This window comes from Heloderma suspectum, chromosome 7 (assembly GCF_057233095.1).
Source record: "Heloderma suspectum isolate Gila_16-S chromosome 7, 16-S_ref, whole genome shotgun sequence".
In the NCBI taxonomy this organism is placed as follows: domain Eukaryota; kingdom Metazoa; phylum Chordata; class Lepidosauria; order Squamata; family Helodermatidae; genus Heloderma; species Heloderma suspectum.
Genome location: NC_139464.1, coordinates 2,976,818 through 3,035,108, shown reverse-complemented (window position 1 = coordinate 3,035,108; position 58,291 = coordinate 2,976,818). Strand labels below are relative to the sequence as shown.

The 58,291-nt window shown below is 47.3% G+C and overlaps 2 protein-coding genes and 1 pseudogene across 5 annotated transcripts; all 3 read right to left on the bottom strand.

Moving 5' to 3' along the window:
• Window positions 1–631: 631 nt before the first annotated feature.
• LOC146339228 (olfactory receptor 2A14-like) lies at window positions 632–5,011 on the bottom strand (annotated as a pseudogene).
• A 3,945-nt stretch (window positions 5,012–8,956) lies between these two features.
• LOC146339227 (olfactory receptor 5T7-like) lies at window positions 8,957–10,201 on the bottom strand. Its single transcript, XM_084811661.1, has one exon. The coding sequence runs from the start codon at window positions 10,196–10,198 to the stop codon at window positions 9,248–9,250; it is 951 nt and encodes a 316-aa protein (XP_084667787.1). The 5' UTR covers window positions 10,199–10,201; the 3' UTR covers window positions 8,957–9,247.
• A 13,442-nt stretch (window positions 10,202–23,643) lies between these two features.
• On the bottom strand, window positions 23,644–57,226 carry LOC146339226 (lithostathine-like). Of its 4 annotated transcripts, none has more exons than XM_084811659.1 (6): window positions 57,056–57,226; window positions 47,328–47,404; window positions 44,946–45,073; window positions 43,091–43,240; window positions 36,417–36,531; window positions 23,644–23,973 (listed from the first exon to the last, which is right to left on the bottom strand). In XM_084811659.1, the coding sequence occupies exons 1-6, from the start codon at window positions 57,088–57,090 to the stop codon at window positions 23,903–23,905; spliced, it is 576 nt and encodes a 191-aa protein (XP_084667785.1). In that variant the 5' UTR covers window positions 57,091–57,226; the 3' UTR covers window positions 23,644–23,902. The 4 variants fall into 4 exon arrangements, with proteins under 4 accessions (XP_084667785.1, XP_084667782.1, XP_084667786.1 ...); XM_084811656.1 differs by lacking the exon at window positions 57,056–57,226 and adding an exon at window positions 51,719–51,955; XM_084811660.1 differs by lacking the exon at window positions 36,417–36,531 and having other exon boundaries at window positions 23,647–23,973.
• Between the last annotated feature and the right edge of the window lie 1,065 nt (window positions 57,227–58,291).

Genomic DNA, 58,291 nt, shown 5'->3' with positions numbered 1-58,291 from the left:
TCAACATAATCCGCGAAAGGTAAGTCACTTTCGTACATCCTTAGTTTGAGAATACCGAGTGTGTTTGCGTGACTGGTGTGACAACAGGCATATTGTATCTTGTGAGTTTACATTTTCCCCTGAGACATTCTGAGCAGGGTGGAGAAGTTCTAGTTCTTGAGGTATGGATGAAATCAAGTAAAGAATTACATAGGGAATCCAGTTTGGGAAACAAGTATATTTCTTTATGTTCATATCTGAACAAAAATTATGCTAGGGTGCTATTAGATGAGGCTGTTATTATGTGATCACCCTGCCTCATTCATGGAATTTTATTGGTAGCGTTGTCCAGATGTTGTCATCTTCCATCTGTAACCCTCTCATGTTTGCCCACTGCTTCTTCTGTCTCTTTTCTTACCACAAAAAAAATCTGTTAAGAAAGAAATGACAAAGTAGCTGCAGAATGCCTTTTGATCGATAGAGCTAGGAGCTGTCACTCTGGAAGCACCCTTCATCTATTGTCCCAATTATAGGCTACAAATGGTGATTAACTATAGCCCTGCTCACTAGAAATGGGCACAATCCTATGCTCAAGAGATGTCAGCTGAGAGGCAATATAGGATATGACAGAAGCCCCACTATGCTGGCCAAACTAAGCTGGAACAAATTCGTTGGAACGAATCCGCAAGATGGAGGACAGGATGTAGAAGTATGAGACAACAACAAATAGGAATGGGCCCAGACCCACAAAAATGGTTGCTACATGGATTGTTATTTTGCTGACATAGTTGTCACTGCAGGCAATTTTCAGCAGTGGCGGGAGGTCAGAAAAGATGTGGTGGATCTGGCTGGCACCACAAAAATATAAGTTGGATGCCAAGGCAGTGTGGACTGCTGCATCCAGGAAACCCCAGACCCAGACAACAGTGGCCATTACCATGCACACCCTTGCGCTCATGAGGCGAGAGTAACACAAAGGCTGGCAAATGGCGGCATACCGGTCATAAGCCATGACGGCCAACAGCCAGCACTCTTAACCTGAAAATGCCATCAGGAGGAACATCTGGGCAAGGCATTGGATGTAGGAGATGGTATGCCAGTGGTGAAGGAGATTTGCTAGAATCTTGGGACCGTGACCGTTGAGTAGCAAATGTCCAAGCAGGACAAGTGACAGAGGAAAATGTACATGGGGCTGTTTCTGTGAAACCCAGAAGAACAAACTCCATCACCTGTGTCTGATTGCTGACATCCAGGGGGAATGCAGAGATGATCTATGGGGAAAGAAGGATGGCGATTGAGGGCAGCACTCTCAGACAGGAGAGGGAAATGTGCTCACTTTCCCCATTGTGGGTAGGACAAGACCCTTTGGTTCTTTAAATCATAGGGAAGAATATTCAGGGTGCCTCTCTCTCTCTACCCCCCACTCACCTATCTTTGCTGTTACTTGCACTGTCAAACGCTAGACGGCAAACTCCTGCTCTTGTGCGTGCGTTGCTTTCATTGTTCTGTAAAATGCTATGGACAGTGATGATGATATTAAATTAGGAAGATATTCCTAACTAAGAGCATTCAGACCAGATCAAGCTGCCCAAGGACGAGGTCACTTTCTTTGCAGATTTTCATGCAAAGATGGCATTGCAGGGTTCACATTGCGGAGATGTCCTTGGGTGAATCATGGATGCAGTTGGAAACACTTACAACTTGTGGTTATGCTTCCTGCAGTCTCCTCCTCTGCATTGGGAGAGACAACAAACTACTACTGTGAAGGAAGGAGAAGGGGTGTGTGTGTGTGTGTGTGTGTGTGTGAGAGAGAGAGAGAGAGAGAAAGAGAGAGAGAGAGAGAGAGAGAGAGGTGGACTGTGGACATTCCTAGCTGGAACTAGCTGGAACTGGGAGAGCAGCAAGATGCTGATTGGAGATCTCCTGAAGGAGTATTTCTTTGCCTCCACATCTTCTCTCCTTTAATAAAGTAAATTATAATGTATTTTACCGAGACACCCAAAGTCTCCAGTGCTCTCTTAACCAAAGGAAATGAAGCCCTCAACCGATGCTCTCCATTGCTCAGAAGTGGGGAATGTATAACAATCTCATTGCCATTTCATTCGAGATCCTCTGGATTTTGCTTATGCCATCAGACTTTGCACTGGAGGTGATGGCCCATGATCTGTAGCCCTGTTGCGTTCAGTGTCAACTTGTAGAGCTCCAACCCTTTATTATTTCTGTTTCTATATTCTGAGTCTTTTCTACTTTTTAAGAATCTTTTGTGGTGGCCCAAACAAAGCATGTTTTTTTCTAACTGAGGATCACTCAATGCCAAGCAGAAGGACACTGCTGATAGAACCCCTGAACTAAAAATGGCGCAATCTTGTAGAAAGAAGCAAAAGAAGATAAGAGTCTTAGGGCAGGAAATATGAACTAAGAAGCATCCCAGTGCCCCATCAAGGGCCACAGGAATCTTTGCGTTTTCAAGCCCAGTTGGCAGAGAGCTCTGCAAGAGACCAGGGTGTTCTTGCCCAGCTTCTACAATCTGGTACCCTCTAGATGTGTTGGCCTACAACTCCTATCACCACCAGCCAGTATAGCCAATGGCTGGGGCTGATGGGACTAGTAGTCCAACATGCCAAGTTGGGGGTGGCTGCTCTCGCCTCATCTCTCATGGCAAGAGCACCTTGTAGTTTTGGGGGAAAGTATGGATGATGAGAATACAAGTGTTTTAGTCCTCAGCAGCTCCTGAACCTAAAGCTGGAACAATATCAGGTGGGTTGAGCAGCCTGTGGACCAACAACACATTCTGATCAGCAATAAGCTAGAGCAGTGTGCCCCAACCTGCTGCCCTCCAGATGTGCTGGACTGCAACTCCCATAATTCTGGGGATGATGGGCACCGCAGTCCAACACTTCTGGAGGGCACCAGGTTTACCCCCAGCATCCTATATGTCCTGGCAAGGGATCCTAGCATTTGCTGGGCTGCTTGTCTGGGGGGCTTGTGCAGTTGGGCTGAGCCTGAGGTGAGCTGCAAAGAAAGCTACTAACCTGGAGGCCCCACCACAGGGCGCCAGGTGGGGCTGAGCTCTTTCTCCCTCTGCCTAGGGATGTCAGAGAATTCCACCACGGATCTCGGTGAGGCCGAATGCCAGTGCATTCGGCCCACCAAACTCCGTGGCGGAATGGCCTGCCACCCCCCCTGCCCCCCGCGGATCCCCCCTGGGATGAGACTTACCTGGGGTGGATGTTCCGGACGGTGGCGGCTCCAGGGGCGGCTCCAGTGGCGGCGGCGGCAGCGGCGGCGGCTGGTCTTCCGACCAGCTGCCGCCGCCGCCATTTGCAGTCTTCCCCCCTCCCCCTTTCTTGATAGGCTATGTAAAGACTTACATAGCGTATCATGTCTGGGTTTAAAAAAAACAAACAAACGCGTACGCAAATGGCGGCGGCTATGGGCGCCGCCATTTGCGTTCCCTATTTTTGGTTGTCTTAGTCTACGTAAATATTTACGTAGACTAATACGGTGAAACTAAGGGGGAACGCAAATAGCGTAGCGGACGCTATTTGCGTTCCCCCTTATTTTCACCGTCTTAGTCTACATAAATATTTACGTAGACTAAGACAACCAAAAATAGGGAACGCAAATGGCGGCGGCCGTAGCCACCGCCATTTGCGTACGCGTTTTTTTTTTTAACCCAGACGTGATAGGCTACGTAAGTCTTTACATAGCCTATCACGGCTGACTGCAGGGACGCAAACAGCGGTGGCTATGGCCGCCACCATTTGCGTCCCTGCTAGCCAGCAGCTGGATGTCCGGCTGCTGGCGGAGCCAGCCGGTGGCTCTGCGGAATCCCTGTGGAGCAGAGCTGGCCGGCGAGGATTCCGGGGGGAGGGACGAAGCGCCTCCCCCCCCAGTGGAACCCGGCGGAGCCAGGTAAGGGGGGGTTTGTACATTCCTACCTCTGCCAGGATGTGGTGACAACCACCTCTGGGCTATCCCTCCACTTCCACCCCGGCTGGTCTCTCTAGCTCTTTCCAGCATTTCTGGAAGTGGGCAGCTTCTCTTTCCAGCTTCAAGAAGCCAGACCCCCCCTGGCATCCGAGTGGAGGAGAGGGCCTAGCTGCAAGTGCTTTGGAGGCGTCCCCATGCCTCACGGCCCGCCACACTCCCTGCATGGAATGAAGCTAGCAGAGTCTGGGCTGGGGCTGGGGGAGTAGCCCAGGAAGGCCCGTGGGGCGCTTCCTTTGCAGTTGCAACTCACTGCTAACAAGGAGTGATAAGGACCCCAGGGAAATAAAAGCAGTGTCCCTACTTTGGGGCTTTCGGGAAATGAGGAATGGAGCCCGGAAGAACAAGAGCAGTGGGATCAGATGTCATACAGCTCATCTGGATATTTATTTATCTGAAGGGTGGTTTTTTTTACCACCTTTGAATTAAACAATGCACAAAGCAACTAACAACAACTACAAAAAAAGTTGAAAACAACAACGTGCACATCATAAAACATCCTTACAAAAACACAATAAAAAACCAGCAATAATAAGCAACAAGTTAAACAGCAGGAGCAATAAAACATAGACCTTCATGATATTTTTGAAAGCTGAGGCAAACAGAACAGTGTTAGCCAGGTGCTGAAAATCCATCTGAGTAAGGCACCTGGTGAGCAACTCTGGAGAGCGGGGTTCACAGCCAGGGTGCCATGGCCACTTCTGAAAAGGCCCAGGCTGGATCTACACTTACCGCCTTTTTTCACTTCCAATGAGGTTTGGAATCCCCCAATCTCCGTTTGCCGCCTGTCTGATTTCTGCAGGCAGGGCCACCCAGAGAAGGACCAGCAAAGCTGATCTCAGCAAAAGAGCAGGCTTATGCCAGAGCAAGACCCAGCCTCTACAAAGCGATACTTAGTGATATTTGGTGGTGCTGAGTATTAAAATCCTTGGATCAACTTTGAGCCTTTCTATGCAGGGCTTTTGTTGTGTGCTCATGATTGCTCACTCATGTAGTTTGTGGTCCTTTACACGATGCCATCATCCGCCAGGACCTCTCCCATTCTTTGCAACCATTATCCAGGGGTGGGGGTGGGGTTTTTAATGAGGAAAGTCTGGTATTACTTAGAAATGGCAGTATGAGTGTCTCCTGTAATTGCACAGTTCTGCTATACAACATCACCATCTGGTGGCTGTATAATAAAACATATAGAGAGGCAGAGAAAGGAAAACCGTGGGGAAAAGGTTGTGTAAAGGAGCCGAGCTTAATCCCACAGAGAACCCAGAAGCAGAAGCCTCAGTAAAGGCGTAGGATAAAAGTCTCATGTAGAAATGCCCTTTGTTTTAGAGCAAAAGAAGCATTTATTTATTTATTTGCATAGTAGAACTGGCTCATTCTGCATGACTTTCATTCCCAGCAATGAACATGAGGTTCCTTTAGGTTTGTAGTTCTGCATCCCTGATGTGCTTCTCAGAGAAATGTGTTTGTCCACTCACACATCTGCCTGTACTTATAAAAGGTCCTGCTCTTCTGCTGCAGGGGGTTGGCACTCTATAAGCACATAAAATCTAGTCCCTAGTACCTTGCTAATTCTAACTCCCACAATAGTCGATTACTGTAATACATTGTACATGGGGCTGCCTTTGAGGATGGTGCAGAAACATCAGTTGGCACAGAATATGGAGTTTAACTGGGACCAGACGGTGAATGTATTAAGCTGGTTTTGTCTTGTCTGCATTGACTTCGGATTTGTTTCAGGGAAGCTTGCTTGACACCATCATTATTTTCTTTTCAGTGACAGGTTAAGGTTTTGTTGTTGTTTTCCCAGACCTTTTAAGGTCTTTGTTATTTTAATCCATTTGATATTCGGTAGCCCGATGTTTTGAATATATGTTACTGTGCTGGCTTTTGTATTGTTGTGTTTATTAGATTTATTGTCAGGTTTAGCATATTATTGTTCTGTGTTAAAATGATTGTACATCACCTAGAGAACTAGTTTTATAGGTGCATAATAATAATAGCTTTCTTTGCACATACTGTATTGCAAATCTCCCTCTTTCACTCCTCATCTTAAAGGAGGAGATTGACAGTTACAGTCCCTGTTTGCAATGCTTCCCTGCATTCTACATCTTTTTCAGCTTGTTCACTATTTTCCACATCCTCAGAGTACATCTCAGGGTTTTTAAACTATTGTAAAAAGGCTGACCATTTTCCTAATTTCTAACATTGAGAGTTGTTCACCAGCAGAAGAGATTGCCTTCAGAGGGAGTGGATTCTCCTTCGCTGGAGGTATTTAAGGCATTTGCTCATGTTTCTATGCCTCTATCACACATTTGCTGTATCACGCAAGTGCTCTATTGCGCTATTGCGCAATAGCACCATTGCATGATAGACCGATAGTGCACTTGCGTGATACAGCAAATGTGTGATAGAGGCATAGAAATGTGAAAGAAATCACCCATCCAGAAAGGAAGAAGTTTTAAAAAATCACATCTACAAAGGCGTTTTCAATGTCACTAGGCCACTATCACGCATTTGTTCAGCAATAACTATGCCCACGAATAGTGGCATAGTGAGATAGTGAGATAGGGGATATAGGTATTGCTGGACAAATGTGAGGTAGTGACATACTGAGATAGCGATATGGGGGGAGGTATGGCGCTATTTCGGTTTAACATTTTAATTTTTTTAAAGAAGTTAGAGGCTGCCCAGAGCACACCTATACAAAAGTGCTATTTCGGTGTAACACTTAAATTTTTTAAAAGAAGTTAGGGGCTGCCTGGAGCACACCTATACTTTGTGGGAACGGCCACCAGAGTTTAGTGGTAGGCACAGTGAAGTAAATGCCATGAGGTAGTGCAGAACTCTGATGGCCAGCCCTGAAATGGCGGAAACACAGGGGAAACACAGGCAGCAAAAACAATGGGGAAAGACCCCTTGACTAGCATCAGTGAGGTGAAAAACACACCCCTGGGCAGGGCTACCATGTCGGAGTAAATGTGGAGGGTGGTGCACACCACAACAGAAATGCAGACAAGCAGAATTAAGGAAAACAATCAGACTAAAAGTAGTCTCAGAAGAACCGTTTTTGAGGCATGAAACTCCAGAGTGGCTGCGAGATGGTCACAACGTCATGCATCCCTAATGACGTCCAAACACAGCCAGCTCAGAGTAAGTCACTTGGGGAGACACCTCCCTGCTGGCAGTGGTGGAGAGAAAGCTTGCGAAGCAGAAGGAATGGCACACAGTGGCAAAAGTGGCAGGGCACAACAAACCAATTATGCCACATCTTTTTAGGAAAAGGCGGGTAAATTCACTGGGGTCATCCATTTTCTTTAAAGGGTGACCCATTTGAGCTGTGTGGAGGTGCACTCATCAGTGTTTGGTCAGATGGGGGACCTTCTCTTCCAGACTGAGGCCTATCCCTGTTTGCTACTGAAGGAGCTATACACAGCACTGACTGGCTGGCCTGTATGACAAACATGAAGCTACCTTCACCACCATTGCCAGCTCTTGGAGAATGCTTTTTCTTCTCTTTTTTTAAAACCGAACTGGTTGGCGTGTTGTTGTTGTTTTAATTAAGGCTCATACAGTCATTTTATTGCATCATCCTGAAAGGTGAGAAAAGAGGGGGATCGCAGAAGCATGGAGGGAGGGCCATCGAAGCAGAGGACATCCACACTGGATCCAGAGCAAGTGCATGTGTCATTTGTGACCTGCGGTCAGGAGGAAAAACTCCCACACTGACCTCTGTGAGTCAGACTGGGTGCACAGCACACAACCCAACACTGTGATGGGTGAGGAGGCCCCATGCCTTCTGTGTAGCCTCAACAACTAGAACTGCTTGAGGGTTGCAGGCCCAAAGATTTACAGCATTCCCCAGTGACCATGGATGCTTCCAAAGAGGGCTTTTATTATGCACCTGCCCTGCCTCATTCATGGAATTTAACAGGGGGTCCCAAAATTGCCACCTTCAGTTTGTAGCACTCCCATGTTTTCCGATGGCTTCTTCCGCCTTGTTCCTTACTGCAAAAAAAATGTTATGGAGGAAAGGATGGAATAGCTGCCCAAGGCCTTTTGACTGGCAGTGCCAGGAGCCCTCCATCTGGAAGCACCCAACATGGTACTGGCATTCAGTATTTTGGGTCTGGAGGCTGAAGCACTCAGCTCTCCTGGAAAGCTAGAAAGGCACTGTGACTGAATGTCCTCAAAATGTCACCGCTATTTCAAGGGTTCCCCACAGGAACAGCCTTCCTGTGACACCAACAGCCAGTGAATATGGCTGTTCAAGGGGAAGAATCCTGAGGCCAGAGAAGTCCCACAACATTGAGGTGTGTTTAACAATAAAAATGAAGGCACCTTTCCAAGTGTTACGTGAATGTGTGCGGGTGGGGGGTGGGAGAGTAGAAAGAAGACAGCTCCCTTAATAAAATGGTACCACAATGTTTAAAAGACAGCCTGCTCCTGGAGGAGGTTCTGTTCCACATCACTCTGCCATCTGAAGTGTGGCTGGTGGCTACAAGGTAAAGGGCCTTCTCGGCATTTGCCTCCAGGCTCTGGAACTCGCTTCCTTGGGAGGCCTGGTCAGCCTCGTCCTTGTTGACATTTCAGAAGCTGGTGAAGGACTCTTTGTTGGGGGCCCAGTGACAGAGCCCCTGCTTTGCATCCAGGAGGTCCCAGGTTCAATCCCCGGCAGCATCTCCAGCTGAAAGGATCAAGTAGCAGGTGACAGGAAAGATTCCTTTGCCTGCAACTTTGGATTGCTGCTGCTGCCAGTCAGGCTAGGTAAGCTGGGGCTAGATGGTCCAGAGTCTGACCTGCTATAAAGCAGCATCCTCTGTTCCTCAAGGGACACACTCCCTCAAGAGGTCTATATGCTTGTCTGCCCCACTGCTGGAGCCAAACATTGGGGAAAGAAACAGGAGTATGAAAACACAGGGACATTTTTAAAAGCAGGCCTGCACACAGCACTGCTACAGAGCACACTTTTTAAAAGCCCGCTACAGAGCAAAATATTTATTAACAGCTCTTCAGTCTAAATAAATAAAGGAAACAACAGCTTTATTGGACGGGGCTTGGCCTGTCTCAGCACATATCCACAATTCTCTGAGCTTCTTTCTGAATGAGTAGTCACGAGCTCAGCTGTAAACAAACCTACAGGAAGTGTCTGTATGGTCTTGGAGGATTAGCTCAATGCCACCTATAAAATGAAATAAGGCCTGCATCTATGTAGTTTACTAAGGGCAAAGATGGGGGTTCAGAGCAGAGGAGCCATCTTGCCTAAGTTTGCCCATCTCTTCTACCAGGTGGAAGTATATCCTTTCTTCTCTCCACCCAGAACCTTCTGCAGGGCTCCCTTCACCTCCTTGTTGCGGAGGCTGTAGATGAGGGGGTTCAGCATGGGGGTGATGATACAGTACAGTGTGGAGATTAGGGTGTCGATCTCCAAGGAGTAGCCTGTACTGGGGCGGTTGTAGTTCACATTTGCCATCCCAAAGTAAATGGTGACAACAATCATGTGAGAGGCACAGGTAGAGAAGGCCTTGTGCCTGCCAGTATTAGAGCGGATCCGCAAGATGGCAGATAGGATGTAGACATAAGAAAGGATGATGAACAAGAAAGGACTCAAGCCCATGAAGATGCTGGCCAGATGGAGAGTGATCTCATTGACGTAGGTGTCACTGCAGGCAATTTTCAGGAGAGGTGGAACGTCACAGAAGATGTGGTCAATCTGGTTGGCCCCACAGAAGGACAAATTTGTGGCCAGAGTGGTATGAATGGCTGAGTCAAGGAAGCCCCAAATCCAAGAAGCGATGGCCAGAGGAATACGTACCTGACTGCTCATCAGATTTCGGTAATGCAGTGGTTGACAAATAGCAACGTAGCGGTCGTAGGCCATGACAGCCAGCAGTGCACACTCAGACCCCGCAAATGTCATCAGGAAGAACATCTGGGCCATGCACTGGTTGTATGCGATGGTGTGGCTCTGGCGCAAGAAGTTCACCAGGATTTTGGGAACGGTGACAGATGAGTAGCAAACATCTAAGCAGGACAAGTGGCTGAGGAAAAAGTACATGGGGCTGTGAAGGCGCGAATCCAGCTGGATCAGGGTGACTATTGTGGTGTTCCCAATTACGGTAACCAAATAGATGGCTAGGAACACTAAGAAGAGGTAGATGTGGCCATGCGGAACACCCGAGAAGCCCAGGAAGACAAACTCTGGCACCTGTGTCCAATTGCTGATGTCCATGGGGCCCACAAAGCTGATCTGTGGAGAAAGAACAAAAGGAAATAGAGTGTGGAATCGTTGCAACGGCACTGAGGTTTCTTGCGCATAAAGAGGTGGGGACTGAGCACCATTCTTACACTTGCTGTTATCCCAACTTCACATTCTCAGCTTCCTCTGTGGCTTCAGAGCTGGAACAAAGAGAGAGCCAGGATATTTGGTGCCCCATCCAAACCCTCCCTTGGGTGTCTCAAAGGATGGGTTTGGGCTATGCTAGGGCTCTGAGTGTTCACTTTTTTGCATTTTGCAAAAAAAGGGAATACACATTCTGGTTCATATGGGTAGATCGCTTTTAGATTGGGGTGGCGTTTATTTGGCCTCCCTTGTAAAGCTTGGCATTCTTGCTCTGTCTGAAGTTATGTGTTCCCCAGGCACCTTTTGCCTGGCACCTGCTCTCTTGCCTGTGGAAGCTGAGAACTGCATGGGTTGGGTTAGTCTGGGTTGGCCAGCAAGGAGCTGATGGGCAGATGGCCTTCCCTTGGGTCAAGGAGGTGGGTGACACAACCCTGACCATGCGAACAAAGAGGAGATGCTAACCATATTGGGGTGGGGCAGGGGGACCACAGCAGTATCCCTTCCCCCAGACTCTTTGCATTCAGTATCCCTACCAACAGGGATTTCTCCTGAATATCACATTGCACTTTTAGTAGTATTACTCATCAGTAATTAGCATTGGGGGGGGGGGGGGCTGGGTCCTATGTGAAGTATTTTGTTTTTAAAACCTGTTTAAAGATGCAAATTTCCCAGGCAGAGCAAAAACGCTGCCCTTCCCGTTGAGGTGCTTACGACACCATTAGTGCTCAGCCCCACTGCTGCTCTCTCCTGCACTTTGTAGCCAGGATGGACTGCATTCAAGCCTTGTTTGTCCTGCACCAGTTCATTGAAATGACATGGAAAGGATTTGTTAAGGGGAATCCAGAAAATCCACCATTTATAGATTCCTGTATGATAGCATCTTCCCTTGCTGGCAATGAACTTCACATAGGAGCGGAGATGAGGGGAGTGAAGACTGCAAGGTTAATAACAGAGCTGTTTTTATATCTCAGATTCACACACCCCAAGTTGCCATCTTATATGGCATGCCAGTATAGGGAAAATATGTTTTGTTCTATTTGTCACCCCCTTGTAAAAAAGGAATGACTTCAAGGAGGAGGGAGCGGGAGCGAACCCTGGCTGGTCAGAACCCACGCCCCGCTTTGGCTTTAGCCCTGGAAATAACTGAGAAGGGCTCTTGCCAGGCTGGCAAAATCTGCCCCCTGCAAGGGAAGGAGAAATGTCTTGAAAAGAAAGGGCAGCCATTATGCTTGAATGAGCAACTCAAGAGTCTGAGGTAGATGAGGCCAGTTTCCTGCATAGGCCTCATCTCTTAGTAGTAGCAGCATGTCTGCTTCTGTCTGAGAATGGCCTCCTCCTTCATCTTGCTTCTTTTTACCTCACAACTGCTAGGCTGCCATGCTGCTGCTTGACCTTTTTTGTAAGGGGCAGATGGAAGGAGTCACAGAACTCCTGCTAAGAGATTAGGCCTACTGTGTGGGGAACAGGCCTAATTTGCCCCAAATGCATGAGGGGAGGGCAGAAGGTAGATCTCCAGATGTTTTGAACTTCAGCTCCTAGAAGACCCTGCTAGCATGGCCAAGGGCCAGGAATGGTGGGAGCTGAAATCCATGGCATCACTTTCACCCCCCGCCCCCTCGCAACCGTGCAGCATTTCAGCTTCGAAGTAGCTTCTGGTGGGATACACTCGGGGTTTACTGCGCACTTCCCTAACAGACTCCACCGTGCCCTTTTTTTGCCATTATACCTAAATGCGCAGCTGTGCAGTCCCGTGAGTGTGGGGGTGCCACACTTCAGTGGCTGTTTTGTACTTTAGGGACTCTGCTGTGTCTTTCTGTCCCTCGTTAGGTAAAAAGGTTAGGTTAGTTTTTGTGAACCGCCCAGAGAGCTTCGGCTATTGGGCGGTATAGAAATGAAATAAATAAATAAATAAATAAATAAAAGTGAGTGTCTTGCGCTCCTTCATTTCCACGCCATCGGTTTGTCAGTTCCCTAGCCTGAGACTCTTGCGATGGTTCGCACTCACAAGCGTAAGTGGTACGTGCCTACCCATCGCTCCGAAATGGTGGCTGGAGCAATGTTGGTCCTCCCCCAAGACCCCCCCCACACACCTCTTGGGCACTGAGTCCAAAAGCAACCGTTGCAAAAATGCAAAGCTGCAAAAATGTGCGAAAGTGTGATTAAAAAGATGAAAACGTCTCTCTGTGCCGCTGTAACTGCTCAGCTGCAAAGGGACGGGGGGAGCAAACGGGCATCACAGAGTGACGCAAGCTCTATGCACGCCAACAACACGCCCACTGCAAAATGTGAAGTCGATCTGGGGAAGGGACCAACGGTTCGCAACTGCGGGAAACCCACAGCAAACCAAAAACATCGCAGCAAAACGCCTCCTTGGAAATCCACATTTTCTAGAAGAAAACCACGGATGGCTGCGAAGTGGCAACTGCGTCATCTAATCTAAAGGACCTTGACTCGCACCCTCCCTGGAGTAAAATGCTCGTGTAGATGTCCCCCCAAACATCTGGAGATCTGCTTCCTGTCCACCCCTGAATAATGGTTGCCCTTTATTGTCAATACATTTCTCCTTCCCTGGAGTGGGGAAGATTTCGGCAGCCCTGACAGAAACCCTTGTCAGGTATAAGACTAAAGACAAAAAGAGGTGAAATCTGTCCCGCACCTCTGCACGCCAAGGCAAGGAGAAATTTCTTGAAAATAAAGGCCTGTTCTTCTGTTAAGAGACAAGGCCTATGTGAGGAACAGGCCTAAGATGCCCCTCTCAGCTATTTCCAGGGCTAAAGACAAAAAGGGCAGGAGCAGTGAGCACCCACTGTTCACCCCTCCCCTTCTCCACTCAGTCATTCCTTTTTTAAAAATGGGAAAACAATACAATACACATAAACATAAATATAACAATATTGGAGGATATTTTTTATATATATTATTGGTACTAAGATTGCAATGGTCCTGGCACACAAACAGCCCAGATTTCTCACTGAAGATCTTTTCACTTCTCACGCCATCTAACCATGCTTTTGCCCACTTCTTTTCCAGAGGAACACACACAGATACGGTGTCCAGTGTGCCTTTCAATTGTGCTCTTGCACAATGGCACTATGCACAATTGTACCTTTTAGATTTGGTAAAATTTCTAAAACGTCTCTTTCCAGGCTCACCAACCAGGCCTCAAAGAAGGAGAGGCGCTAGTGATGTCACATGACTGCTGGCTATTACGGGGGACAGGGCCAGACTGGAACTTCCAGCCTTGATTCCAGCTATGTATGAGCAGATTTCTGCAACAACAGCAAAAGAATACCAGGCGAATTATAACTGGATTCAGGAGAGAGCTGAACAATACATTTTTTAAAAAGAAGAAAAATCCGGCCAAAAATATGCATTTCCTCCATAAGCTAAAGTGTGAAAAGTTAGAGGAAGTTAGAGGAAGGTAACCACCCAGAAGCATTCAATGAACAGGTGGACAAGAACTTTCTTTAACCATCTTGACTGTGTGTGAGACAGAGTACAAACGGGTGGTTAAATGCATTAAGAGGCAACTAATGTGTGCTATATGTCATCAGGAACCCTCCCCCCCTTCATGTCTTACAATATTCCACTCCATTCCTCTGGAAGGAGGTCCTGGTCAGGGAGTGAGCTTGCATTGTCGGAGCGCGCATGGACTGTAGCGGTAAGCCCATAACACTTCCCTGGTGTGTCTCCCTGTTCTGGGAATTCCCTCCCAGGAAGCTCACATGGCTTATTGATTGTTGGAACACCCTTACACAAGGAAAGAAAAATGGGGATCAGAGGCTGTGAGGGGAACTCTCCTAGCTACATCTGAGGAATAGTATAGAACCATAACTTTGGGGAGCTTTCAGATTTACTGAAGAGATCTATTTATGCCTAAAAGCCATTGACAGATGCCCCCTCTTCCATGAATATGTTTAATCCCCCCCCCCGAAAACCATCTAAGTCAGTGACTATCACCATATTTTATGGTAGTGAATTCCATAAATTATTTATGCATTCTGTGAAGAGGGATGGGGTTTTTTTGTCTGTCTGAATCTACATCCAACCAATTTGATTGGTTGGCCGTGAGTTCTAGTGCACTAAAAGATGGAGAGATAGAGAAACCTCTATCCACTTTCTCCGCAATGTTACCATCCTCAACCACATCCACCCTTTCCTTTTTTTCTAAACTAAGAAGCCCCTAAAATTATATCATTTCCTCATAGTGGAGTTGCTCCAGCCCCTTGATTGCCATTTCCGCACTTTTTCCATCTCTATCCTTCATGAAATTCAGTGAACCGTACGCAGTATTTCAAGTGTGGCCACTCCATCGATTTTTACGCAGAGATTGCAATATTGGCAGTTTTATTTTCAGCCCCTTTCCTAATTCCCAACATGTGAATTGCCTTTTTCACAGCAGCCTTACATTGGGTTGATATTTTTATCGAGCTATCCACCCAACCCCAAGATCTGTTCCCTGATTTGTCATAGCCAGTTCAGACCTCATTAGTATGTATGTGAAGTTAGGATTTTTTTTGTTTTGCCCCCATGTGCATCTATATGGAATCTCATTTTCTATATTGTTACCTCCAGTTAAGAGAGATGCTTTGATGCTCTTGGCTTTTCATCATCCTGATATCATCTGCAAACTTGGCCACCTCACTAACTGCTAACCCCTAACATCAGATCATTTATGAGTCAGTTAAATAGCACCAGTTCTAATACAGATGATCCCAGCATTACTTTGTCCATTGTGAGACCTGGCCGCTTATCCCTACGTTGAATTCCACTTCCTGTTTTTTAACTGGTTACTGATCCATAGGAGACCCTGGCCTCTCATCCCACCACAGCTCCATTTATTCAGGAGCCTTTGATGAGGGTCTTTATCAAAAGCTTTTTGGCAGTCCAAGTATAAAGTGTCTAAGGCAGCCTTAAAGTGTCTAAGGTGCCCTCCAGATGTTTTGGACTGCAGCTTTCATCGTTCCCTGCCAGCATGGCCACTGGTCTCTGTTGAAGACCTCGGAGAACTGCTACCAGTCAGCAGAAACCACAGATCCATCAATGCGGTCATTATTACAAGGCAGTGTCATGCATCCTCCCAGTTCTTTTACACTGTTCCATTCATTTCAAAGGAGCTCGTACAAGATAAAGTCATCGTGAGCTGTGCTACTGCTCATGGTATGCTCGGTCATCGTGTAACAGCAAATGGCCACAGCTCCTTTAACTGTTTTTTTTTTTAAGTTTTGATTTTTTTTTTTTGAAATGTTGGTTAATGTAAGGAAGATGAAGATCCTTGCTGAGGAGTTGGGGCATGTTAAAGACAAGATGGAAGGGCATAATTACACCTTTAATTGAAATGGCTAATAAGTTGGGAACTGATTCTTGTCTTGGTATGAAAGAGGGAGAAAAACACACACACACATCCATTTTCTCCACACCATGCATAATTTTATAAACCTCTATCTTGTCCCTGCTCACTTACCCTTTTTCTAAGCTATAGAGCCCAACATTTTTTAGTCTTTCCTTATAAGGGAGTTGCTCCAGATGCTTGATCATTTTGGTTGCCCTTTTCTGCAACTTTTCCAGTTCTACAATATCCTTTTTGAGGTGGTGATCAGGACTATACATTTTATGTATCATCTTATGGAATTCACTGTTAAAACATCTGATGATGGACACTTACTTAGATTACTATAGGATTAGACCTGCATTAGATGACTACAAAAGGGGATTAGAAGTAGAATTCTGTCACCATTAGCTATGGCAAAATAGGATAACTATGCTATGTAATATCTACCTGAATCTGCTAGAAGAAGATGCCATCAATATACACATGACCTGCAGCTCTGTTTCTTCTTTCATCTGGTTCCATGAACATTCTGGACTGATGTCTGGAGGGGGTAAATGGCTGGATGAGGTCTAATAAACTGAGGATTAATCCAGATAAGACAGTGGTGCACCTGGTCAGGAAAGGGACCAACTCTGGAGTTGAGATCCAGCCTGTTTTGGATGGGGGTTTCACTCCCCTTGTAAAACCAAGTTCATAGTTTGGGAGTGCTCTTGGATCTGGCTTTGCATCTGGATATTCATATAGTGGTTGTGGTCAGGGATGCCTTTGCCCAGCTTAGATTGTGCCTATTCCTGAGAAGGTCTAACCTGGACATGATGACAGATATCTTCATTACTAGGTTACTGGCTTGTGCTCTACATGGGGCTACCTCTGAAGAGTATCCAGAAAGAAACTAAAGTTGGTCCAGAATGCAGCAGTGAGAATGCGTGTGGGTACTCACCAATGGGAGCATAGGACACTGATTTTGAAACAGCTGTACTGGCTACCAATTTCTGGGCACAATTCAAAGTGTTGGCAATTATCTTTAAAGCCCTAAATGGGTCTACTATGGTATCTAAGGAACCATCTTCTCCCATAACCACCCACCCATGTCATGTCATGGATTGGGGACATTTCTGAACAAAGATTTATCAGCCGCCCGAATAACTGCTCTGTTAAAAGTTGAAGGGAAAAGCACTCTTTAATCTGGGATTGATCGATCCTGTGTCTGAATTAACCACCTTTATACAAAGGTAATTAAATTTTTCCTTCATTTAAGTTCTTCATTTTGTTCAAAAATAGAATGAAATGTATTAATAAAAGGCACTATGGATATTAAAACATAAAAAATAAAATGAATCAAACAGTACAGCCCCAAATATCCTTCGTTCTCTTATTGTGTCCCACTGGTGCAAAACTGGGGCGACCAGTTTCTTCCCAAAGTCAGGCAGGCAAGTTTTTAAAACAGTGGATTTCCTTCTCACCCTTTTAAAAATATTTTCTCTTGTCTTCCAAAAGAGTTAGCTTGATCTTCAGCCTCCAAGCAACCAGTCTGATCTCTCCACCCTGGAGGGAAAATGAATGTTATAACTAGCCATCTCCCTAACAGCTGTTGGGGAGGCTCCTTTCCATGTCCTATCTGTGGCTGAGGCACAGCTTGTTGGGACATGAGACTGGGCCTTTTCTGTGGGCACATCTTGCCCCAGGAGATCCATTTGGCCCCCTATCTCACACTGTTCTTCATTGCTTGGTTAAAATCTATTTATTCTGGCAGGCATTTGCCTTGCTGTATTGAAGTTCTTAGGTTGGTGAGCCGTTACCTTAGCCATTGTACACCTGCTGTGCCTGCGTGTACCTGTCATTTATTTATATTGTTTTAGCTTATGTTTTGCTATTATTTTATTGGTAACTGCTGTGAGCTGCCCTGGGCAATGCAAAATGAATGGGAAGGGTGGGATATAATTTAAAAATAAGTAAATACACAAATAAATATATAGCTCAATAATGCTTCAGTTCAAACTTGAATGTTATCACTTTTCAGCACTTAGGTCACAAAAGCTGAGCCTGGAAAAGCAGAACCTCTATGTGCAGCAGACACAGGGTTCCTCTAAGCAAACTGCTGGTGCACAAAATAGGGAGGACTATTGCTTTGCTTGGGGGCTTTCTGGAGGCATCTTGTGGGCTACAGTAGGAAGCAGGGTGCTGAATTAGATGGACTCACTGAGGTCTGATCCAGCAGGGCTGTTCTTACGTTCTTTGTTATCTGTGCCAATGTGTTTGCCGGAGACACCAGGGATACTGGAAAGAGGATCTCAAGCCAGGCCGTCCATCAATCTGAACAAGTGGTCAATGCTTGCCTGTGTGTGTGTGGCCCCCTGTTTAGCAAAGGGGCAAAACTGCTGAGAACCGTGTTCTGCCTTCCCCAGCCAGGAGCACAATTCCCCTAACCTTAACCCCTGCCCAGTAATAGACACCTGGATGGCCCCCTTTGCTTCCCTTGTCTTACCTGTTTGGGAACCAGATCCTGCGCTCCCTGCATTGTGAAGCTGGTAATGACGGGGGAGAAGGTATTTAATGCTCTGCAGGGTCCAAAGGGACTCAGTCACATTGCCAACACTGAGGTGAGAAATCTGTGGAAAGGTACTCAGCCCAATGGAACTAGGATGAAGTTCTCTCAAAGACTCTGTCGTTAGCCTTCCTCCCACCCTCGGTTGCATCCAAATAACCCCAAGCTGAGCATACAGCCCTCTTCCTCCCAGCCCGTTGATCCTTGTCAGAGAGACCCATTATTAACTCTGCTCTCCCAAATGTTCCCACATCTGACTCCAATGAGCATAGAACCAGTTTTGCAGGGTGTGGGGGGCAAAAAATATTTTCCTTGGGAAGGGTGAATTTCCAGAATGCAATGGAGACATTTTATAAAAAGATGTTTCTTTTGGCCTATATAAAGCTTGTGTGGCTAGAGGACTCCAAATGTAACATGGCATCTGTTTTATAAAAGGACATGTTTGTCCTTGTCCCATCTGAAAAAGCTATCATGCGTATAGAAAAGTTTCAGAAAAGGGTGACCAAAATGATGCAGCCTTCCCCAACCTGGTGCCCTCCTGATGTGTTGTACTACAGATCCCACCATCCCAGGCTACCATTTGCTGTGGAAGGGATTAGAGCAACTTTCCTGCAAGAAAAGACTGAAGGATTTAGGGCTTTTAAAAGCTGGGAGCCTGAGAGAGGTTTATAAAATGATTCATGGTGTGGAGAAAGTGGACAGAGCGATTTCCCTCCCCACCCATATAATCACTGAAATTGATTGATAGGATCAGGACACACACACACACACACACACACACATGCACACACACTTTTCCACCTATTTATGGAGTTTGCTGCCATCAAAGATGCAGCTACTAGCTTAGATGGCTAAAGGGGGGTAGACAAATTCCTGGAAGAGGAGAGGTCTATCAATGACTATTAGGGCTTCTTCACATGGAGCTTTTATCCTGCTATTGAAATCGGTTACTCATGGAAGTTTGTGGGTCCTTATACGACATCGGCAACCTCCAGGGCATCTCCCACACTAAATGACCTTTATTCCATTGTTTAAAAGATTGGAGATAATGAGTTATCAAATTACAGTGCTTGAGTTCCGCTGGAGTTCCCTCATGAAAAAGGAAAACCTCAATAGGAGGAGCTAGACCACAGCGCCATCTAGCGGCTGTATAATGAAACATATGGAAGACTCAGAGAAGGGGGAAAGGAGGGGTAAAGGGGGGGAAAGGAAGCACGTGTAAAGGGAGTCCGTCGTGATCCTGCATTTAAAATGGAAGCAGAAAGCCCCGCTTTAAATGCAGGATTTTAGGCTGGTGTAGAGATGCTCTTAGCCATGATGATATGAAACTTCCAGGTTCAGAGGCAGTCGACCCAGGGCTGGCCCAAGACATGTTGCCTTAGTCTGCCTCAAGGAGGGGGTCGACCCTGAGCCTACCTTTGAAATGCCAGTTGTTGGGGAGCAAGAGGGGGAGAAGGGTATTGCCCACGCCCTATTTGTGGGCTTCCCAGAGGCATCTGCTTGGCCACCATTGTAAACAGATTGCTGCATTAGGTGGCCTTTGGTCTTATATGCTTAAGAGCTGCTTTCTGATGCAGTTGCTCAAATGGATCTAGCATGATTGATTGCCATATTTGGGGTGTCAAGGAGACATTTTCCTTGGGTCTGATTATTTCATGACCCAGAAATGGGATACTGTCTTGCCCTGCAGCATTTGGCTTGGCTTATTTGCTTGAGTTGACTGCTTTTACTCTATAAGTGCTCTAGTGTGGTGCTCTTTGCTCTTGATTGTGTGGGGCATCTCCTGGTCTCTTCTCGCAGCACATGGCTGAGGTCTAGATTATGAAGAAACATTTGCTGCAGCTTGGGAAGAGTTAGACTGATTCTATGCCTTGAGGCTCAGCAATGCTGATTTTCTTTTACTACATACCCCAGGAGTCAGCTATGATAGGAACCTGACCACGCAGAGGATTAAACGGGTCCTGGTAGACCTGCAACTCTTCATTTTTTGTGGTGGTGTGGTGTGTGTGTGTACATATATGTGTGTGTGATTACCAGACACATTCTCCCAACTTTATTTTGCTTACAAAAAATGTGAATTGATAATTTGATTGATTTTTGCAACATCCCCAGATATGATTGCTGTTGTATGTAGCCGTTTTAGGCCACAACCCTATGCATACTTACTTGGGGATAGACCATACCGAATGCTTTGACTTAGATTCCTGCACTGAGCAGGGGGTTGGACTCGACGGTCTTATAGGCCCCTTCCATTCTATGATTCTATGAGATGCATTTCTCATAGAATCATAGAATCATGATGCCAACTGTGGATAATCAAATGGGGAAAAGATTTGTGGGATTCATAGAACTGGCCTTATCAGTAAGCAAAGACATAAAACTCTCATTTGGGGAAAGATTGTAGCTCAGTGATTGAAAGCACCTGCTTCACATGCAAACAGTCACAGGTTCAATGTGCGGCACCTCCAGGTAGGGGTAGGAAGACCCACTGGTAGTCAGTGTTGACAATACTGAGCTAGATCAACGGTCTGGCTCGGTATAAGGCAGCCTCCTCTGTTCCACGTCTTAAAGGAACTGCCATTTCCTTGTCGTCTCCCACCTCCTTCTCTGTGTGCTATGGGCAGGGGAAGCAAGTGCCATTTTGATTTTGAGCTTTGGGTGCAAACATCTCTAAGGCCAACACTGACAATCGAGATCCAGGTATAGGCTGGAGAAAGCTACTTTCCCAAGATTGTTAAGTGGAATTCACATCATTTTTCCATTCCTGGTGCGAGGACCTACATTACCCAAGAGAATTGGGAAAAAAACACCTAGAACTGGGATGGTGAAGAGCAATGGGTGTACGGATTGTATAAAATCAGTTCTGTCTGTGTTTTGTGGATTGTCAGGCGCGTATTGTTCTGTCGTCTGCCCAGTGACAGAATCAGATTTTAGCTTTTGAATTTATGCAAATTTGCATTTGCACAAATTTGGATGTGTGAAAATGTGCAAATTCCCCCCAAATGTGCTAAATCCCCCAATATGTGCATTTTCACACTTTAGCTTATGGAGGAAATGCATATTTTTGGCTGGATTTTTAATTCTGCACATTTTTCTATGGACTAAATTTGCACAACATTCAGGAAAGTTGGAAAAATGGTCCGCAACTCCACAGAATCCACCCAACAGGGGAGAAGCCAGTCCATCCGCTATGGAATCTGCGAATTGGATTAATAAAAATCCATACCCATTTGGTTCTGTTGCTGATTTCTCCAACATCCCAAAATACAGATGACCATTTACTATGCTGTAAATTGCCACAGAGGTCATACAGCCGGCTGTACACATCTGTAGCATCCCTCATATGGTGGGAATGTCGCCTGCTTCCCTGGATGTCTGATTGGGTGCAAATGCATGGTAAGGTTACTTCAGAGAGCTTGGATGATCTTAAAAGCAGCAAGGCAGGCACAAAGGAAAGCAGCCCCCATTTTTAGACATCAGCAGGGACTATTAGAATTCAGGATATAGCACTGGATGGTGTGGAAAGACCCTCTAGTAAATGACAGGTTCCATTCATCACTTGGCAAGTTGTTACAAATGGTCATGGTTAAATGCACCGTAAGGTAAGTTACCACTTGGCAAATGGATTGCTCTGTCTACTGAATGAACACATTAGGATGTGTTGTATTGAACAGTTCATAAGACCAGTTCAGCACGTGAGTATGAATACAGGACTTCACTGCAAACCCAGCAAACAACTTCTCCAACAGGCTTATTCTGTTCTTTGTCAGTCCCAGAGATGGAGAATAGATGCCATTAATTAACTGGTTATTCTAAATAACACTTAATAGCTGATGTTTGAGCAGGAACTTTTCCAGCTTCATGTCTCCACTTGGGACTTCCACTCAATAGCTGGAAACTGTCTCCACGGAGCAGGTCACTGGGGTGGGGGCAGGGGCTGCTAATGGGGAAAAGTTGGCTTCACCAGGGATTTCATTAGCTAGCATGTTTTTCTGTCTCAACCAAATGAGGGGCAATGGGAGTCATTAAAAGTTTGCTTGCCAGAGACAGTGCCATAGCTGTGCTGCGTGCGTTCAGTTCTGCCCTTGTTATAATCGTGTTTTCATGAGAAATACAATGAATTTCATCACCTTGATCTTGTTATTGCATGAAGTTATGTTACTGTTCCCATCCTTCCTTCACTTCTCTCCCTGCAAACAGGAATTCATGGCAGGAGGGCTCAGGAATATAACATGCTGTTTTTAAAGTTGTGGGGAAGGGGATGTGACCTTCTGGGGAACCCCAGAGGGCCAGATTGGGACCCTAGGTGAGCCAGATTGGGACTCTGGGCCTGAATTTCTGCACCCCTGATCTAAGGAGATGCCACATTTCAAGGCTGTCCATTTTCATTCTGGTTTTGAACAAAAGTGTGATGGCTCCAGGGTCCCTCATAATGGCTAAGGCTCCATTTGGTCTTCCTATTATCACCAGTCCAAAGGCCTTTCGTTTGGATGTTTATTGATAATGTGGTGCATCCAGTTATCAACAATCAGGTTGAGTCTTTCACCCTATTTTGATTTGTGACCCAAAAGCCAGGACACGTGAGGTTAGCCTGTGCCCACAGTATTTTTTCCAAGTATCCATGACCAACCAGAAGCTGAGGTCTTTTGCGGGTTCCTCTTTCTCTGAAGCCAGATAATTATAATTGGTTATACTCTATTTCTTTTCCTTTACTCCTCTAAATGTATCCATCTCACGCCCATTACCCACCATTCTTTCCAGCACCCAAGTCGTCTCGGGATGTATAGCCTCCCAGTCCCCTTCCTTGCCCCTTGCCTCCTTCCACTCCTTATTTGGCAAACGTTACTTTCCCCCATCTCCATTTTTTTCTATTCCTATCCCAGGCCTAGTAGAAGTAGCGTATTGGCCCATGTACTAGGGGGTTGGTATACTGACAAAGCCATTTTTCTCTTTTGTAACCCATTTCCAATATCTGTTAAAAATAAAGTCTGTAACTTTGGACTTGAGTGATTGTTTGAACTATTTCCCCTTAATTTTGAAGTAGCAATTCCCCACTTTGTTGAAGCACAGTGGATAAACCTGCTGGGTGCATGTCACACCTCTGGCAAAGATCCCTTTATTCCCACATTCATCATGACACAGGTACACATGCGAGTTTGCATCTGTGTCTGAATGTAGGACATGTGGCATCAGTCCTTGCTTTTGTTGTACATCTTATATTGGAAGGATCTATGGCCCGGATTGGTGAATTTGACTCTAGAGGGATGTGGCCAGTTTGGGCTATGAGCCTCAGGCTGACAGCCTTAAAAAAACTAATTAGTAAACACGAGGGTGATATGAGTGCTCATTCTCTTCCTATCACTGTGGAAGACAGACCCTCCCCCAAGTGAAGCTTGTTGGGAGAGGTGAAAGGGACAGCTGTCTGTCCAGGGGTGGAAGAACAGACCCAGAACAACTGGAGCTGCTGACAAAGTTTATTACCAAGCAGAGGAGCACATTCTCCAGAAAGACGGGCAGAGAAAGCCGAAGTGACCTTTAGTCACAGCCGACGGGAACAGTATGCCTAATGCCCAGATGGACTCCAGGTCTCTGGCAAAGAGGTTTTGCACCGTGGGGAAGGGTCTCGGAAGGTGCAGGAGAAACATCTTCAGCTCAGCAGGCGTAATTAGCTTCCAAAAAGGTGCTGAGCGCTCCCTAGATATGCAGAGCACTTGGCCTACGAGGCTCTCCATTTGCAGAGAAATGGAAACTTGGAATTACAGCTACTATCTTCCCACTGCTTATTCCCTGAAAGAAGGAAGGGATAGTGAAATGGTGGCCATGTCTATGGACATATCCCTCTCTGTAGGAAACTGCTTTGGCAAGATTATCTAATTTGGGGCAATCACACATGCTTCAACACAGAGCCCCACTGCCTTCCTAATGGGCAGCATTATGCTCCTGGACGGATGTGATCACCTCCCAAACATATACATAAGAACAGAAGTGTCATCCTGGACCAGGCCAAGGGTCCATCTAGTCCAGCATTCTGTTCATACAGTGGCCAACCCATAAGTAGGACATAAGTAGGGAAGTTGGAAGAATCCATGTGGAGGATGAAGTTCGCTGAGCTTTCAGCAGCTTGGCCCCCTGGACTCCAGCTTGTAAACTGGTGAGCTGGCCTGACTTGATCTGTATGACTTGGGCCAGCTTGCGAATTTCTGTTTGTTTGTTTTTCTAAAATCACTATTTATGCAAATTGCAGCTGCAATTTGTGCAAAATTGGGCATATTACTGCCACAATTTGTGCAAATTACACAAATTAAAGCTGACATTTCCATAAATTACACAAAATTGTAGCTGGAATTTGCAAAAATAGTGATTTGGGGAGTGGGGGAACCTGAGAAATTTCCTGGATTCCAAAAAAAAAAAAGCCTGCAGTTTGGCTTGCAAATGCAAGCTGAGCTGGAGGCTCCAGGAAAATCTGACAAGCCCCAAAAGGGCCAGATTTCCCCACGACGGCCATCACTAGACATGAGTGAAATAGTACCATCCCACCTGTGTTCCCAGGCAACTGGTTTACATAAGCATACTGCCTCTGATACTGGAGGTAACATAGAGCCTTCAGGACTAGTAGCCATTGTTAGCCTTCTCGTCCTCCATGAATTTGTCTAACCCCTTTTAAAGCCATCCAAAGCGGGCACCATCACTACCATCACAACAAAGATGATCAGGGGACTGGAAACATATCCCTATGAAGAGAGACTGAAAGAACTGGGCATGTTTTAGCCTTGAGAAGAGAAGACTGAGGGGAGATATGATAGCACTCTTCAAGTACTTGAAAGGTTGCCACAGAGAGGAAGGCCAGCATCTCTTCTCGACCATCCCAGAATGCAGGACACGGAATCTTGGGCTCAAGGTACAGGAAGCCAGATTCCGGCTGAACATCAGGAAAAACTTCCTGATTGTTAGAGCAATACGACAATGGAACCAATGACCTAGGGAAGTGGTGGGCTCTCCCACACTGGAGGCATTCAAGACGAGGCTGGACAGCCGTCTGTCAGGGATGCTCTGACTTGGATTCCTGCATTGAGCAGGGGGTTGGACTCGATGGCCTTGTAGGCCCCTTCCAACCCTACTATTCTATGATTCTATGATCTTGTGGAAGTGAATTCCATAGTTTAACTCTGCGCTGTGTGAAGAAGTTCTTTTATCTGCCCTGAATTGGACTCGATGGCCTTGTAGGCCCCTTCCAACCCTACTATTCTATTCTATGAATCTCCCACCAATCAGCTTCATGGGATGACCCCGCATTCTAGTATTATGAGAGAGGGGAAAACTGTCTCCCTATCCACTTTCTCCACACCATGCATAATTGTGTACTCCTCCTCTATCATATCTCCCTTTACTTAACTTTTTCCCAGGCTAACAATCCCAGCTGTTGTAACCTTTCCCTATCGGGGAGTTGCTCCAGCCCCTTGATCATTATGGTTGCCCTTTTCTGCATTTTTTTCCAACTCTACAATGCCCTTCTTGAAACGTGGTGACCAAAACTGTACAGAGTATTCGAAGAGTGGTTGCATCATAGATTTGTTTAAGAGGAGTGTGATCTTGGCAGTTTTATTTTCAGCTCCTTTCCTAATTATGCCTAACATGGAATTTGCCTTTTTTCACAGCAGCCACACTGGGTGTGTTCACACAACATGGCAGCCCATTGTGAGTGACAAGCTACGTACTGTGGGTTGTTTTGCACATAACCCGCAATGGGTGGTTTGTGCACCTGATAGATGATCAGGCTTGCATTGGTTGTTTCCCCCCTCCCCCTTCCTCCTTCTATCTCAGTCCTCCACCCAGGATCCCAGGATCCTGCATGGCAGAACCAGTCTTCCCTGTCCGCCATAACCCACTGCCCGTTCCAATGGCTACCCCTTGTTAGTCACCAGCTTTTTTTTCTTTAACTTGTTTTTGTCTGTCTTTTGCACTAGTGCTATAGTGGAATAGCACTATAGCACCATGCCAATTTTTTTTTAAGGGGTGGGGGTGGGGAAAGCAGCCAACAGGGATGAAAGTGACCAAGATATGGGGAGAGTAGTGAAAACATCACCTATGAGCAATACAGTGTGGTGGAAATTGAACAGGAACACAATGTTTCCAGCAGCTGTCAGTTGCTCCATCAGAATAGCGCTATAGCACAATGAAAAAACGGGGAAAAGGGGGAAAGTGCTTCACATTACTGACTTTGCAAGGGATGCTCAGGATTTTAAGGGTGGACCCAACCTCCTTGTAGTGCACCCCTCCCTGAGTCAGCATCCCTTCTTTTTCATAGAAAAGTGCACCCTCCCTTTTGCTCCGATCGGGAGGGGAAAGTGGGATGACGCATACTTCAAAAAGGGCATTGTAGAGTTGGAAAAAGTGAAGAAAAGGGCAACCTGTTCAATTCCTCCCACACTGTACTGCTTACTTCTCCTATTCTGTCAGTGTCTTGGTCAGTTTCATCCCTGCTCTCCTCACCTGCTTTCCCCGCTTTCTATTCCACTATAGCGCTGTAGCAAAAGACCAACCAAAAGAAAAGAAAGGTCCATTTGCGTAAATGGCTGGAACACACAAAATATTTTTTTTAAAAGGCAGGCAACCAGTGATAGAGCCTCTAAAGTGCTGTTTGGGCACCGTCAGGGGCTGCCACTGGTGAGGGAAGCTTGAGGCATCTTCACCATGTCGCAAAGAGCAATCACATCTGCAATCAGGAAGAGCAGCAGAGGTTTTTGCTGTTCTTGCCAAGCGACTCACTCACCACTTCCTTCAACCCATGATGGATTGGGTGTCCTGGATTCAGACAATACACCAACTAGGGCTGTGCACAGACCACCTGCTTCACTTCAGATGCAGATTCAGACCTTCCGAAGCAGCCCCACTTCAACTTCAGACTGATTTAGACTCAACCCACTTTGCTTCGGATTCAGATCTGAAGCAAGATTCGGATATCTGAATTATTCGGATTTTATGTTTTCCGATTGACTTGCATTGGAAAACAGACATGGACATAACCTTTTCAGTTTTCATGATAAAAACATGAAATTTGGTGACGTGGCAGCCCCCATGGAGGTGATCCATTTATGCTAGGAACTGGTGAAATTTGATTTTTTTTCAACAAAAACTCTCACCGCAAAGAGCTATAACTTTTCTCTGTTTCCACAGAAGTGCATGAAATCTGAGGATCTCTCAGCCCCCATGGAGGGGATTCCATCTGCCAAATATCAGACAGTTTGGCCCAGTAGTTTTTGTGTTAGGCACAGATAAAATGTGCTGTTCTCAGAAACTCAAACCAAAGGTCATAAAGGGATAATCAGAGAAGTTAGGTGCTTAAGCAGGGATTGGGATGTCACTATCCCTAATCTCTGCTATAGTTTTCTTTGAAGTGCAAATAACCCCTCTCCCCTTTCCTATTCAGCTTCACAGCAGATGACCTCAGGATCTCTTTGGCTGAATGGAATGCAATACACATTACTTGGGAAAACACTCACTCACACACACACGCACATACACACACACACCACACAGATCTAGCCAACTAACTAACCATCAGCTCTCTCCAGTAACTACCTCTCTCTTGCAATGAAACAAGCACTGGCTTTTTTCTCTAATATATAGAGAAATATATTCTTGCTCTATCAGCCAGCCCTCAGGTCTCCGGATGCTGCTATTAAATGCCAGATTGGTTCAGAATAAGACCTCTATCATCCATGATCAATAGTGGAGGAGACGGCTGATCTGGCATGCATAACTGAGACCTGGGCGAATGAGCAGGGAGGAGTTTGTCTCTCCCAGCTCTGTCCATCGGGGTATTTGGTTCAGCATCAGGGAAGACCTGAAGGCCAGGGAGGGGGGTGTTTGCTGTGGCCTATAGGAGTTCCATCTCCCTCTACAGGCTCCTGTCCATGTGACTACTGGTCTGGAGTGTTTGCACCTTGTTTTGGGCCAGCGGGACAGATTGTGGACTCTGTTGGTGCACCACCCACCCCGCTGCTCAACAGACTCCCTATCTGAGCTGACGGAGGAGGTGCACTGTTGTGATCCCCCAGACTGTTGGTTCTGGGGGATGTCAACATTCACACTGAGGACGCTTTGTCTCGGGCGGCTCAGGATTTCATGGCTTCCATGACGACCATGGGACTATCCCAACATGTCATCAGTGAGACGCATGTAGCAGGGCATACTCTAGACTTGGTTTTCTCAACTGGACATGATGGTGATCTGAAGGTGGGGGACTTTGCATCAGTCCCTTTGTCATGGTCAGATCATTACCTGCTGAGGTTTAGACTTACAGCAGCTTTCCCCCTCTGCAAGGGTGGGGGACCTATTAAAATGGTCTGCCCCCGGAGGCTAATGGATCTGGATGGTTTCCAGAGGACTGTGGGGAGGTTCCTGGCTGATATGGTGGGCTCTCCTGTCGAAACCCTGGTTGATCTGTGGAGTGCAGAAATGACCCGGGCAGTTGACATGATTGCTCCTGAGTGCCCTCTCCTGAGTAGAGCTTGTACTGCTCCGTGGTATACCCCAGAGCTGAGAGCGATGAACCAAAACAGGAGACAGCTTGAGTACAGATGGAGAAGAACTCCTAGTGGATGCAATTAAATGCTGATATGTGCCTATAGTAAAGTATATTCAGGGGCAGTGAGGGTGGCAAAAAAACATCATCTTGATCCCTCTATTGAATCTTCTGTCTGCCGCCCAGCAGAGCTGTTCAGAGTCATCCAGGAGCTATTACATGCCGGCCCCAGGGACACTGCAGACCCCTCTGAGGCCTGCTGTAATGCATTTGCGAGGCACTTCCAGGATGAGATCTCTTGCATCTGCCAGGACTTGGACTCCAGTGTTATAGCAGGTGAATCTGGTGAGGTGTCCAGAGCGCAGCTTTGTCCTGTTCTCCTGGATGAGTTTCAGTTGGTGCAGCTCAAGGACGTTGACAAGGTGCTTGGACAGGTCCATGCAGCCACTTCCATACTAGATCCTTGCCCCTCTTGACTTATAAAATCTGGCAGGGAAGGAATAGCTGGCTGGGCCAGGGAGGTGAGTAATGCCTCCTTGAGAGAGGGAGTGGTCCCAGGCCGCCTCAAAGAGGCGGTACTGAGACCACTCCTGAAAAAAACCCCTCCCTGGACCTGGAAAATCTTAGTAATTTTAGGCCAGTGGCAAATGTTCCTTTCCTGGGCAAGGTTCTTGAGCGGGTGGTTGCTAACCAGCTCCAGACACTCTTGGATGAGACTGATTATCAAGATCCATTTCAGTCGGGGTTCAGGCCGGGTTTTGGCATGGAAACAGCCTTGTTCACCCTGTATGATGACCGACAGTATGTCGGGAGAGAGACGGGGGGAGCGTGACCTTGCTGGTTCTCCTTGACCTCTCGGCAGCTTTCAATACAATCGACCATGGCGTCCTTCTGGAACGATTGTCTGAGCTGGGAGTGGGAGGCACTGCATTGCAGTGGTTTCACTCCTGTTTGGAGGGTCGGCTCCAGAAGGTGGTGCTTGTGGAACACTGCTCGGCCCCATGGATTTTCCATTATGGGGTTCCACAGGGGTCGGTTTTGTCCCCCATGCTGTTCAACATCTACACGAAACCATTGGGTGCGGTCATCCGGAGTTTTGGAGTGCTTTGTCATCAGTATTCTGATGACACGCAGCTGTATTTCTCCTTTTCATCTTCTTCAGGTGAGGCTGTGGATGTGCTGAATCAGTGCCTGGCTGTGACAATGGACTGGATGAGGGCTAATAAACTGAAGCTCAATCCAGACAAGACTGAGATGCTGTTGGTGGGTAGTTCTGCTGACCGGATGGAGGGTATTCAACCTGTTCTGGATGGGGTTGCACTCCCCCTGAAGGAGCAGGTCCATAGCTTGGGGGTCCTCCTGGAACCATCTTTGTCGCTTGAGGCTCAGGTGGCCTCAGTGGCACAGAGTGCCTTCTACCAGCTTTGGTTGGTGGCCCAGCTACGCCCCTATCTGGACAGGGATAACCTGGCTTCAGTTGTCTATGCTCTGGTAATCTCCAAGTTAGATTACTGCAATGCACTCTACATGGGGCTGCCTTTGAAGATGGTTCAGAAGCTGCAGCTTGTGCAAAATGCGGTGCCCAGAATGATAACGGGGGCCAGAAGGTCTGAACATATAAGACCAATTCTGGCCCACCTGCACTGGCTGCCTTACGTTTCCAAGCCCAATTCAAGGTGCTGATGTTAACCTATAAAGCCTTACACGGCTTGGGACCATGATACCTGACGGAGTGCCTCTCCCAACACAAACCTACCCGGACACTACGCTCAACATCTAAGGCCCTCCTCCGGCTGCCTATTCTGAGGGAAGCCCGGAAGATGGCGACAAGGGAGAGGGCCTTCTCAGTGGTGGCCCCCAAATTATGGAATGATCTTCCCGACGAGGCCCGCCTGGCGCCAACATTGTTATCCTTTCAGAGCCAGGTTAAGACCTTTCTCTTCTCCAAGGCATTTGGCAGCATATGATAAGGTTTAATTGATCCTGGAATGGCATATGGTTATGGTTGACTGCTTTGAGATTGCTTGTTGAAGTTGTTTTAGATATATGTTCCTGTATATTGTTCTGCTCGTGTGTTTCTTATGGAACTGGCTTTTAAAATCTGTATGTTGTATTTTTAAATGTTTTAATCTTTGTAAACTGCTCAGAGAGCTTTGGCTATCGGGCAGTATAGAAGTGTAATAAATAAACAAATAAACAAACAAATAAATAAATATACAGTATCCCCCCACCCCCACCCCATCCCTCTTCCAACACTGTCATTGATTGGAGACTGCTGGGTTAAATTCAGCCCTAATTTGGCAGCTAGAGTTGCCATTCACCAAAGTTCACTCCCTCCTCCTCCTCCTCCTCTCCCCTTCCCTGGTCTTTCACAAGTTGATACATTTGGAGACAGGCTGTCTGGGCATCAGAAGGCATCAAAATAGCTCCGAATCTCCAAGGCAGACCGAGGTGCTTCGGCAGCGACCTGCTTCGCTTCAGGGCACCTCGGTGCAGTTCTGCTCCACTTCGGATCTTCTGAAGTGCCCCAATTCACTTTGGAGTTCAGATTCAAAACTGAAGCGATGCAGAGCCCTAACGCCAACCCATCATGGGTGAAACAATTCCTAGAACAGACAATGGGTTATCAGGGTGGGTTGTTTCTGAAAAACAACCCACCCTGATAAAACTAGTCCATGTTCACACAACACACTAACCCACCGTGGGTTAGTGTGTGGTGCAAACGCAGTCACTGGGACAACATTTTCACTGAGCTGTCCCCTGCACAGCTCCTGCAGTTCAGCCCCCGTAGTTCAGCGTCACCTCCTACTTCACTGCCCCACCTACATTTGTCTTTGGCACAACATTTCTGCTGTGCCCCCAGGACTGAAAGTGTGGCTCCCTTCTTCTGCATTTTATCATTATGATGACAGATAGATATTTTACAGTATCATCAGTGGGCACAGCCCTTTACACATTAAGAGAGAACAGAGGCTTATAATAGAAAAAATGACCCAGGGAGATAACAGCGGAAGGGAAGGGAAATAGTGGCGAGGTAAACAGATGAAGAATATCTGACTATTGCAGTTACCTGTACTTAGGTTTGGTTACAGTAGGACTAGGGGGTTGGGTCAAAGTCTTCATGGAAGAGGTGGGTTTTGAGGAAGGCTTTGAAAGAAGTGGCATTAGGTGTTCGGGGGAGGGGTTTCCAGGAGTAAGGGGCAGCAATAGCAAAAGGGCAGAGTCATTTGAGGGAGAAGGAGACCTTCAGTTGGCTGAGGGTGCTGGAACTAGATGGGCAGTGATGAAAATGTAGGGAGATATTGGTGGGCAAGTCCATGGAGGATTGTGAAGGCAAGGAGTTTGTGCTGGATCCAGGAGGGGAACTGTGCAGTCAGAGCAATGATAGAAGTGAATTATTTTGGCAGCAGAGCACAGGATAGAGGGGAGACAACCAAGAGGATTGTCTCCCCTTCATGGATCACTGCCTTGTTGTGGCGAAGGGGCTTGTGTAACTCAGTGAAGCCATAAGCTATGCCGTGCAGGGCCACCCAAGACGGACAGGTCATGGCAGAGAGTTCTGACAAAATGTGGTCCACTGGAGAAGGAAATGGCAACCCACTCCAGTATTCTTGCCAAGAAAACCCCATGGAACGTAACACAAGGCTAAAAGAGATGACACCGGAAGATGAGCCCCTCAGGTCGGAAGGTGTCCAATATACTACTGGGGAAGAGCAGAGGGTATTTCCAAGTAGCGCCAGAAAGAGTGAAGCGGCTGGGCCAAAGCCGAAAGGACACTCAGCTGTGGATGTGTCTGGTGGTGAAAAGAAAATCCGATGCTGTAAAGAACAATATTGTTTAGGAACCTGGAATGTCAGATCAATGAATCAAGGTAAGTTGGAGGTGGTCAAACATGAGATGGCAAGATTGAACATCGACATCTTGGGAACCAGCGAACTAAAATGGACAGGCATGGACGAATTTAATTCAGGTGACCATCATATCTACTATTGTGGGCAAGAATCCCTTAGAAGAAATGGAGTAGCACTCATAGTCAACAAAAGGGTGGGAAAAGCAGTCCTGGGGTACAATCTTAAAAACGATAGAATGATCTCAGTACGAATCCAAGGCAAACCATTCAACATCACAGTAATTCAAGTCTATGCCCCAACCACTGAGGCCGAAGAAGCTGAGGTTGATCGGTTCTATGAAGACCTACAACACCTTCTAGAACTAACACCAAAAAAAGATGTCCTCTTCATCATAGGGGATTGGAATGCTAAAGTAGGAAGTCAAGAAATCACTGGGATAACAGGCAAGCATGGCCTTGGTGTACAAAATGAAGCAGGACAAAGGCTAATAGAGTTTTGCCAAGAGAACACGCTGATCATAGCAAACACTCTTTTCCAACAGCACAAGAGACGACTCTACACATGGACATCACCAGATGGTCAATATCAAAATCAGATTGATTATGTCCTTTGCAGCCAAAGATGGAGAAGCTCCATACAGTCAGTCAAAACAAGACCTGGAGCTGACTGTAGCTCAGATCATGAGCTTCTTGTTGCAAAATTCGGCTTAAATTGAAGAACGTCGGGAAAACCACTAAACCATTCAGGTATGACCTCAATCATATCCCTTATGAATACACAGTGGAGGTGAGGAATAGATTTCAGGGATTAGACCTGATAGACAGAGTGTCTGAGGAACTATGGACGGAGGTCCGTAACATTGTTCAGGAGGCAGCAACTCAATCCATCCCAAAGAAAAAGAAATGCAAGAAAGCCAAGTGGCTGTCTGATGAGGCTTTACAAGTAGCTGAGGAAAGAAGGGAAGCGAAAAGCAAGGGAGAAAGGGGAAGATGTATCCAACTGAATGCAGAGTTCCAGAGAATAGCCAGGAGAGACAAGAAGGCCTTCTTAAATGAACAATGCAAAGAAATTGAGGAAAACAACAGAATGGGAAAGACTAGAGATCTCTTCAAGAAAATTGGAGATCTCAAGGGAAAGTTTTGTGCAAAGGCGGGCATGATAAAGGACAAAGAAGGCAGGGACCTAACAGAAGCAGCTGAGATTAAGAAGAGGTGGAAAGAATACACAGAAGAACTATACAGGAAAGATCTGAATGCCCCTGATAGCCATGATAGTGCGGTCACTGAACTTGAGCCGGACATCCTAGAAAGTGAAGTCAAGTGGGCCTTAGGAAGCATTAGTAAGAACAAAGCTAGCGGAGATGACAGTATTCCAGCCGAGCTATTTAAAATCCTAAAAGATGATGCTGTTAAAGTGCTGCATTCAATATGCCAACAAATCTGGAACACTCAACAATGGCCGCAAGACTGGAAAATGTCAGTTTACATTCCAATTCCAAAGAAGGGCAACGCCAAAGAGTGTTCAAACTACCGCACAATTGCACTCATTTCACATGCCAGCAAGGTGATGCTCAAAATCCTACAAGCTAGGCTTCAGCAGTATGCGAACCGAGAACTACCGGAAGTACAAGCTGGGTTTCGAAGAGGCAGAGGAACTAGAGATCAAATCGCCAACATTCGCTGCATCATGGAGAAAGCAAGAGAATTCCAGAAAAACGTCTATTTCTGCTTCATTGACTACGCTAAAGCTTTTGATTGTGTGGATCACAACAAACTGTGGCAAATTCTTAAAGTGATGGGAGTACCAGACCACCTTACCTGTCTCCTGAGAAACCTGTACGAGGGTCAAGAAGCAACAGTAAGAACCAGACATGGAACAACCGATTGGTTCAAAATTGGGAAAGGAGTACGACAAGGCTGCATATTGTCACCCTGCTTATTTAACTTATATGCAGAGTACATCATGAGAAATGCCGGGTTGGATGAATCAGAGGTCGGAATTAAGATTGCTGGGAGAATTATCAACAACCTCCGATATGCAGACGATACCACCTTAATGGCAGAAAGTGAAGAGGATCTCAAGAGCCTCTTGTTGAGGGTGAAAGAGGAGAGTGCAAAAGCTGGTTTGAAACTCAACATTAAAAAAACTAAGATCATGGCATCTGGCCCCATTACTTCCTGGCATATAGAAGGGGAAGAAATGGAAGCATTGACAGATTTTACTTTCTTGGGCTCCAAGATCACCGCAGACGGTGACTGTAGCCATGAAATTAAAAGACGCTTGCTCCTTGGGAGGAAAGCTATGGCACACCTAGACAGCATAGTAAGAAGCAGAGACATCACCTTGCAACAAAGGTCCATCTAATCAAAGCTATGGTTTTCCCAGTAGTAATGTATGGCTGTGAGAGCTGGACTATAAGGAAGGCTGAGCGCCAAAGAATTGATGCTTTCGAACTGTGGTGCTGGAAAAGACTCTTACGAGTCCCCTGGACTGCAAGGAGGTCAAATCAGTCAATCTTAAAGGAAATCAACCCTGAGTGCTCATTGGAAGGACAGATACTGAAGCTGAAGCTCAAATATTTTGGCCACCTAACGCGAAGAGAAAACTCTCTGGAAAAGACCCTGATGCTGGGAAAGACTGAAGGCAAACGGAGAAGGGGACGGCAGAGGATGAGATGGCTAGATAGCGTCACCGATGCAATGAATATGAACTTGAGCACACTCCGGGAGAGAACACAGGACAGGAAGGCCTGGTGTGCTATGGTCCATGGGGTCACGAAGAGTCAGACACGACTGAACGACTGAACAACAACAACCAAGAGGATACCACGGAAGGCTAGAGAGGAGAAGACTGCCACAATGAAAATGAAACTGAAGAAGAACGGGTTTCAGCAGTAGGTGCAAGAGATGGCCAGGTGTCCTATCCCAGGTGGTGATATCACCTGGACAGGGTACCAGGCACAGTTTTGGGTTTTAACAAGGCAAAGCAACAACAAGCAAGGCAAGGTTCAGATTCTGACAAGGCAAAGTCAAGAGAAGCAAGGTTCAGGTTCCGATAAGACGAGCCAGGCAAAGAGGGTCCAGGACTGAGCCCTACTGCAGTCTACTTGAGACCTTCCTCCTGGTTGATGCAGAACTATTAATGAGCACTCTTTGGATATGATTGTTAGCTAGTTCTGGATGCAACCCATAGTTTATCATCTTGTCAATGCGGATATCATGGGAAACTTTGTCAAATGCTTTGCTGAAATTAAGATATACTATGTCCATGGCATTCCCATGATCTATCAAAGTAGTAACTCTAACAAAGAAGGACATAAGATTGGTCTGCCATGACCTATTCTTGATAAAAGCATGTTGGCTCCCAGTAATCAATGCATTATTTTCTAGAAGCTTACAGACCAACTGCTTAATAATGTGTTCTAGGATTTTGCCCAGTTATCAGCATTGAGATGATATGTCTATAGTTTCCTGTATCCAACTGTTGCTTTTTTCAGTTTTTGCCCATCTCCAGTCCCTTTGCATTCCATCCATATTCCAGTGTGTTAAGAGCTGATGACAGGGATTAATTGCACATAAAAAGTGCAGACACTAAGGAGAAGGAAGAAATGACAGAAGAGAAAGGAGGGGACAATGCTTCTGAGAAAATCACTAGATCAAAGACTGGAATTCATGGAAGGAGTAGACCAAGAGGATGGTGCACTGTGCCCAATGTTGAGAGAGATAAGATGATGATCAGACAGAGAATTACACAGCAGAAGAGGTCAGGGACAGAGCAGCTGCTGTCTTTTAATGCCGAAATCCAACTCTGATTTCATATGCTGAGAGCATGATGACGTTCCCCCCCCCGCTTACCTGAAGCAGGTGTGAGAACTGCACAGTAAAATTGCCCTCCGTTATTGTTGGGTTCTCCAGGCTTCCAGCTGGTATACATGAACCGAGTGCCATCAGTCCACCGCCAGCCAAATAGCTGTGGAACAGAAAAGGGTACAACAAGATGGGCCAGTGGGTAGGGAAAGCAAGCAAGAGGCTACCAAGTGGAGAACATGTTGCATTGCACTTCCAAATAGAACTTAAATGCATTTATAGGGGAAAGTTATTGTGTTCTCTTAGCTAAAATCTGCTTGCAAAAATGCTAATGCATGTTATCCTAATTCAGCTTGTTTTCAACATTTTGACACTGTTTTGATGAGCTCAGCTAAAAAAGCTCTTCCATTGCAACAAGCCTAGTGCAGACCATGAAGTTCATGATCAAGCAATTGTCCCCCACAGAGTCATGAGGACCAAGTGGCTATAAAAATAGGCTGACATGCAAGAGAGCCCAGCTCACTGAGCACAAGGAGGAGACCTGGTGACAAAGTGTCTCAGCCCCAGTGACAACGTGGCAAGGCAAAAAGAAGTGAAACACACATGCTAGTTAAGCACCCATGTGAGGAGAAAGTAATTGCGACCCATTTATGTATTTTTTTTAATTCACTCAGGTCATCATTTAAACTCCTAAATCATCAGCTGAAGCCAAAACAAGGGCACAGCAAAGGGAGCTAAATCTCAGAAGGATAATCCTGCAGAAACATAAAGAGATTTTGTAGCCCTGCTCAGAGATTTCTGAGAAGTTGCTGACTACCACAGCCAGATACCTAGACTAACTCCAAGTTTGGAAAGGGCTATGCCGGCCACATGACCATGGAAGCGTCTTCGGACAGCGCTGGCTCTTCGGCTTAGAAATGGAGATGAGCACCACACCCTAGAGTCGGACACGACTGGTTGGGGACACCTTTACCTTTTTTTAATAAAAGGCATACATAGCCACAGTGTAGACCTGGCTAGTGGAAAAATCTGCTTCTAAATACCACGTGTAGGCTAGCTTCAGTTAAGGCTCAGTGTAGGCTCAAATTTTATGTCTTTAAGTGCAGCTCATAAACTATAAACATAAAGTTTAGATATAGACCTCAAACCAAGTTAAGAGTTTAGATTTCCATTTGTTTTTGTTTTTAAAGTGTACATCTAGAAAGAGTGCACTGAGCCAGGCTCAAAGCAATTCAGCCCCTTACATTCTTGTTGTTGTTGTTGTTGTTGTTCAGTCGTTCAGTCGTGTCCGACTCTTCGTGACCCCATGGACCATAGCACGCCAGGCCTTCCTGTCCTGCGCTCTCTCCCGGAGCGTGCTCAAGTTCATATTCATTGCATCCGTGATGCTATCTAGCCATCTCATCCTCTGCCGTCCCCTTCTCCTTTTGCCTTCAGTCTTTCCCAGCATCAGGGTCTTTTCCAGGGAGTTTTCTCTTCGCATTAGGTGGCCAAAATATTGGAGCTTCAGCTTCAGTATCTGTCCTTCCAATGAGCACTCAGGGTTGATTTCCTTTAGGATGGACTGATTTGACCTCCTTGCAGTCCAGGGCACTCGTAAGAGTCTTCTCCAGCACCACAGTTCAAAAGCATCAATTCTTCGGCGCTCAGCCTTCCTTATAGTCCAGCTCTCACAGCCATACATTACTACTGGGAAAACCATAGCTTTGATTAGACGGACCTTTGTTGCAAGGTGATGTCTCTGCTTCTTACTATGCTGTCTAGGTTGGCCATAGCTTTCCTCCCAAGGAGCAAGCGTCTTTTAATTTCATGGCTACAGTCACCGTCTGCGGTGATCTTGGAACCCAAGAAAGTAAAATCTGTCACTGCTTCCATTTCTTCCCCTTCTATATGCCAGGAAGTGATGGGGCCAGATGCCATGATCTTAGTTTTTTTAATGTTGAGTTTCAAACCAGCTTTTGCACTCTCCTCTTTCACCCTCAACAAGAGGCTCTTTAGATCCTCTTCGCTTTCTGCCATTAGGGTGGTATCGTCTGCATATCGGAGGTTGTTGATAATTCTCCCAGCAATCTTAATTCCGACCTCTGATTCATCCAACCCGGCATTTCTCATGATGTACTCTGCATATAAGTTAAATAAGCAGGGTGACAATATGCAGCCTTGTCGTACTCCTTTCCCAATTTTGAACCAATCGGTTGTTCCATGTCTGGTTCTTACTGTTGCTTCTTGACCCTTGTACAGGTTTCTCAGGAGACAGGTAAGGTGGTCTGGTACTCCCATCACTTTAAGAATTTGCCACAGTTTGTTGTGATCCACACAATCAAAGGCTTTAGCGTAGTCAATGAAGCAGAAATAGACATTTTTCTGGAATTCTCTTGCTTTCTCCATGATGCAGCGAATGCATCATGGAGAAACATTCTTACATTCTTAGGGGAGCTCAAACCACAACCTCTCCTTAATCCGCTACCCATTGTTTATTGTCCTTTCCACTGATTAAACAAACACACAAACAAAAATCTCCCTTGCCCAGGGGCTAAACTGACGGGGGGGGGGGAGGATCTCCATGACAATGGGAGGAGAAGCAAATGGAAGATTACCCAGATTTTTCAGGGAATCTGCTTTGGTCCACTCAAGGCTCCACAAACGAGTGCACCATACCATTCTAAGTCGCTCCACAGTAACATACTTCCAGGTGGGGTGGGCGGTTTGGAGTGAACATCATCAGACTGGCAGGGGCTGATCAACCAATGTGAGAGGCTTCCCCATCCTCCAATGCCAGAGGCTCCCCACCTCATCCTTCCTTACAGCTAAACAAACAGTAGAGAAACACAGCTGCAGCCTTCTCCCTCCCCTGAAGCTCCCGATGCTGCGAAGGTACAAAGCTGCAAATTAATTACTTCTGAGAAGCAAGGAAGCAGGCATCAAAGACATGCACCTTTGACATAGCACTTCATAGCCTTTAGGAGAGTTAACCCTCCGAATATTTGAAGCACCGTGGCTCCAGCCAGCCCCCTTTCTAATCCCCTTTCCCCTGAAGCTCCTGATGCTATGAAGGAGCGAAGCTGTGAATTAATTACTTCCAAAAAGCTAGGAAGTAAACATCGAAGAATGCAGCTTCAACATAGGTTTAAGGCTCCTAAATGTGTTATTTCGATTCATGGGAATCTCAATAACTTGGGAGTGCGCATTTTGGGAACAAGCCTCATTGGCCATAATGGGAGTTACTTCTGAACAGACACACATACGTCTGTGCTGGGAAAGACAGGGACAGGAAAGACAGGGACAGGAAACACCCCTTGACCTGGGTCAGGGTGAATGGCACACACCTGGGCAGGGCTAGCATACCCGAGGTAAATGTGGGGGTTGGGGCACACAGCAACTACAGCACAGAGAACCTGACTTAAGGAAAAAAATCAAACTTAACGCAGTGTCAGGAAATCCGTTTTTTCTGCAAAACGCTCCGGGGTGGCTGCGGGATGGCAGCCCGCATGTGCCCCGAACGACCTCCAAATGCAGCCAGCTCGCAGCAATGGCCCATGGAGACACCCCCCTAAATTTCCACTCACTGGAAGCTATGGCAAATACACTCCCTTGTTTCTTTAAACAAGGCCTTCTAATCTATTTGGCTGTTGCAGCAGTTATGGGATGCTATCTAGGGCTATAAAAGGAGGAGGCTTGCAAGGGAGGCCAGCTCAACCAGCGTGAGGAGCCTGTTGCAAGACAATATTCTGCTGTTCTGAGATAGAAAGGGAGACTTCATTCCTGTCTGGGAAAAGACAAGAGGAGTCCTCCAGGCCTGACATGCAAAGCAGAATGCTGTACATGACATGAAGCTGTCACCCCTCTGCCATGGCTGTTGTTTTCCAGACTTAATCCTCGGACCTCTTCCCCTCCTTGGACGTTACTTCCAAATTTACAATGAGGCTCCAGACACCAGCCCCAAAGAACTAAAAGGTACATACTCAGCAGGTCTTAGTTTTTGCCTTCCTATTTAAGCAGAGAGGAATGAAAGATTGTCAGTTTTACCCAAACTAGCACACATCTTCCTTTCGATGAGCCAGCAGAGACGGGGTGGGGTGTTTTTTGCCACTGTTTGAGTTTTAACAATGAAATTCAAATCTGTAAACACATCAGTGATTCCTGCACTGAGCAGGGGGCTGGACTCGATGGCCTTGTAGGCCCCTTCCAACCCTGCTATTCTATGGTTCTATGATCACCAGCTCCCAGACAGCCCAATAGTTAGGAGTCTTTGACCCCAAAAAGCCTCACTCTGGCAAGAGGGATCTTGTGAAGCCCCACTTCACCCTCCCTCTGCTCCTCTTCTTGCTCCCTCTTTTTCTGCAGAGGTACCCCATTCCCTCCAACTTCATCACACCCCAAACTGCAGATAGATAGAAAACACCACCTCTGTTTAACTAATCTCTCCCCAGCAAGTCCGTTAGCTTGTCAGACCACCTGCCCCGCCTTCCCCACTCCCACTTTTCTGGGAAACCGAGTTAGCTTTTCCTTGCTCCTCTATCCCATCACTTGTGGGTCTCCAGGGGTCAGCAGCTTGCTGGCTGCTGTTCTCTTTGATCACAAGCTCAACTAGGTCCATCACCAGCCTTCTTCCACTCCCCATTCCTGCCATCCCATTCCCCACATCCATCTCCCTCCGCCTCCTTCTCCCCACTGCTGCTGCTTCTCCCCCCAACCGGCTAGACAATTACACTGGACAGGCTTTTAATGTGCCTGTCTAATAGTTAGAATCATTAGTATGTATGAATGGAATGTAACCTTACAGAATGCTTATTGCTAGCATCTGATCTTTTGTATGTATGCTTTAATTCTTTTCAATAAATTACTTCTGGGTTAAGCAAGAAAGTGTCTTTAATTTCCAAAACCCCATGACCCTTAAGTAGGGATGGGTGAACCCAACCCCATCTGCGCCGTCCACAGCTTGCCGGACCCCTGCCAGTCAGTCGACCCTGCTTGCTGTGTGTGATGATCCGTGGTGCCTGCTGAGTGGCACACGGCGTCCAGCTCCTCCGCTGACCCACCATTCTGTGCAAAATGGCGGCTTGGCCTTTTCCACAAGAGCCGATTTTACATAAAAGGCAACTATAGTAGAGCTGGAAAAAGTGCAGGAAAGGGCAACTAAAATGATCAAGGGGCTGGAACTCCCCTATGAGGGAAGGTTACAACAGCTGGGACTGCTTAGCTTAGAGAAAAGTCGAATGAGGGGAGACATGATGGAGGTGTACAACATTATGCACGGTGTACCATGGTGCCATGGGATTTACTCCTGCCATGGTACATGCAGCTAATTGCAGTGGCATATACAAAAAAAGAACCACTTTTGGGTGGCAGACTGCAGACGGCATGAAGGTCGGGCATATGTGGGTGGAGTTTCACAGCAAATTCAAATAGGCTTCGCCACCCCCTCCGTGCTCCCTGCTAAGGAAGTGCAGTGGAAGTCCATAGGAGTTACTTCTAAGTAGGCATGTTTGGCAGACTGTTCTCAGGGCATAAGTGGAGATTTCACAGTCATCCCAAAGCACCCTGCTGAAAGCTCATTTGGGGAGGCACAAAGCACCTTTTAAAGTCATTACCTCCACTCAAGGAAATTTCTTCCCACCAATTTGCACCCTCGTGCGGTGCAGCACCCTGACTCACGACCCTCCTCTGCCTCCACCCACCTCCAGGACCGGGACCCTGCCAAGCACAACCACCACCACCAAGCAGCCAGCGGTGCCGAAGAACACATGAGCCCCACCACTGCAGAACTGGTCCCAGAGGGCTCCTTCACACAGAGCTCTTATCCTGCTATTGAGATTGCTCACTCATGGAAGTTTGCGGGCCCTTTTTATGGCATCATTAACCTCCAGGGCACATCCAGAGGTTTTTCCTGGTTATTCCATCTCAAAAAGATCTGGAACCAATGAACCATCTTTTAAAGTCAAGATATTATGTGATTAAAATAGCCACTAGATGGAGCTGTTTCACTGAGTTCTATGGAACCTTGAAAATTAAAAGCTTCCCCTCTCAGCACTCATGTGGTCGCTGTCTGGGAGCCCACTGTAAATGTGGAAAGGCTCCACAACAGGAGGACCGGGGTGGGGTGGGGGGTATGTAAAGGCAGTCACAGACTCCAAAACCACACTGAAGCTGGGTCCACCCTTTAATGATGCCACTTTCCTTTCTGCCAATCTGCGCTGCTCTCCTCCAGCCCACACTGAAGGCAGTTCAGGTCACACAAGTCTCAAACCGTGCTCAAGCTGCCGTGACAGGACAATCCATCACAAAACATGTTTGCAATAATGCAATAATGGCTTGCAAAAATGTTTGCAAGCCATTTTTAAAGCTTGAAAAAGCAGACCTGCTATGGGGAGGGCCATGTGTCACCTGACACGATTGTCTTGGGGGCACGGTAGAACTGGAGTAGAAGCCCCATGTAGATGGCCCAAGGTGTAGTGATGGCCACCAATTTGGACAGATTTAAAAGCAGATTAGACATGCAGAATATCAACGGCCTCTTGTCCTGATGGCTCTATGCTACCCCCAGTATCAGAGGCAGTACGCCTATGTACACCAGTTGCAGGGGAACATGGGTGGGAGGGTGCTGTTGCGCTTGTGTCCTGCTTATGGGTTTCCCACAGGCAGCTGGTTGACCACTGCTGGACTAGATGGGCCCTTGGTGGATCCAGCATGGCTCTTCTTATGCTCTTATGTTAAAGGCTTACCACGTTTGAATTTGGGTCCCGGGTCAACCCGATCCACACATTTTGGTTGTTCACGTTGCTGCGAGACACATAAGTGCCAAGGAGATTTGTCTGGGTCTCGCTCGTGAAGGAGGCCAAGTGTCCATATTTTCCACTTTGCTGGCAGGCATCCTGTTTGGAGAGAGAAGCCAAAAGCACCCTGTTAAGAAACTTGCCTGGTAGGGTGGCTTCTGATTTTCTTCCTGGCAGGGACTGGTGCATTCTCATGGACATGTCAGCTTCTGTTCTGTCACTCTGCTCCACATAGGGCAAAGTGGGGGGCTGCTGCATCACAGGGGGATCTATCAGTATGTTCAGCCCTTCAACAGACCTGCCAGCCTCATAGTAGCGAGGCAGCCTGGGAAGTGGCGAGGTGTTCACAGATTTGAGACAACTGGCATTCTGGCTGTCTTCCCCTGAGAGAGGAATTGATTCAAAACAACTCGCCAACAATTCTGGTTTTCCCCCAAATAATTTTGAGGAAGAGCCTTCAAATGCTGGGGTTTGCCTGCAAAATCCTGGCCACTGTCCCTGCCAGGAGCGCTCTCTCTCTCTCTCTCTCTCTCTCTCTCTCGCTCTTGCTCTCGCTTTCGCTCTCACTCTCTCTCTGGGCAGGTTTGCACGTCACGCTAAGGCACCCTGTGAATAAGCTGCTCAGTGTGGGTTTGGGGCCCAATATACAATTGGGCTCACTTCCCTCCTTCCCCCTCAGTCCTCCAGTTGGTATCCCAGTGTACTTCTTGGAGGACCCATCTTGTCTCCCCATCCCGCGCCCCCTCCTCGTTCCGATTGCCACCCCTTTTCATTCCCTGGCTTTAAAAAAATTGTGATTTGTTTGGCCCCAGAAAATTGCGCAATTGTGTTTGTCATTTATTACTATTGCTGTTGGTGGTGGTGGTCTTTTGCAAGTGCAAAGCGAGCACTTACAGCTGTCCAATAGGTGTGTTTCTGGTCAGTTCACAAACCCCACCCCTGTCCCCTCCCGGAACTCCCTGTCCTTGGATACCAAGGATATCTGTGCTGCCTGATACTGGGAACCAGGAAAAACTTCCTGGTGGGATTTTTTTAGGAAGTGCATTTCCCTCCAGAGGTTTTGATCATCTTGTAATCATATATATATATATATATATATATATATATATATATATATATATACACATATATATATATGCACGCACATGTACGCGCACACACACACACAGTTTAAGTAGTAACAGTATTCAACACTTTAACATGCTTCCTTTTTACATGCTTTGGGAACTGATGAATGCAAACATGACCTGACTGGTTTGGCTTTATGCCAGGTGAAGACAACCTCTGGCCCTTGCTGGCCCCTTCTGCCCTCCTCCCCAAGGCCTGCCCCTTTTCAAGCTACACCGCTGGTCTGGGGGCTACTGGGGGCTTCATGAGCAGGCAGGGAGAGGAATATCCTTGCCATCTCTGTTCTGTGATCAGAGATCGCAGGAGAATTTCCCTGTGAGTCATTCCCCCTCCCAAAGGTGGAGTGGGTGCCTTTTCCCAGCAGCCACAGATCTTCTGTGCTGTGGCCACTGGGAACCAAACAACCTGGGGCCATGCCGCTGATGTCATACAGCCCAAGTAGGGCTGGGCTGGGGCTGGGGGGGTCATCCAAGCCCCCCCATCAGATTTTGATTGCCCGCCCTTACTTTATACTGAGCCTGGATCATGGTAGCAGCCAGTGTGCATGAAGGGTGCAGGAGATTTCTTGGTCAGAGAAAAAGGGCCCCAAATCTACTCCTTCAGATATTCCAAAGCTGGCAAGGAAAGAAGTTTTAAGTGGGCCAGCCTAGAGAAGCACGGCTGGCAGGTGACTCACCTCTGCATCCACAAAGGATGATAGATGGCTGAAAAACTGAAAGCAGTACAGCTCGAAATTGTCATAGTAGGAATAGGTACCCTGAGGGCAGCGAGCCTGGGCCGCAGCTGGGGCATCTGGCTTCAGACCTACAAGGTGGAAGGCAGAAGTGATGAGGAAGGGGAGCGTAGCCAGGTGTGAGGGCACCTAGTACTCTGGGGCACAGCCATACTTCCTGTAATGGGATTGCCACCAGGTGGGTTTATACAGGCTAGGTTGCTTTTCTCTCCACCTAAGTGGGCCTGTTTGAATGCGAGATGCTTCAATAGTAGGGCCCTTTGGGGCTGTTGAGGTATTGCTTTTCCACAAGCACCTGGAAGCCACGTTGAAACACCATATCAAGCGTTAACTGGAGTGGCTGTCTCCAGAAGGCTGTAAGCATAAAACAGTGGCTCAGGGTAAGTGGGAACCCCTGATAACAAAACACAGCCAATAACCATTGCATTTGTGGGGACAGATGGAGGTGAGCCCACATTCAAATGAGTTTACCCCAGTCAGTGCTGCAAAATGTTCTGAGGAGGCAGAGGGACAGGAAAGGAACACCTCACACCTGCCCCAGTTGGACTTCCCCCCACCTCCAGAACCATCTAAATTCAACTGTCCTGTAGGAAGGATTCCAGGAGAAAGAGGGAGGTAGACATCTGCTCCTGTTCCAGCTGGACTCCTCTTTCCCCCAGGGCCATCTTCCACCAACTGCCTGTGGGAGGGATCCTGATTATTTATTTTTATTGTTTAATTTGTTAATATTGCTTGTTGTTACATCATCATCATCTACAATCTGCCTTGGTAGGATTTCTATCCTGGAAGGCAGTATATAAATAATTGTAATGAATGAATGAATGAATGAATGAATGAATTATATTACAGCATATACAGAACAATTAGGGCTGGGCTTCCAAGACTCTGTCCTCTTCCAGTTCCCCTTTCTTCCATCATCCACCAACTAAGAAGAGGTCAGAATGTCAGCACCGCCTTCCTGGATCAGACAAAAAAACACAGGACAGTCCCTGAATTCTTCCTCCAGCAGTGGCCAGGCAGATGCCCCTGGGGAGATGGACCCTGTTTCCTGCCAGGCAGATGCCCTGCTGGCAGGAAACAGGGGAGGCAGCTGCTGCCAGAAGCCAACAAACTCAGCTGTGATGCCTCTGATCGCAGAGCTTCCATTTGAAGCTCTTCTGGCTAGTAGCCTCTGGAGACCTCTTCTTTCCTTGATGCCTTGGGGGCCCTTTTCCCTCACCCCTCCCACTTCCCATGGGGGTCCCACAGAGCTCAGCAGGCCCGCTGCTCTTTCCCTTTGGGCTCAGCTGCATGACTCCTGCTACCACCTTTGTGCTGGCAACTCCCCAGTCTACTTTTCCAGTAACAACCTTCAGCATTTAATCTCTAGAGCTGTCATGACTGAAACATCTAATCTGAAAGCACTTCTGAAAACCAGAGTGTTTGGAGGAGGGGTGTGTGACTCCTCAGAAATGGGAAGAAACGTATCCAGCACATGTTCAGAGTTGTCTCTTCAGTATTGCTTTGCTTGTTCGGGGGTTCAGCAATTCCACTGTTCCAGTTCTTGGATTAGGACACAAACATAAACACAGACATGCACCACTGAACTTCTTCCCAGTTACCTATCTTTTGCAGTCAGGTACATACCTCTTACAGCTTTGCACTCTTTCAGGGTGTCCCGCCAACATTTCAAGCCAGATGTGGTCAAGACAGAACTTCCCCTTTTGCACTTCATCATATTTTGAATGGTAACAATAACATCCCTTTTCAGCTGCTGAAAGATATACCCCCCCCTTTCTGAACCAGCCGCTGAAACTCTGTTCCATGCTGTGACCTTTCCTCTACTTCCCCTTTGTGACTTTCCCCCCTGTCAAATCGTCCCTGTCCACTGGATCCAGAATGTCCCTGGCTGAACTTTTCATTCCTGTCACTATCATTGTGTCAGGCACGCTCCTCCTGAAACCCACTCCTCCACACTCTCCCTATCACATTGTCTCCAAGCTTCATCCTTATGTCAGTGCTAGTCCAGGTGCCATTTTCAGTCTGTATACACTAAAATTAATTAGTTCATTTATCCTGGCAGCAGTAGGAAAAAGGACTCGGATTACACCTTCATTTATAAAAAGAGTTTCTAAATCTATAAAGCTTAGCAGTTTTTTCCATGTTTATCATGGTGCGCATATCACCCCTACATACCCAAATGATGGATTTCAGGCACTGCTATTTTTCCATGCCTAAAATTGGCAGCTGGGGCATCACATATAAATAATTAACTGTGGAAGAATAGTGGTTAGGATCCTCTCTGGGAAGCACTTCATCATATTTTGAATGGTAAAAATAACATACCTTTTGCCCAGGTGGTTGACAGGAGGCCGAAGAGACAAAAGACAAGGCAAGTAATGGAGGCCATCTTGGCTCTAGGTCTGTGGAGACAGGGGGCGGGCAGGGTTGAAGGTCTTCAGTGACACATCTTCACTGCCATGCTGTGGACCACACTGGCCAGCTGCCTCCTTGGCCTTCCTCCCCAGAAGAGAGGGAGAGTGGAATATACCACCGCTCTGCAATGTACCACCCCTTCTACACACCCCTTTCTTTTTCTCTGAAGGAGGACTAAGCAGTTGGGGGGACTCCTGGTTGAGGATTTACCTCACTGCATAGCTCTAGGCTGCCTGTTAATATTCATTCCCAGGACAAATTCATAGGAACATGTCAGTGCAGGCAGATTGCACATTTGGAATGAGCCGATGCTGCGACAGCTGCCAGTAATCTTAGAAAAATATTGATTGATTCTGAACAATGGGCTGCAGGAAGATGTTGTTTAAAGCTATGGCTGGGAAACATTCCTCTCCAGGACCACCACTTACCATCTGTCAGAGGTGTGCTTACTACAGTTTGATGTATTGTTCATTTGTGGCACGTGCATTCCTGTCTAGCCTTTTAGGCTAATGATCACAAGGTATTCTGCCCACCAATCTCTGTGGGAGCAGGGGAGGGTCTATGGCAAGGATGAACAACTGGGGACTGGTAGGCCAAATCCAGCCCTGACACAACTTCATGTGGCCCTGCAAAACCTCCCTAGATTAGGCGAGGCTTCTGATCAGGCATGCACCTTTCCATGCGCAAAATGCTCAGGCAGGGTTGTTTATGGGTGGAGGACATTTCCCAGCTAAGCTGCTGGGATAGAGAGGAGGGTCTTGGAGTAGCTTGCTTGGAGGAAATCTAATCCCCATCCCAGGCTGAAGAAGTTGGCATCACTCCTCTATGATAACCATAGTTTTCACTGAGCAAGGCTCAGTGTGAGAAAATAGGAATTCAGTGAAATATTTCTAGTTACGAACCATGAATTTCACTCCAAATTGTCCTGTGACTGTATTCTAGATTGCACCCCAGTTGTTCACTTGGTCAAACAATAGATACCCACTGCTCCTGACTCCTACTGGACGTTGGAATTGGGGAAGAGAGTACCTACGCACGTATTTTGGAAAGTGCTACTCCTCTAGTCCTTAAGTCTCCCTGACTCAAAGCTAAAGATATGGAATGGACTTCACTCACATCCGCCCTTTATTACCCTGCCCCCACTATTCCTCCTTATGCTATATAATAAACATGTAAACAAACAAACAAACAAACAAATAAATTACTGTACTCTTTACCAAAAGGAAGGCAACAGTGATGAATACGTGCTACCTAGAGAAAATTATATAGACTGTACATGTTACCTTTTTTATTATTATTATTACATTTCTATACCACCCAATAGCCAAAGTTCTCTGGGCAGTTCACAACAATTAAAACCAGAGAATACATCATAAAATGCAATATAAAATGTTAAAGTTTAAAATTACAGTATAAAAGGACAAGCTAAAATAAAACCTAGCAGCAATGCAGAGATTTAAAATACAATAACAGATTTAAAACAACAGAGCTAAAAGATTAAGACGCCTGGGAACATAAGAAGTTCTTCACCTGGTGCCCCCACAAAGCACAACCTAGGTGCCAGCCAAGCCTCTCTGGGAAGCTCATTTCACAACTGGAGTGCCACAGCAGAAAAGGCCCTCTTCTTGGTAGCCACCCACCTCACTTCCTTCGACAAGGTCTCCCAGAGAAGGACCATGGAAGCTGACCGTACAGTCCAGGCAGGTACTTATGGGAGGAGGCGATCCTTCAGTTAACCTGGCCCCAAGCCCTTTAGGGATCTGAATGTTAATAAAAGCACTTTGAATTGGGCGCAGACCTGGACAGGGAGCCAGTGCAGATGGAAAAGTACGGGCATAATATGATCATGTTGGCCGGTCCCCATTAACAGTCTCGAGCCCTTTTTGGACCAGCTGAAGCTTCTGGACCATTTTTGAAGGTAGCCCAACGGATAACGCATTGCTGTAATCCATACGAGAGGTTATCAGAGCATGAATTACTGTAGCTAGGCTATCTTTGTCCAGATAAGGGCATAGTTGGTATATCAACCTAAGCTGATAAAAGGTGATCCATGCCACCGAGTCCACCTGTTCCTCAAATGACACCCCCAACTACCAACATGTTCTTTTAGGGGGAGTGCAACCCCCTCCAGAACAGTTTGAACATCACTTAGCCAGACAGATGAACCACTAACAGTTCCTTTGCCTTGTCTGGATTAAGTCTCAGTTTATTGGCCCCCATCCAGTCTATAACTGTGCCTAGGCACTGATTCAGAACAGGCACTGCCTCACCTGGATTTGATGGAAAGGAGAGGTAGAGCTGGATGTCATTCGCATATTGATGGCATCTCAGCCCACCCCTCCAGATAACCTCCCCAAAGGTTTCATATAGATGTTGAATAGCATGGGGGATCGAATAGAGCCCTGTGGAACCCCATAGCATAGCTGCCAAAGCAAAGAGCAATAACCGCCCAGCACCACCTTCTGGAATTGGCCATTCAAGTAGGATCGGAACCACTGCAGCACAGTACTCCAACTCCAGCCCAGACAACCTATCCAGAAGGATACTGTAGTCGATGGCATCGAAAGCCGCTGAGAGGTCTAAGAGAATCTACAGGGTCGCACTCCCCCTGTCCCTCTCCCGGCAAAGGTCATCCCACAGGGCGACCAAGGCAGTTTCCATTCCAAAACCAGGCCTGAAGCCTGATTGAAATGGATCTAGATAATCCGTTTCATTCAACAGTGCCTGGAGCTGTCCGGCAACCACCCTCTCTAGCACCTTGCCCAGGAAGAGGATGTTGGCTACCAGCTTATAGTTGTTAACATCATCCAGGTCCAGGTTAGGCTTTTTCAGGAGTGACCTAATTAGCACTTCTTTTAAAGAGGCCAGCACCACTCCCTTTCTCAAGGAGGAATTTGCAGCCTCCTGGACCCGGCTGGCTATCTCCTCCTTATTTGCTGTAAAAGCCACGCAGGGCAAGGGTCAAGCACCTTGTCTGCATCATCGAGCCTCAATAACTGAAACTCATCCAATCAAACAGGACCAGACAGTGCCCTGGACACCTCTACTAATGGAACTGCATTAATTGTGGTGCCCAATTCATGATGAATTTGTGTGACTTTATCTTCACAGTGCTGTGCAAACTCATCACAGAGCACTACCAAGGGTTCCACTGTTTCTCTCCCTGGCCCAGATTGTAGCAGGCCAGGAATCACTTGGAAAAGCCCTGCTGGACAACACTGAGCAGATGCAATTGTGGTGGAAAATAAATACCTCTTTGCCACTCTCACCGCCACAGAGTAGACTTGATAATGATGAGCTCTTTCGGTCAGACTTGGCACAGGTTTTCCTCCACCTGTGTTCTAGCCATCTCCCCTCTTGCCTCATTGCCCTCAGCTCAGGTGTATACCAAGGAGCTGGCCAGGCTCTGCTGAAAGGGAGAGGGTGCTTTGGTGTGACCGTGTCAACCGCCTGAGTCATCTCTGCATTCCACAGAGTGACCTGGGCTTTGACAGGAGCACAAGCCATACCATCAGGAAAATCCCCGAGAGTCCTCTGGAATCCATCAGAATCCATTAGTCTCCATTTTAATAGGTCCCCCACCCTTGCGGAGGGAAAAGACTGCGGAGAGTCTAAACCTCAATAGAAAGTGATCCAACTATAACAAGGGGAAAGATGTTAATTCTTCCATTTTCAGATCACCATCCTTCTGCCCATTCAAGAAAACCAGATCAAGCATGTCTCCACTTACACAGGTTAGGCCAATGACATGTTGAGAAAGCCCCATGGTTGTCATGGTGGCCATAAAGTCCTGAGCCACCCCGGATACAGCAGCCTTGGCATTGAAGTTGAGATCCCCCAGGACCATCTCTTAGGGGTCTTCAACTCCAAATCCAAGACCGCCTCAGTCAGCTCAAGTAGGGAGTCTGGTTGGCGGTACACCAGCAGAATCCCTAATCTGTCCCTGGTACCCAGCACAAGATACAGACACTCAAGTGAACAGGAAACCAGGAGAGGGAGATCGTATTCCTATAGACCACAGCAGCCCGCCCCCATGCCCCTCGAGTTGGTGTTGGTGCTGCACTGAGGGCACAGCTGGGAGAGACACCCCCCATTTCTCCCACCCATGTCTCAGTATACCAGGTTGTCCCCTTCATCCACAGTCAAATCATGGATAAGGGAGATTTCGTTTTGGATTGATGTGGCATTCCTGGCATTCATGACATTTTTGGATGGAGAAAACATCCTTTGATCCCCAAAATCTAGTTATATATCACCGCAAAGAAAAGAAGGATGAATATGCCAACAGCCAATGTTCTCACCTCTGAAGGGGTGTTCGGTCCAAGAAATGTTTGCACAGTCCATGGCGTTCTTTTATGCTCACAGAAGTAGTGGGAGGGAACCAAATGTCCCGCCCATTCACCCCCAGCAGGAAAAGAGCACGTTGAGATGCAAGATAAGCTGAACAGAAAAGCTGAAGAATCACCTTTTTTCTGCAGCTTCCAGCCTTCCAGGAAGGGCAGAACCACAGCTGCACAAATCCATAAGGGGACATTTGACGGACTGGGAAACTGATAAACTTGTGCAGCTGCGGTTCTGCCTTTCCTGGAAGCTGCAGAAAAAAGGTGATTCTCTAGGACAGGCACCACCCCACAGCCCCAGGGGTGGGAGAAGCAGGGATGCTCCAGCTTGACAAGATTCTCTGAACTGCACGTGCCTCACTCCCTTTTTCGTTGGCAACTGATTTTCTTTTTTTAACAAAAGATGTGGGCATTTTGAATGGGAAAAGTGTGCATTTCCATGCACATTTTTTTAAAGTGCATATATTTAGAAAAATTCACATTTTTAAGTGCACATTTAAAAAATATTATACGGGGTTGCAAACAGGGCAAGTTCTGATGATTTACGAACTGAAACAGAATGCACGTGCTTCTCTAGATGGCCTGTCTTTCTGGGCTTTTCAGGCTAGAATGTCAGGATGCTGCTCTTCAGAGGCCCTTGTTCTGCATTCTGCCACCAGATGTGGTATGTTTGGCTGGAACACAGGGCATCTCTACACCAGCCTAAAATCCTGCATTTAAAACAAGGCTTTCTGCTTCTGTTTTAAATGCAGGATCACAGCTCACTCCCTTTACACGCGCTTCCTTTCCCCCTCCCCTTCCCCCTCCTTCTCCCTGTATCTGAGTCTTCCATTGTCTTTCATTGATCTCGCTCCTCTTCTTGCCGCTTTCCCTCTTTTCCCGGAGGAAACTGAAGCAGAACACAACGGGGTAATTTGATAGCTCATTATCTGCGATCTATTTAAAAACGAAACAAAGGGCATTTAGTGCAGGAGGGTCATGGCAGGGTCACGGCGTCCTGTAAAGAGCCCGCGAACTTCCATGAAGGAGCATTCTCAATCGCAGGATAAAAGCTCAGTGTGAAGGAGCCCATAGAGGCCTTCTTGGTCCCTTTATGATTCGGGGTGGGCAATTTAGAGAGCAATCCTATGGCTCCTAGGCATTCTCTGCAGGGCCATAGGATAGTTTAGATTCCTGGAGAGAGCACTCCAACCTCAGACCCAGGACTCCAAGCTCCCCGCCCCTCCTGCTCCCCACTGGCGCAGAGAGAACCATGCCAGCACTCCATGCCGGCACTCGCAAAGGCAACCTTGGAAGGGGGTGGTTCTGTGGGTGGGGGGGGGGACTGGTGGGGGAGGGGAGGCCAGCTTACGAAGAATCCTTCAGCCTCCCCAGCCTCCTTCCCTTCTATTCCGCATAACCCCAGCTAGATGGATAAAAATGCTCAACAAGCAAAAATGCAGAACAGGAGACGTGCAGAGGGGAAGACTGCCTCCACGCTCCTCCTACTCTGCATAGGATGCCCGTCAGCCTCCGCGTTCGGAGGCTAACAAGCATCCCAATAGGATTGTGCCCTTATATTTTCTAAAATTTCCACCAGGCCTTTGGATTTCATTCATACCTCATGGTGGATCTCCTTTGGTGGCTTATTTTAATGCTCTCTGGTTTTAAATTGGTACTTTAATGTCATCAAAATCACCCTGGAGGCTCTTTTGGTACAGAAATGACTTTATAAACAACAAGGAAGTGGGCAGGGAGACATTTTCCTCCCTTTCTGATAATAATGATAAGAACCGGGCATGTTCAGCCTTGAGAAGAGGAGACGGAGGGGAGACATGACCGCGCTCTCCAAATCCTTGAAAGGCTGTCACAGAGAGGAAGGCCAGGATCTCTTCTCGATCATCCCAGAGTGCAGGACACGGAACAATGGGCTCAAGTGACAGGAAGCCAGATTCCAGCTGAACATCAGGGAAACCTTCCTGACTGTTAGAGCAATAGGACAATGGAACCAATGACCTAGGGAGGTGGTAGGTTCTCTCACACTGGAGGCATCCAAGACGAGGCTGGACAGCCATCTGTCAGGGATGCTCTGACGTGGATTCCTGTATTGAGCAGGGGGTTGGACTTGACGGTCCTGTAGGCCCCTCCCAACCCTACTATTCCATGATTCTATGATTCTATGATAATAGAACCCAAAGGGGTTATCCCATGAAGCTGATTGGTGGGAGGTCTGGGACAGATAAAAGGAAGTCCCTCTTCACACAGCGCAGAGTTAAACTATGGAATTTGCTACCGCAAGATGTAGTGATGGCCACCAATTGGATGGCTTTAAAAGGGGGTTGGACGAATTCACGGAGGAGAAGGCCATCAATGGCTACTAGTCATGATGGCTATGTGCTATCTCTGGTACCAGAGGCAGTGAGCCTCTGTACACTAGTTATTGGGGAACATGGACAGAAGGGTGCTGTTGCACTCAAGTCCTGCTTCTCAGTTTCCTGTGGGCAGCTGGTTGGCCACTGTGTGAACAGAATGCTGGGCTACATGGACCCTTGGTCTGATCCAGCAGGGCTCTTCTTCTCTTCTCATGTACTTAATGGGAGATGAACCCCCCCCCCCGCCAGATGAGGCTTGAGATTTGAGCTGGACCAGCTGCTGAGATGATATTGAGCAGGCTCACCCTTCAGCTCCTCTATGAGCCACTCTTTACCACGGGAGCACTCCAAGGAAGGACCAAGCTAGGCAAAGAGGGAGCACTTTGAGGTCCTTTGTGGCACATGATGTTGTTGCCAATCCACAGCCAACCAGCAGCTTCCCTCCTGAAAAGCTGCATTTTCAGAAAGTCTTTTTACTCCGTATTTTTTTACTTAAAGTGGCTCCCAGGCGGTTTCCCTGCAGTATGCCCCATCCCTCCACATTAAATCCTGGGTGTGCCTCTGTGATGTGGCTGTGACATGGCAGTGAGGTGGTCAAGGGGTGGGGCCACTCACCCCCACCTCCATTCACTCTTTTTCTCCATTGGCACTACTGTCACCAGTCAGAGTATCTACTCTGCCTTTCCAATTCAAAAAAGGGCTAGAGCACTGTTTCTCCCATTCAGAATCTTGCTGTACTTGCTTTGGCCTGTCTACCCTGCCTTTCCTATTCATAAGAGCTTCCAGGCTGGCTAGTCGACAGAAACCCTCCTGCTGTCTGGTTAGGAAAAGAGGGGAAAACAGAGAAAGAGAGAGAGAGAGAGAGAGAGAGAGAGAGAGAGAGAGAGAGAGAGCGCGCATGAAAGACGGAACGGGGGAAAATACATTGGTGCTTCATTTAATAGACATAGGAAGAGGATGTTTTTTTAACTGGCGGACAAGTGTTAAGTAACCCCCTGCCTATATCCATGCGCTCAGAATGAACTTGGACAACCCCTCGGGGGGCCTGAGTAGAACCACCTACTCCAGACTCTTCTCCCCTCAGCTGCTGCTGCCCTGCTTCTTCCATTCCTCCTGCTCCCATCACACCAATACCACAGTTCTCTCCCGCCCCCCCCCGCAGCAACAACAAACACACCAAAATACACGCTGGCTCCATCTCCTTTTTTTGGGGTTTTTAAGGCACCTTCTCATTCATAAGAGCTCCCATAGTTTGCCGTGGCGTTGCTCATTCTTCACCAAGGGCAGGCAAGGGCCCGCAAGCTGGATTGGGGCTGTAGTGTGAGGGGAGAGGGGCTTCAACCCATTGCCCCACGGCATTCCAGACCAGCAACGAGGACTCGTGCCTCCTGTTCACGGTGGAAGGAAAGCCAAGTGGTGCCCATGGGACTATATTCTATGCTCCATCATGGAGTTGTTGCTAGGGAAGCCATCAGCATGTTTCCAATGGGAACTTGGATGGCGAGAGAGAGGAGCACTCTTTGACCCTGTCCCCAGCCCCTTCAATCCACGGTCATGCCCCCATCAACTGCGCAACATGACACCAGTCCGAGACCTGGTGCAACGAATTTCCTTCCCACTGAAGGAATGGTTGCAGGGCAAGTACACGTGGGAGGAGGCAGTCCTTCAGGTATCCTGGTCCAAAACAATTTTGGGCTTTGCGGATAAGAACCAGTGCAACTTAAGCCAGGGCAAGGTAAAAAAGCCCAGAGTGATGCCACCTTCAAAGCAGACACAAAAACATTGCTCCAGCTGCTTCATTTAATGCCAGCTGCAGTTTCAAAACATTTTCCAAGGTCCGTCCCACACAGTGTGTTAGTCACCTCACCTGGATGTGACCAAAGCACGTGTGTCCAGATCTGCTTTTCCCAGGAAAGGCAGGACCATCTTGGGGTATTCAAGCGCCCCAGGCAAGGTGGTATTCCGGTACCTCACAGGCAGACACGCTGCTGCCCTTTCTTCTCTCTTCCCCCTGACAGCTGCCACCACCCACCTCCTCCCTCCCTCCTTGCAACGGCGCTGCTGCTCCGGCCACAACCCCTCCCCATTTCTCTTTCCCACTGTGCTGGGTCCCGCTATGCCACCCGGCTGCCACCTTCCTTTCCCTCGATGCCTGGCTTGGTGTGAGGGCCCTTCCTCAAAGTGAGTGAGGTGTTCTGGGTGAGGTGTCCCTGGACAACTCCTGTGCTGCGGCCACACGGGTGGTCTCTAGGGCACCTCACCCAGAATGTGTCACTCTGAGGGAGCGCCGGTTGCAGTGAGGCGTTTGGGCCAGGCGGGCTGCCCAGAGCGTTGCGCCAGTGGCTTTTTCTGCTGCGCCATTTCCCGCAGGAGGGAAGTAGCTAGCGGGGCTCCCCAGAGAGCCTGCCCCCCATGCCAAGATCGGAGGGGCTCTCAGAGGGGCATCACACATCGGGCAGGTAGGTGGTGCCCTGGGGAGCTGTGCCGGGAAGCCTCCTGCTGCGGCATTTCTGGCATGGCTGTCTGGAGCAACCGGCAGACCAGTGCCCAGCTCTGAGGACCCCGCGGGGAGAAGGCATTGGCCTGCCACTCTGGAGAGCCGGGGTGGCGGCATGTGTGGCCCTTCTGGCACACGTGGGCATGGAGCTCACGTGGCTGCTGTGGACGACCTGGGGGAGCCGGAGCTCCAGAGGCTGCCACTGCTGCCACCCTCAAGGGGTCATTTGTCACTCCCCAGAATCCCCCCCCTGAAACAGCCCTGCCCACTCCCAGAGCCATCAGTGGAGGAGGGGGCTCCGTCCCACAAAGCTCTTTCCCAACTGTGCAAAGCTGTGAGATCTTGACATTCTTTGCAAATGAGGCAGTTTCTCTACCTCCCCCATTAAGGGTGCTTCCTTCTGATCAGGAGGGGGAAATTACTTCAGGTCTGGTCTCTTGCTCTGTTTACCTTTGGTTTGCCATTAGGCTTTTAACTATACGCATCTTCAGTTGATTCAGTCATGCCAACTCTGCCTCCCATATGGGACCTAAAGCTGCAGATCCATCTCCTTTGTCATTCCAAAGTCTCCCGCCTTGGCTCCAGCCAAACTCTCTGCAAGGCATCGTACCTGTGTCTGCCAATATGAGGGAGGCTGCAGGGCACGTCCCAGTGCAGAGCAGCCTGCCAACAAGGGAATGGACTGGAGCCTGCAAATTCCAGGATAGGCAGGACCAGCAGCTGCACAACGTTATCAGTTTCCCAGCTCGTCAAATGTCTCCCTGTGGACTTCTCCACTTTTCTTGACCTTATCTCAGCATTTCCATTCTGCGTATCTTGCATCTCCACATGCCCTATTCCTGCTGGAGGGTGTGTATGGGGGGAACATTTGGTTCCCTTCCACTACTTCTGTAAGCATATAAATACACCAGAATACTCCTTCCTTAGATCAAACATCCCTTCAGAGGTGAGAACCATGGTGTCTGGCATATCTGTCATCCTTTACTCTCATGGTGACTTGTAACTAGATTTTTGGAGATCAAAAGGGGGCTCATCTAACAAAAACTGCCATGAGTAACATGCTTTATCTCTTTCTTTAGGTCATAAGTATTCATCACCATCACCAGAAATCCTTTAGGTAAAAGATGCATTTGTCTGTCTGTCTGTCTGTTGTTTATTATATAGCACTAAGTCATGCCGCCCACATGACCACGGAAGCATCTTCGGACAGCGCTGGCTCTTCGGCTTAGAAACGGGGATGAGCACCGCACCCTAGAGTCGGACACGACTGGTTGGGGACACCTTTACCTTTAATAATGTGCACAGCATATTTCAGAATAATCGGAAGGGCAGTTTTCTGCTGTCAGGAACTTATAATCTTAGTTGATTTATTAGATTAATTTATACCTTACCATTTTGTCACAATATTAGGCAGTCAAGGTGGCTCTTATGAACATTAAACATTATCTATCTATCTATCTATCTATCTATCTATCTATCTATCATCTATCTATCTATCTTTGAGAGGAGACAACCAAGGGAGAGGAGTGGAGTGGGTAATAAGGGGTGGGCATGAACAAGGTCTATTCCATGTATTTAAAGATTGAGTCAGGAGGGCTTAAGGACTAGACGAGCATCACTTCCCAAAATGTGTGTAGGTGGTATTCTCTCCCCCACTCCCCCAATTCCTGATGTCCAGTCCAGCAG

What these genes read in the sequence shown, in the direction of transcription:
- LOC146339227 (XM_084811661.1), bottom strand. Translation starts at nt 10,198, where the DNA reads ATGGACATCAGCAATTGGACACAGGTGCCAGAGTTTGTCTTCCTGGGC.
- LOC146339226 (XM_084811656.1), bottom strand. Translation starts at nt 51,951, where the DNA reads ATGTCCCCTTATGGATTTGTGCAGCTGTGGTTCTGCCCTTCCTGGAAG. An exon ending in CATCCTTTGTGGATGCAGAG is followed by an intron (nt 43,241 to 44,945) that starts GTGAGTCACCTG and finishes CTCTCCAAACAG; the next exon opens with GATGCCTGCCAGCAAAGTGG. An exon ending in GGGACCCAAATTCAAACGTG is followed by an intron (nt 36,532 to 43,090) that starts GTAAGCCTTTAA and finishes TCTGTTCCACAG; the next exon opens with CTATTTGGCTGGCGGTGGAC.